Here is a 72,089-nt window from a genome sequence, read left to right as displayed (position 1 = left end):
GCACAGGTTAGAGAGCACTGACTGCGTGCACCTGCTTGCATTTGATGATCGTTCTATACCTTCTGTGGGAATAGTTGTGTATTTGATTAAATCCAATTAGGTATTCCCCAACCAAAGTAAATAGGAATAAGAAAGAGGAAAACAGAATATTGAGGGAAAGAAGAAATACATCTATGTTTATCATTTTCTGTGTGTTAACATGACTTCCATTACAAATTCATACCACTACCATGGGGTGTGGCACCTATATAACTCCTGTATAGTGGAAGGCACTGCATTGGTGACATATAGAAACTCTACAACATGCAAAAAGCACACTTTCACGAGACCTTCTATCTTGTGAGTGAGTCACTAATTGATGTCTTACACCTGGTCACACTTGATGGGGAACTCTGATCAGGCACATCCTATATGAGCTCCATAGAAGAAGATGGGTCACTGTCACCATGTTACATAAAAGGAAACTGAGGTTCAGAGAGTTGAAGGATCCTAAGAAGTGCTCTGCAATGGAAACTCAAGTCTTGGATTCCTGACTCCAAATTTCATGTAGTCTGCATTCGGCCACTATTTAATGGAGCCCCTCCACAGGCTCCCCACAGAGCTGCCACACAGGAAGCAGTGTGACAGTGCCATAGAGATGCCATGACAGGGGTCTCAGCTCTAGCAAAGAGGAAGCCAACAAGGGCTAGAAGGAGTATCAGAGCAGGGAGAGGCAACAGATGGAGCCTCTGGGAAGCTACAGGCTGGAGGCCACTTGGGGAGATCCTTTCAGTCAGAGTGTTTGTGTATGTCCCCTAAAGAGTCACAGAAAGAGGAACCAGAATAGGCAGAATTTTTAGAGCTTGTGGTTGAAGGTGTGAGAATGCAATAAATGTCTTTTCCCTCTTTCTTTATATATACACATGTATACCTATGTATATGTCTCCTTTTCTGCTGTGTCTAATTATGCATGCAACTTAGCAAGGATTTATGACATAATAATTGTGGTCTGGGCCCTTTGCTAAAGCAGTGTGGGAGATATCAATAAGTAAAGGACATGGCCTCATTGTCTCCAGAGACTCTCAGGGGTGGGGAGGTAGACAGGGCAGGGGTCCTGTGCCCACTATAGAAAGTGCACTGGACCGGGGCTCTCAGGAAACATGACAAAGAAATGTCCTACTCAGTTCTCCGTGCAAATTGGAGCCCATGGAAGGAAGGGAACCACCATGTTCTGACAGCCAAATCGCATATAATGTTGGCCAGCTTTCTACCCATTTCCCAGACAAGGAGACTGAGGCATAAAGAGGTGAAACAAATTGCCCACGGTCCCACTGCTGATGTGGGATGGACTTCAGATAAGCGTCCAGGGTCGTTGAATCACATGGCTGTCCAAGTGCCTTATGTGGCCTGCAGTGCCATGGGTAAGGGTATAGGGCTGGTGTCTGAGGTCTGTGGGTTTAAATCCTGACCCAGCTCGCACCAGCTCTGTTACTTGAAGCGTGCTGCTGTGTAACCTGCCTAAACCTGAGTTTGTTCATTTGTAAGATGGAGATAATAATAGATAATAATAGAGGACTGATTGGAGGCTGTGATGAGCTAAAGTGTGTAAAGCACCAAGAAGTAGCTAATAGACTTTCAGTACTAGGTTCATACCTATAATCCTAGCCACATGGGAGGCTGAAACTGGGAGGAGCAAGCCCAAAGGAAAAAAGTTCACAAGACCCCCCCCACCCCCATCTCAATAGAAAAATCTAGAAGTGGTGGTTTGCACCTTGTTATCCCAGTTATGGTGGGATGTGTACAATAGGGAGATCATAGTCCAGGGCAGCCTGGGCAAAAAGCGAGGTCCTACGTCAAAAATAATCTGAGCAAAAAGGGCTGGAGATGTGGTGAAGTGGTAGAGCACCTGCCTAGCAATTGCAAAACCCTGAGTTCAACCCCCAGTACACAATGCCACTATTAATACCATCACCATAGTTGTCACTGTTGCTAAAAAGAGACCTGGGTGACAGGGAGCCACATCGCATGCACTTGTGATTTCTTTGGTTCCCATCCTGTCCCCAGGCAAAATGGGGGAGTATAGTAGTCATGAATCAGGTATAAAAATGAAATCAGACAGCAGCGATTTAAATATTCATAATCTAGGTTCTGGGAAACAGGGAGAGTGATCTTTCTACTGGTTTCAGGGCCTGTTCCCTAAGCTGGGTGAAGAAACTTTGGGTCATTTACACCTTGTTAAGCAATGCTAGTGAATCAAGCTCTCTGCTAGCCTGAAAGGATACAACACTCACGAAGATATGTTCATTACCTCTCACCCAGCTTCTACCTCTGTTTCCTTCTAAGACAAACACAGGTCTAGGAGCCCTTGCAGTCTTCACCCTTGGAGATTCTGTGAACAGTTGCTCTCCCAGGTTCTGACTCAGACAGGAACCAGCCATCTTCATAAGGAGAGAAATCCAGAAACTACCACTCCCTCATTTTCAATGTTTCCTCCTGTAAGGGTGGGAGCATGGACTGCCCTAAGCTAGAGCCAGGAATTCTCAGAGAATAACTCCTGGGCTCTTATCTATCTCCACAACCACTCCAACCAAACTCCAAAATCAAATAGCCAGCCACCTTTAAGGCAGCTATTGATTTCTCCAACCATAATAGAGAACGTCCTTTGTGTAGTCACAGCACTACCCATCAAGAGAGACTCAAAGAGGAATTAAGCTAATGCTTTTCATCCGAGCAGCTGGCAGGTGGGTGAACAAGACTGATGTGTTATACTTGGCACAAGGGAAGTGATTTGTGATGAAGCTGGATGTGTACAGGGAACTATGAGGGGACCGTGAGAAAAATTAGTATCCCTAGTCCAATCCCAGTGACTTACTGAGAGTAAGGATTTCTATCACCCTCTCTGGACACAACTACCTCACACCTTTATTCCTCAAGGTAGACACTTACGTGCTGATCACTGGGTCAAGAAGTTACGTGCATAATATTGGTTAACGAGAATTTCTCAACCTCAGCACTGTTGATCTATGGGACTGGAAAATTCTGTTTTGTTGGTGGGTGTCTGGTGCATTGTGGGACATTTAGCAGCACCATTAGATACGAGTAGCACACCTTCTACCCCCAATTGTGCTGATCGTGGGTCTAAAAACACTGCCAAATGTCTTTGGGCATCAAAACATCCAGTTGTGAACGCTGAGCAATCCTAATCGTGGGTACAATTATCATCTGTATTGTACAGCTGGGTCCAAGGTCACAGAGGTGGGAAAGACGGGGCAGGGCCAATCTGTTTCCACAGCCCGTAAGCTTGCTGCTCTTACTGCATACATAGTGCTGAGGGAGGACTCAGCAAGGATCAATAAACCCATATGAAGGTAGCCCATTGCTGATGCAGTGCCTCCCAAGCATAGCAATCCTTCCATGTAGGTCATGCTCCCATTTTATAAATGGTCACACTGGGACCTGGGTTGACAGGAGAGGATTGCCCCCATCACAGAGCAGACAAGCCACCAGTGGCTACATTTAGACCCATACCTTGTTATTCCACTCTCCAATACTCGGAGAGTTGAGTAAACACTGATTAAACTACGACAGGCAGGCAGGCAGGCAGGCAGGCGACTTAATAAAAAATGCAAATCCAGGATGATGGCTATATTTAGGGGATGAATTATTATGTGATGTTATAAAAATAGACCAAGGGAGAGCACATGGAATTGCAAGCCTGACTGTGTGAAAGCCAGGGAAGTTGCACAGAAAACATTGGGGACATTTAATTAACTTTACTGGGAATGCATTTGGAGGCTGCCACCTGAAACCACACATTCGTGGGCTTCATGTAAAACAACAATACATGTAGTCTCCTATGAGAGGGACTTACATCTGATAGAGCTTGAAGGTGCTGATTAAGACACTGCTGGTCTGTGTACAGTGGAGTATGCCTGTAATTTCAGGTCTTCAGGGTACAGATTGGGAAGACTGTTGTTGGAGGCCAGCCCAGTCAAAAAAGTTAGTTAGACCCCATTTCAACAAACAAGGCAGGCATTCTGGCAGCTGTAGGTAGGAGGATTGAGGTCCAAGGCCAGCCTCCAGCAGAAATGCAAGACCCTATCTGAAAAATAACTCAAGTGAAAAGGGCAAGGGGCATGGCTCTAGTAGTAGAGTGCATGACGAGCAAGCACAAGGCCCTGAATTCAAACCCTGGTACCACCCGAAAAAAAACAAAAAACAAAACCCACCATGACTGATGCTTAAACATTGCAATGGACACTGATTCTCAATGTGGATAGGGGGACCATGCATATATTTGTGGGCTCTGTGGCCTGCATGCCCACTGACATTTAAATGTCCTACTCAGTTCTCCGTGCAAGTTGGAGCCCATGGAGGGAGAGAACCAATATGTACTGTAAGCCAAATCACATACAGTGCTGGCCAGCCTTCTGACCATTTTACAGACAAGGGGATTGAGGCTTAAAGAGGTTCAACAAGTTGAGTGAGTGTGGAATGAACTTCAGGTAAGAGTTCAGGGTCACTGAATCACGTGACTGCCCAAGTGCCCTGTGAGGCCTGGAGTGCCATGGGTAAGGACTGTAGGTTTAAATCCTGACCCAACACACATCAGCTCTATTAATTGAAGCATGCTGCTGTCTAACTTGTCTAGACCTGGGTTCTCTCATCTGTAAGATGGGTATAATAATACCCACTTCAGAGGCTGATGGAAGGGTGTAATAAACTAATGTGTAAAATGTATGAAGAAGTATTTAATAAAAGTTTGTTAACTATAAGATTCCATCATTATGCCTAGCATTGTCAAAAGGAGACTCTGGTGAGATGGAGCTATGTCCTACAGACTTGTGATCTTTCTTTTGACTCCATGCACAATGGGAAGAGTCCAGAACTGGGTATGAATGTAAAAACAGATGAGTGGGAGGATTTAAATATTCATAAGCCAGTGTGCATCCAGGCCCCAGGGGACAAGGAGACTCACAAATGGTCTCAGGGACTTTTTCCTGAGATGGATGGAGAGACTTTGCTATGGGCATTTATACTTTATTGTGACTTAAAGGTCCTCCCCACCACAAAAGCACTGTAATTGCATGCTTCCTCTACTTTATGGGAACCACAGCACAAGAATCTGCCCTGTACTATAGCCAGAAAGAACTTGTTCCCCATGAAGACATCTCACTCTGCTTTCAGGAGAAAGTCACCCAAGTGCTCACCAGGCTTCAGCTGTTTCTCACCTATTTTATTTCTAACAGCAACAGTCCTGCAGACCTTGTGCATCCTTCAGAGGACCTTGTGATGCTCCTCTGATAGTTGAGGCATCCAGGGATCATGGGAAAGGAATTCACTGGTTTATGGTGTTGATGGAATTTTGAGCATAGGAGATAGTGGGTGGATGTCTCTAGGTCTCAGAAATTTGCACCTCTTCCAAATGGTGTTGTGTGTGGCCAGAGAGATGGAGAAGATGTGAGGTACCTATTTGTCTGAGCAGGAAATGGGAGAAACTTGGGGAATAATTATTGCCATACTCATCTCAGAGTAAAAAATCACAGTCCTGCACCTATCCCAGGATGATTTATTCTTGCCAGTTTTATAGCACCAAAACCAGCTCCTACCACATGGAGAGACTCTAAACAATATTTGTTGCATAATATTTGTGCCTGAAAACAAATGATGCCTCTTGATTTTACAAAAAGTCAGGTCTCTCTCTCTCTCTCTCTCTCTTTCTCTCTCTCTCTCTTTCAGAATTAGCCTGCTAACTATAAGCTCTTTGAGGACCAGGAACATGACTTATTGGCCCTTATATTCTCAAAGACTAGCAGAAAGATTGACAGATCTGAGAGGCTCAAAACTAAGAAAGGAAAAATGTGGCCTCAGAGAAACACAGCTTCGCACTGATGGCTCACACCTATAATCCTAGCTACTCAGGAGGCAGAAATCAGGAGGATCACAGTTCAAAGTCACCCCAGGCAAATAGTTTGCAAGACCCTATCTCAAAAAAATACCCACCACAAAAAAGGGCTGGTGGAGTGGCTCAGGGTGAAGGCCCTGAGTTCAAGCCCCATTACCAGACACAAAAAAGAAGAAAAGAATCACAGTTTCCATAAATATTTCTCCTTTTATTCAACTACTCACTGGTGTACTCCTATGTGCCAGGCTCTTAGCACAAGGCAATCATGGTCCCCCCATTCCTGGGGCTTGGCATAACTATTGCACAATTGAGTTAACAATAGTTACACATTCTCAGATATTCCAAGATGAACCACAGAACCCTAAAAAAAAACCCTCACCAACTGCATTCTTTGTGTTTCTTGCCAAAACAGACCAGAAACTACTAGCAATTATGTCAGGGCCTTTACTGCAAAGCTAATTTGCTTCTAGAGTTACAGCTGTGCTGGAGAAACTTGAGCTGTACTCCAAAGAGATCATTAGTTGCTGCAGGCACGTTATTGAGGGCAGTAGTGTCACTGTCAGTCTGGGATACCCTCAGTCAAGTGTGATGGCAGGAAATGGGGGTCAAAATAATTAACCTCATGTGATTTTGGCAGAACTCCCTGAAAAATCACCCCCACACACTAAATGTTTCTTTCAGTTGAATAATCTCAATGCATCAGATGTATCAAAGATTTCCTTTCCCTCTCTTCTTTTCCTACCTGGCTACTTATTTTTTTTTCCCTTTGGATGGCTGTCTTTATTCCCTTCCCCCTTCCTATCTCCAGTAGTCGCAACTCAGCACCCACAGGTCTTCCCGGCAATGGTTATGCTAAGACTGTTGGTATCATAATCTTTTCTCTAGATCTTTACTCTGGAGAAAATCAGAATTTGTCCCCTACTAAAGGCTTTTCTTGACTTTGTTTCAATTGAATCACTCTTTCACCAATTCCAGGTCTCCAAGAATTATAGCGGTCACATCTAAGTCATCTATTTATCACTCTGCCCAATGCAGTCTCCCATGGGGCCAAGGAGACAACAGAGAGGAGCCAGCCTAGGCTTGGGAATCTGCTCTGTTTCCTGTTTTCTACTGGAGATGGATCCTTGAATGATCATGTGCAGAAGGAGGATACCATTATTTATCAAGTAGGATAATTATGTGAAGTTTCTATCAGTATGAATTATTGTGCTTCCATTCCCTCATCCAGCCATCTGCCTCTTCATTCAACAAACATCTGCAGAAAGTCCAACTTTTACAAAGTGTTGTGCACTGTGCAAGTTTTGTAACTGGTATGAACTATGTTACCAATCAGGGGTAAAAGGATAACCCCATATTTTTGTTGTTACGAAGTGAATTGCTCAATAGTTTTCTCCTAATCAGCACAACTCCCAGGATCTTCCTCTTTCTTGATGTTAATTTATTTTCCCTGCTCTCATTCTCAGCACTTATCCAAGAACTCCGGGCTTCCTCAGTCACTCCTGCTTATGAGCATCAGTACATTTCTTAGACTGCTAGTGCAATGCTCCCCATCACCACCAGAGGACGTTGTTAGAATGTTCTGATGCACATCTAGGAGCTTAGGCCCATGTAGCTCATACCATGCGAGCCAAGATTATTGCAGGGGCCAAGATTATAGTTCCCTTAGTTCACAGTCATGCATGCCCAGTGGTTGTCCCTCTGGTTTGTAAAGCATGTCAGGGGAACCAGGAACTGAGACCCTTCCAGAATCATTCACACCTTGAGCTTCAATCAGGCCTCCCTAACCAGTCCACTTGGTCCCTTTCCTCCAACCTATGAACCTTGGTGAGGCCCACCACCTTCCACCCTGCTGATTTCCCTCACTGTACACCTCTGGTACCTGGCTTGTACTCTTCCTTGTCCCCTTTCTGCCTTGTGACTTTGTAGGATCTCCAGGTTGATCCATACTGTGCCAGGCCCCTGCATGACAAGGAGAGAGACAACTTCTTCCAAGTCCCCCAAATTCATTAAACAGCATGCAGACAAAATCCTGTCATCACCTTCTTGCAGAAAAGTGGGTACCACACGTGAAAGAAGGTCTGATCTGTGAATGTTACTTAGTTGTCCTTCACAGAGAAAGGTTACACGTGGTTTTTTTCTTTTTCAAAACAATTGCAGTGTGCCTCATCACATGGTTGGTCTTAATTATTAAAAATACAATACAATACAGTATAGTACAACACAAACAAAACACTGTCCTTGAGATTACAGTCCTGAGAAGAAGCAAAACACTCTTCCTCCACTCCAAGCATTATGAGACTGCTCATCTGATTAACCAAATTTCATCCCATTAAGAATACCTGAAGGGAGACAAAGGAACCCTCAGAACCTGAGAACTATAGACAAAGATGATGAAGGTGAAATAAGAAGGGTACAATCACCTTGTGCAAAAAGACTAGTTAAATACTTCACTGTCAACTTCAGCTCCTCGTCCAGACCCTAGACCTCCCTAGAGTCTCAGGGGGACATCAGGCCACATATAGGCCAGGAGTAAGGCCAATTTCAAAACCAATCACCCTTTTCTACCCTTCACACATTGTAATTGCAGAATTTAGGATGTAAAGGGCCTGGTGCCAAGGACAAACATTCCCCCACTTTCTAGTTAATCTCCTTTGAAAACACAGGGCCTGGGGCACTTTTAAACTGTGCTCTGTGCCTTTGCTTCCTTTCCAGGAAGATGCAGCAAGGATGTAGCCATGAAGCCCATGCTCCAGATGGGGGAGTACAGGAGGGGAGGGGCTCACAGGCTTCGAATAAACTCAGCGGATGCGGTTGAGCATATGTTGAAATATGAGGAAATTGCTTCCAGCAGTTTAGAGTCTTGCCTTGACTCACAATTTAACCTTGAAAATAGTTTTCAAAAATCATTAAGTCCCCAAAGCCTTCATCTCTAGCAGTGATTAGCCATGATGCAGTAAGCAGGAAGTTAATATATTTATTTGTAAGGAGGAATGGCATGCATGAAGAATCTATTCATTCTGCACTCACTTAGTGAGCTTGCTGACTTGCTTGCTCATTGGCTGAGCACTGAGGATACTGTGGTGAACCAACATGGTCTTCTCCTCCCCAAGAACTTGACATTTAGTAGCAGGTGAGGACAAGGAATCAGCATTTACAGAATCCATTGCATGCAGACATTGTACGAGGAGGTTTTGCACTCATTAACCTCTGCCCTCAGAGATTTTTGAAATGGAAAGGGGGCACTGTCAGCAAATATGCTGGGAAAATCAGCATGCAATGAGACTACCCTAGACACATCCGGCCACCCTACTTATATAAGACAGGCACTATTCTAAGTGCCTCACATATATCAATCCATCTGATCCTCAAGACAGCCCTGTGAAGGAGACTCTATCATCATCTTCACTTTACTGAGGAAGAAACTGAAAGTCAAAATCACAGAACTGAAAAGCAGACTTTGCTCTTAACTTGTATGGAACAGTTCCCATTCTTTTCAATCCTCCAGCTCCCCAGCAAAGGAAAGGGATGGTTTTGCTCTGACTTTGGTACTTAACCAGTCCCCTACCAGCGGCTTGGGGAAGAAGGTTAAAGAAAGGGCAGAGGAAGAGCAGGAGACCCAAGGGTAGACAAAGCTACAGGAGGAAGCTGAGGGAGAGATTCTTCTAGAGCAGATCCCTAACACATCGTGCATCTGTGACTCAGGATTGACATCTAGAGCCTAGAGGTAATAGTTGAATAATGATCCTTACATTTCCTCATCTTCTTTTGGGGGTAGCCCTGTCAAAACCTGAGGTCAGGATAAAACCTGAAGATTAAACATCTCAGCCTCTGTACCTACCTACCCCATCCAATTCCTCCCATCTCTCCCCAAATAATGGTTCAGTGAAACTTAGGAAGCTTCCCAGTTGCCATGGAAATGACAAGCCTACATCTAATAGGAAGCAAGAATGGAAGAAGTTGATTCTGCAGCTTCTGCAGACAACTTCTGAGAAACTTCTCCAATTACCCTTTGCATCAAGAGTCAAGGATTTCTCTGGGTCATGGGAAGAGCTTGGAGACCTTCAATTTCCTCAGTCTGGCAAGCAGGTTACCTCATTTTCATGCAGCTCTGCCACAGTTCCTGCATGCAAAGAATGTTGGTTTCCCTCTCGCAGCTTTATTCTTTTTGGGAGATAGTAATTCCAAACACCTGGTGGAATTGGAACAAAAGCAAGGAAAGGGTTTCTCCAGTGAGTACACAAAACCATTTGGTGTCTGTAGCAAACTCACACGGACACCTTGATAGACAGGGCATGCATAGCGAGAGAGTCCACAGGGGAGATCCACCTCTTATCTTCCCATAGACCTCAGGGCAGGGTGCTGGTGGGTCTGAATAATCCCCCTCATGGGAAGACAGTCTTGTTTAATAAGATACTCTCATCCTCTTCCTCCCTAGACCTGTGAGCTTATGTGGAACACAGTCTCGGAAGACTAACTTTATATGGAGGTAAAGGAAAGTGTAGAAGGAAAACTGGGGAGCCAGAGTATAGAAGATAGGCATGAAGAAAACAGAAGCATTGAAAATGACAGGGACAAGACTGAAAAGGAGCCAAGATGGAGTGTGGTATGGAGAAGTGAGGGTAGGTGTCATAGGACAACTGGGGATCCAAAGGTATGGCCAGTTCTGAATCTCTGCTGCAGCCTTGAGCAACTTGTTCCCTTTCTCAGATACATGGAGCTGGCTTCCATTTCTGACATTTCATGATTTAGGGACAGCAAGAAGACACAGGTTGTTGAAGAATTTTCTAGAAGGCATCAGAGAAGCCTGTAGAGAAGCAGGGACTTGAGCACTGAAAGATACCCTACAGGGACATTTCATCTTATGATTTTTCTAAAGGCCAGACATGCCTCTTCCTGTTCTGTATGTTAATCTCAAACTCCCTTATCACACATTTAAAGTGTTTGCCTAACTGTCCAACTCTTAATTAGATGTGTAATTGGGAGTCCAAGACAGTGTATGAACAAGCAAACAGTCCCCAGACTTCATCTTCCCACCTTCTCCCACAGACATTAAGTAACTAAGCTGGACTTTTGCTCTACAATCATTTCTTTTCCCAACTCATTCTCTAATCCAAACATTTGAGGGTCAAGCACTTCGGGCTCTATTTAAACCATCAACTGTATAACAAACTATCATTGTCCCCTACATTTCAGCAAAATGTAGGCATAAGTAAGAAACAAACACACATGCAGACATACAAATGATGCTTGTGTAGCATTAGAATTTGAATTTAATTTAGCCAGTGCACGTGAAAGTCAGGACTGTCCTTTCATTGGTCATCCTTGCAACTACAAGAAGCAGAGGGCTTTGATTTCTCAGCATGGTAGAAAACCCAAGTCCCCGACCCACATGTGGTTGAGGAGACTTTTCTTTCCTTTGCTGCCATGGAAGTGAGCCTGGAGGATCCAGACTCAAGCCCAGGCATCTGGGCTCTCTCCTACCTCTATGAAATAATTCTAGGATCACAGAGAAGTGATCTCTGCCCCCTGCAGCTTGTCTCCTGATGTCTGACCAAGATAGACCAACTTTGTTTTTTCTGTGTGTTCTCTATGGAACAGTTAAACAGGTACACATTTTCATGTAGTATCTTTCCAAAGTCTTTGACAAGGAGTATGCAAAGTTGGATATCTTCATATTACAGGGAAGGCCAAGGTGGAGACAGAAGAGGCTTGCCTGAGATCACACCACTGATATGCTATAGCTGTAAGCATTTTAAATGCAACTTTGGTCTGCATTTTTTATCCCCCTGCTTCCAGGTTTTCAGATCCTGATTGGCAGGGCGTAGGGATGGAGGTGGGAGGAAGTAGGTTGGAAATAAAAACATACCAGAGGAAAGATATTGCTTACTGTATTCTGCAATATTTCCTTGGGTCTTCTCTCCTTTCTTGGCTGAGAGCATGCATTATTTATTCCTCACACACAGAATTTCTGCAGTCATAATAAAGGTCAGGAGGGGAGAGGAGAATTATCTAAATCCATGGCTATATCCAGGTGTACTTCGAATGACATATTGACGCTGGTGGAATCCATTTGGGGACAAAATAAAGGTATGAGCGTCAATGTTTCTTCTTCCCTTCTGCCTTTCTTCTTTTTCTCCCTTTCTTTTTTCTTTCCTATAAGAAGAGAAATACATAGACAAGTTGTGCCCTTTCTGAACCCCACATCCATTCCTTCTACCCCTGACTGTCCCCTGAGATAACCTCAAGTACTCTTTTCATGCATAAATCAGGAAACTGGAGGTGAGATATGTCACTCTGACGTTTTCTGGTGTAAATTTCCCTGTCTCTGAATATAGAACCCCCTTGAACAGCTCCAAATTTCTCTTTTAAAATCCTCAAGCCTATTCCATTTAATTAAAGCAATAAATATGTGCCCTGTAGCATTTGGAGGGAATGACTGGGGACATTAAGGCATAAAAGCAGACAGATGGAATGTTGCAGTTCCAGGAAAGATGGAATCCCCGGGCTGGTGCTTGCCAGTTCTGTGATGCACCTCTTTGGTGCACCAATGAGCTCATCATTCCCATTAATGGTTACTGACCTTTTCACACTCCTCATGCGACATTCCCTGACCTGATATTCATTCATGTTCATCCACAGTGAACCTTCAAGCTGATTTGACCACATTGGATGTGGGAAACCTGCTGCTTTTACAAAAAGTCTCTGAATAGTTAGCTATTTAGTTTTTCTCGGTACTGGAAGGAAACAAGCCTTGCTCAGTAGGATGGGTTCAAATATTTTTGTTCTACTTTCATTTTTATGATTCTATTAAGAAAATTAGGAAAAGATAAAATATTGTTTTAATTGCTGAAGCAAGAAAACTGTTAAAAAGAGTCCAAATGCAAATAATTAGTCAAACCAACTAATGTTTGGATAGAGATGAGAGAGCTTCACAATGACTCAAATTTCTGGTAGGATAGGATTAGGATTGCCCAGAGGAAGTGGCCTTGTCCTAGAGTTAATTAATACTCAGAGAGTGGCAGCATCTGGGGTTGTCCACAGCTCCAGAAGAGATGGTCAGACACTGTAGAGAACAACGTCCTGTAAAACTGAGCAGGGGAGAGCCTTCAAGAGAATGACAGCAATACATACTTCCACCCAACCAGGAAATGACAGCACAGCACAAAAATAAAAAATAAAGCTGTACAATATTGAAGGAGACTGAAACTGGAGAACTGATACTACCCAACTTGAAGACTTTCTATGCAGCTATAATAATGAAGACAGCTTGGTATTAGGACAAGAATAGCTAAAAAAAAAATCAAAGGAACGGAATGGAGTGCCCAGAAATAAATGTACATTTAAAAAGTCGAATGATCCTTGACAATGGAGCAAAGTCAATACAATGGAGAAAATTGAGTCTTTTTAATAAATGGTGCTAGCACAAGGGAGGGGTGAGGATAGGTAAGACACCCAAAAAACTAGGTAGCATTTGTTGCCCTCAACACAGAGAAACTAAGGTAAATACTTTAAAGTGACTGAAGCCAATAGGAGAAGGGGACCAGGAACTACAGAAAAGTTTAGATCAAAAAGAATTAACCTAGAAGGTAACACACATGCACAGGAAATCAATGTGAGTCAATGCCCTGTATAGCTATCCTTATCTCAACCAGCAAAAACCCTTGTTCCTTCCTATTATTGCTTATACTCTCTGTTCAACAAAATTAGAGATAAGGCCAAAATAGTTTTTGCTGGGTAGCGAGGAGTTGGGGGAGTAAGGGAGAGTAAGGGAGGGGGTGGGGGAAAGGGGGGATAAATGACCCAAACATTGTATGCACATATGAATAAAATTTAAAAAAAATTTTAAAATGGTACTAGAACGACTAGACATCACACACACACACACACACACACACGCACACACACACAATGAATGTAGACACAGACATTGCACTCCTTGCAAAAAACCACAAAATGCATCAAGGACATAAATGTAATATTCTAAACTACAATACTCCTAAAAGGTAGTTTGAATGAGCTGACGGTATAGCGCAGTGATAGGGTGCTCACCTAGTACGAATGATGCCCTGCGTATGATCTCCAGCATCACACACACACACACAAAAACTGATTAGAAGACCTTTGGTTTGATGATGGCTTTTTAGATGCAACATCAAAAGCACAATCCAAGTCAGAGAGAATTGATAAGTCGGACTTCATTAAATTAATGTTTTCTGCATAGTGAATGAAAGACATTGTTAAGAGAATTTTTCAAAAGTTACAGACCAAGAGAAAGTACTTATAAAAGATATATCTAATAAAAGACTATTTTCCAAAATACACAAAAAGCTCTTTAAAATCAACAATAAGAAACTAGCCCAATTTTAAAATGGGTCAATAACCTTACAGAGACCTCACAAAAGACATATAGATGATATAGATGACAAATAAGCATATGAAAAAGTACCCCACTTAAGACCATGCAGATGAAAATAACATTAAGATACTCTAGTGCACATTTGTGAGAACGGCCCAAATCCTGAGCACTGCCAACACCAAACGCTGGCCAGGATGGGATGTCACAGGAACGCTCATTCCTTGCTGCTAGCAATGCAAAGTAGTACAGCCACTTTGAAAGACTGCTTGGTGGTTTCCTCACAAAACTAAACACGCTCATATCTTCCAATCTTGAAACTGTGCTCCTTGATATTTATACAAGGGAGTTGAAAACATATGTCTGCACCAAAACCTGCAGGCAGGTGTTTACAGCAGCTTTATTCATAATTGTCAAAACTTGGAAGCAACTAAGATGCCCAAAAAGAAATCAACAACCAAGCCATGAAAAGATTTGAAAGAAAGCTAAATGTATATTACTGAGTGAAAAAGTCCATCTGAAAAGGCTGAAAAAGCTTAGATTGAGTGCTGGGTGTCACTCAAGCACCTAGCAAGTGCAAGATCCTGACTTCAAATTCCAATATCACTCCCTCCTCCCAGAAAAAGCATATATATTGTATGATTCCAACAGTACGACATTCTGGAAAAGGCAGAAGTATAGCGACAGTAAAAATATCAGCACTTTGCAGGGACTGGGGCAGAGCACAGAGGATTTTTAGAACAGTGAAACTATTCTATATCATTTCATCAGAGTGAAAAAAAGCGTTGTGCAAACCCATGAAATGTGCAACACCAAGAGTGAACCCTCACGTGAACTATGGACTCTGGACTGTGAGGACGTGTCAATGTGGGCTCATCAATTGTAACAAATGTGCCTGCGGCTAGGGGATGTTGATCATAGAGCAGGCCATGTGTGTGGGGACACAAAGAATGCTGGAAATCTCTGCATCTTCCCTCAGTTTTTCAGTGAACCCAAAACTGTTCTAGAAAATACAAACCTTTAATAAGAATAAGAGGAAAAATGAAGAGGAAGAGGCTAGGGAAAGAGAAGCAGGAGGAGCTCAAGAAGAAAGTCTGGATTCAGAGACAGAAAGCAAATTTAAGTTTACCTTCTACATTATAGACATTTACTAGGTACTTTAAATATACATTTTATTTTATTGATAGAACTGGGATTTGAACTCAGGGCTTCACACTTTAAAAACAGGCACTCAGAAAGCAGGTGCTCCACCACTTGAGCCACACCTCCAGTCCATTTTGCTCCGGTTATTTTGGGTATGGGATCCTGTGAGCTATTTGCCACAGCTGGTCTTGAACCATAATCCCCCTGCTCTCAGCCTCCTGAGCAGCTAGGAGCAGCTGCTTTATTTTATTTTCAAGATAATGCAAAAACTGTCTCTAGTTTACCTCTAATTCAATTGATATTTATAGAGCTTTGATCATCCTAACAAGCTCAAAAGACCGGTTAAGTATGCATTTTAACCCATGTGTTCTGACGTCAAACCTGTGCTCTGTCAATTACATCATCCAGCTTCTCATCACTATTAATACATCTTTATCTTCACCCTCATTGACACACAGTGAGCTTTCAGATGTGGCATCTCTGCCCGTGTGTAGTTTTTTTTTGCATATTTAATTCTCACAACTCCACTTTTTACTCAGAGAAAACAAAATATCCCCCAATCCCCAGGACACGTGTCTGGTAAGCAGCAGACCTGTCTGATTCCTCACTCTACCGCTGCAGATGTGCTACTTGCTTCTTTATTTCCACATAGATAGAACCCATGATTCCACTAACAGGCTAACAAATCATTGTTCCTCTCTTTGACTTGGCCTCTGCATGTACAAAATGAGCGGTTTGTACTAAATGATTTAAGATTCCTTTCCAATCTAATCTGACAAACTGATCTAATTTCAGAGCTACAGCTTGGAGGCAATGTTTTTAGTCTGAGTTTGATTTTTCTGAAATAACCTCTCTTCTCTCATCCCAGGAGAGCAGCAGTAAATATACAGATGGATAGGGAACAAAAGAATCTACAAATCCTGTAAAATGAAATCGCATGGCAAGATGTGGTTATTCGGAGGAAGAGAATAAAGCAGCATTTTGCTTTGCCTTTTCACAGGCTGTCAATCAAAGGTGCATCCTGGCTTTCTTTCAGAAGAGCTGCTCTATTCAACCAAGTGATCCAGGAGCAGTTTGGAATTCAGCACCATGACATCACATAACCTAGACCCCAGACATCCAGGATGCCCTTCCCCAACGTACACCCACCCATTCTATCACTGAGTCACATGGATGTCACCTCTGCAGTAATTACAATTCCCATCCCCGTTTCCAGGGTTCTTTGTCTAGACTTTTATGATCTCTGGCTTGTATTCTACAGTAACTTCCTCATCGCCTCTGCATTTGATGAGGCACTCCACCCTCATTGGTGCTATTAAAGTGTCTTAGTTGATTTTCTGCTACTGAAACAGAACACCACACACTGGATAACTTAACAGTTGCAGTTTGTTTGACTTGTGGATTTGGAGGTTCGGAAGTCCAAAAGCACCTGGCAAAGGGCCTCCATCTTTGTCATACATGGTGGAAGGACAAGCGAACATGCAGGAGATAGAGCTGAACTCAGTTTTATCAGGAATCCCCTCCCTCCATAATCCTCCCATAGAGGCAGAACCCTCTAAACCTACTCACCTCTTAAAGGCCTCACCTCTTAAGACTTTCAATGGCAATTAAATTTCAGCATGAGTTTGGAGGGACATTCAAACCATAGCATGTTTTTCAAGGGCAAATCTGATCACGACATACTCTTGTGCTCACCATCTTTAAAAGTAAAGTAAAGCATTGCTGGTATGTATTAACCAATTCATAGTCTAACCCCAACCTGCATGTCCAATGTCCCCTAGCTCTCATCCAGCCCTCTCACTCCAACCTTACTGGACCACTCAAGCCTTCCTTGCTTCTTTGCTTTCATACTGTTCTTTTCTTCTCACTCAGAAGGCACCCTATCCCCTCTGCCAACACCTGGCCTCTACTGCTAGAGAACTCCCTCTTATTCATTAAAGCCCAGCTCAGTGGTCCCCCTCACTAGGAAGTGTCAACTTCATGGAGGTTTCTCAGCTGGAGTTGGTCACTGCTGTCCTGTAAAGTGCTACTTAAGTACAATTACTAAAGTAATTGCCTTTACTGGACTGTGAGGTACCTCTGGAACAGGAAGATACCTAAATACTTCTAAGAATGGACGGTGACCAAGGCTTTCTAGGTGAATTAGTAAAGGCTTGAAGGAATAAACGAATGAAGTCAAAAGCCACAAGCACCCACCCCTGAAGAGCTGAGAAAAGATATCAGATTACTTTGCAAGAGTTTGAGAAATATAATCAAATATATACTATTTGGCCCCAGGTTCCCACAAAATTATGCAGAAAATGCAAAGATTCAGTGACAAAGAACATCTCCAAAAGTTGCTGATGGTCTGGTAGAGAAATCAATATTCACAGCCATGAAACAATAAAAAATTCAATATACCACAACTAAATTACGGGATTAATAAAATTCAAATCAAAACTCCAAGGGGATAGTTTTTAATCTTGACCAAATGAAATTAATTTGGAAGATCAAACACAGACCAGAGCAATCTCAATCAAAATCCCAGCAGGTTTTTGTGTGGTAATTGATAATCTGAAACTGAAATTTACATGAAAATGAGAAAGGCCAGGAATAGCCAAGACAATCTTCAAGAAGAACAAAGCTAGAACCAGTTAGTAATGTCTCTTTAAAGTTTTAGTAATTGACAAATTGTTGTATTTGCACAAGAATAGATAAAATGATGAATGGGACGAAATACAGAGGTCACAAATAGTCCTCCGTGTTTCTATATGGCTGTCTGATTTAGGACAGGGAGAGAGAATCATATTGCCTGCATTTTGAGTCTGTCTTTTTCTATTCAACTTTATGTTTGTGATAATTATCTATATTGTTGAATATTTTAAATCATTCATGTTTGTTGCTATATAATATTCCTTTGTGAGTGTGTACATCCAACACAATGAGGAAAGAACAGTCATTTCAGTAATGATCCTGGATCAATTGGATGTTCATATGGAAAATACATTTTGCCCCTCTTTCTCACATTATACATAAAAATCAACTACAAATGGATCACAGAGACAACTGTGAAAATTAAACTATTAATCTTGAATAAGAAAATATGTTTATAATATTGGACAATACATAGAGTTCCTTACTTGGGAGGCAGAGATTGGGAGAATCATGGTTCTAGCCCAGCCTGGGCATAAACTGTTAGAGAGAACCCCATCTCAATCAATGAGCTAGGTATGGAGGTTCATGCCTATGATTACAGCTATGCAGGGGACCATAGGTAGAAGGATTGCAATCTAAGCCCTGCTAGGCAAAAAACTGTGAGACTCTTCCAGAAAAATAACCAAAGCTGGAAAGGGTTAGGGGGTGTGGCTCAAGTGGTGCAGCTCCTGCCTAGCAGGTAAAGGCCCTGAGTTCAAACCCCAGTACCAAAAGTTTTCAAAAAGATGACAAAGAGTTCTTAAACAGGTTATAAAAAGTGCTGATTGTGAAAGAGAAAAGTAATATATTAGAATATATTAAAATTCTAGGGGTGTTGTCAAAAGTCATAAAAGAGTGAAAAGCAATCTAGAGAGGAAGAGACATTTACAAGTGCTATTCAGAAATGTTTATATCCATGAGCATAAATATCCCAAGTGTCTGAAGACCTCTTACAGGGAGACATCTAACTAGAAGGGATCAGAAAAGCTCAACTCGATCTCAACTAAACCAGAGAGGTTCAACTGAGTGGCTAAATGAGTAGGAGGGACAATACTAAGTGTTGGCAAGAGTGTAGGTCACTGAAACACTTTGGACTTTGGCAGTGCTGGGGTTTGAACTTAGAGCTTGCACTTGCTGGTGGATGCTCTGCTGCTTGAGCCACACATCTGGCTCTTTTTGCTTTAGGCTATTTTTCAGATAGGGTCTTGGTTTTTTTGTCACAGGACAGACTTTGGGATTTTCCTACCTATGTCTCCTGTGTAGCTATGATGACAGGCATCCACCACACATCTGGCTTGTTTTGTTGAGATGGAGCCTTACTAACTTTTTGTCATGCTGGCCTCAAACTGCAATCCTCCTGATCTCTGTCTCACAAGTAGCTGGGATTATACAACTATTCTGGAAAACTATTTGACAGTATCTCCTAAAGAGATACTGTATATTCTTATCTATATACTCTATGATCAGAATTCCACTCCTGGAACTAGAGAAAAGGTTAGATCAAGAAGAATTAACCTAGAAGGTAACACACACGCACAGGAAATTAATGTGAGTCAACTCCCTGTATAGCTATCCTTATCTCAACCAGCAAAAACCCTTGTTCCTTCCTATTATGGTTTATACTCTCTCTACAACAAAATTAGAGATAAGGGCAAAATAGTTTCTGCCAGGTATCGAGGGGGTGCGGGGGAGAGGAAGGGGGTGGAGTGGGTGGTAAGGGAGGGGGTGGGGGCAGGGGGGAGAAATGACCCAAGCATTGTATGCACATATGAATAATAAAAAAATTAAAAAAAAATAAAACCCTATTCTGCTTCAACTTTAAGCCTAACTCCTCTCTTTTTTCTTACTAATAAGCTTAATAAAATAACACAAATAATAAGCCATTAGGTACCGTGATTTGAAAGACTAATGGATTTGAAAGGCTGTGCTGAGGAAAAGGACAGGACACAATGTCTGTACAGCATATTTTGACATACACATGCATTCTGAAATGTTTTAAGACAAGTAAGATAGATGGGTGACTTTTTTTTTTTTTTCCGCAGTACTGGGGCTTGAACGCATGGCCTTCACCTTGAGCCACTCCACCAGCCCTTTTATTGGTGAAGGTTTTTTTCAAGGCTCAGGCTGGCTTTGAACCTCAATCCTCCTGATCTCTGCCTCCTGAGTAGCCATCAGCACCTGGCTGCTGGGTGACTTTTGATTTCTTAATGTCTGTATTTTTGGATTATATGAATTTTGAAAAATATGTAGGTATTACTTTTATAAGTATAAAGCTATCTTCATTTTGAAAAGAAGTTAAATGGATGTAAGAATGATGTGACAGATCATATGTTTCTTAAATTAATTATTTTTTGGCAGTGGAATTTCTTTCCAACTAGTATTTCCATGGAAATTGAATATTTGAACAAATAAAAGCAGCTCTATTGAGTAAGAGTGACAGATAAACCTGCATGTGCTTGCTGTCCTTCCTGCCCTTTGCCTGACCTTCTGACCTTCACCTTCTCTCCCTTCTATCATGGCCCCCAGCCCCTGAGGCATTTCTCCAGAAACAAAGTCCTCATGGAACTGAACTTAAAGACTCTTAATTTAGATAATCACTAATTATCATAGTAAGCCACTTATAGTGTATTCACAAATGTTCAAAGTAGATTATCAAAGAATTTCAAGGTTAAGATCTTATGTTTTGGGATTCCCTATGTATTATATAATGACGTATGCAAATACCTACGTATATCTAAGTAAACACATAGATATTAGAAAGTAGTGGAAAGACATAAGACATACACTAGAATGTAAAACATTGTTGTGTCAGAACCAAGGCTGTCTTTTATTTTTATATATTTGCTCATCTGTATTTTCTAATTTCCCTACAATGAACATATATTGCTTGGATAATAAAGAAAATGCATTTAAGGGTAAGCAGGAGAGAATGATTTACTTTAGACACACTAGTGTTATTTTTCTGCTGATAAGAGATCCAGGAGACATTTGAGAATTATGATTTTAAGTCTAATTACTTTTTAAAAACCCCAGCAGTATTTTATTCAGGCATATTTGACATGCCGTCAAATTCTCCAATCCTAAGTGCACAGCTGGGTGAGTTTTGGCACATATATCTTCCTGTGAACATAATTACTTTTTGTTGTTTCTCTCTTCAACTTTCCTATTTTATTTTGGAGGGAACTTTTAGAAAACAGTTTTATTATGCATGTGTTGAAACATCACAGTGAATCCAGTTTATATATGTTAATCAAGAGTAAAATACTTTAAAAAACAGCTTGCTTGTAACTGATTGTAATCAACTGCATATATCTAAAGTGTACAGTTTTATCCATTTAAACATGGAAAAGAAGATCAGTGATGCCAGATATTCAGACTCTGTGGGATTTTTTTGATCTTTGGTGAATTGCTGAATCTGTTCGAGTTCACTTTTCTCACCCATGGCTAAATATACTTTCTTTGCAGGACTGTTGGGAAGGCTAAATAAATCATATGTGGAATTAGGCAGTACAGTCTGTCCTACACACCAGGTGCCCAGTGAATAATGGCTGCTGTTGTGGATCTGATCCTTTTCCAAATACATATTCTGAGACTCAAGGAACTTAGAAACTTGCTTAAGGTCCCACAGCTGGACCCAGGAAGCAGCTGACTGTAGGACCTGACTCTCTATCTTAGAAACTTTTCAAGGTGCCAGGAAACTGGAAGAACCGTGCCTCTCCAGCCCTCTTCCTCCTTGATGGTACTCTGGCTTCACAATGAGTGATGGCTGATGGCGACCAATCCACCATGCTGCCTCAGGCAAGCTGTGCACCCTCAGTTTCTTTATCTGTTAAAGGAAGAAATTATATCAGTGAAAGCCCCTTTGAAGACTTCACATGAGATAACAGAAAAAAATCTATTTTTTAAAGTTCTACAAGTGAGAGACAACTATAAGTTCTTTGAGAAAAAAGTGTTGGAATTTTATAGTAGAAAGGACCTTGAGAGTCTGCTTATACCGAATTTCTAGTCCCCCTGGTGAGGCCACAGCAATGACACTAATTAACCGAATGCTCCCCAGATGGTGAGGGCCCACTAAGTGCACTGCTAAGCAGTTTGTTGATGTCACTTCATCTATTCTTCACCACAACCAAACTAGGTAGACACTGCCAATTCCACTGTACAGGCGAGAAAATGAGAATCCAGAGAACTGAGTTATCCAAAGTTGGATTACTGAAACTCAGAATTCCAGGGCTTGCCCTTCTATCACAGCATTTCCCAAGTTTTTTTTTTTTCCAAAAGAAAGGAATAATAAACACTTCCTAGCTTATCCCATTTGTCTAGCAAGACTTGATACTGATTTTAATTTGATACCAATTTATTTAATTTATAATCTTTATGAAGTCATAGACTAACATCACTCGTGAACACAGACATAAAAATTCTCAAACTATAGAAGGAAATCAAACCAGAAATATGTAAAATTGACAATATATCACAACCAAGTGAGATTTACTCCAGAAATGAAAGGCTATTTCAGCATTTAAAAATAAATTAATAGAATTCCTCTCATAAATAAAAAAGGTGATGCGATGCTCATCCCAAAATATCCGTAAAAGTCATTTGATGAATTCAACAAATTCATGATTGAAAGTTAAGAAAATAAGTTAAGACTAAAACAAAATGTCCTCAGTTTGATAAAAGACAATAATAATTGAAAACTCCACAGGCAAAAAAAAAAAAGGACATAATAGTAACGTGGTAAATACATTCCATTAAAAACGGTCCAAAACTAAGGTGTCTGCTCTACCTACTTCTGTAAAGCAGTGCATTGGCTATCCTCACTAACATAAGGCGGCGAGATAAGGATATCAGAGGCACACAGAGTATAATGGAAAAAATAAAAGTTTTTGTTCATAGATAGCATGATTTTAAATATATGAAATCCCAAGTAATCTAAAATGCTAAAATTAATGTTACTTCATTAATAATTCAAGATAGAAGGTCAATATGTATGCAGAATCAATTGCAATTGTTTACTTGTGACAAACAAATGGACAACAAGGTAGAAAGAACACCACTTACAATTGCACCTAAAAGCATAAAATACTTAGAGAAAAATTTTACAAAACACCTGCAAGTCGTCCACATTGAAAACTATAGGAACCTGCAAAGAGAAGTTAAAGAAACCCTGGAGAAACAGTTCTGTCGAAACTTACCTGCAAGTGCAAAGCAGTCAGGAGTGCTCAGGACCCATAGAGCTCAGCACTGTGATGCAGACGCTTCGCTCTTTTTCCTATCATGCTCCCAACTCCTGCTAAAGACATGCCGCTTTTCAACACATCTGAAATTTTCATTTTATCACTTAAATGAAACACGTTAACTTTTACCTTGCTTTGGGGGGCATCATTTTCTTTTTGGGAAGCACATGTTCATAAAATCACATGAAGCACTGATGTAAACACTACTGATGACAATGCAGGCCTGACTGAGCACTTCTCCACACCAACTGAGCTGTGTAATGTGTATGTGAAAATTTAACAGTTTTGATTTAAAAATTTTTTTGATTAAAAATTTTTTTGGACCATGCTTTGTCAAAACTGTATGTAATAAATTCGCAAGTAAGGTGGGCTCACAGTACAGCCAAAATTCCAGATGCTCTTTTTATACAAATTGTGAAGTTGTATAATTATTTGAAAATGTAAAAAAAAAAACCTATGATAATCAAAATAATTATGAAAAAAGAACAAAGTTAGATACTCTCAACCTGATTAATAATTTACCATAAAACTAAAGAAATTGAGAGTGTGGTGTTGACATAGACAAATGAAATACAGCAATGAGACTAGAAGTAGACTCATACATGTGGTCAGTTGACTTTGCAAAAGGCAAATCAATGGCAAAATGTGGTCTTTTCAGCAAATGGTGCTGGCCTGGTGGATATCCAACTGAAAAACAAAAAGCCCTTAAATCCCACCTTCCACCATACACAAAAATGAGTTCAGGATGAACCGTCAAGTAACAATTAAATCACAATTACAGCCTTCCTTCTTTCTTTACAACTTGTACACCTTGTATTCCCTTATCTTGCTGGCTATGATGCCAATGCATTATTTTGGAGCAGTATTTAGAACTGATGTCCTTGCTTTGCTCCCATTTTGGATGGAATGTTTTACAAACTTGATATAGATAAAGATTTCCTGATGAGGACACGCAAGCACCAGCAGGAAGAAGGAGGGGGGAAGAAAGAGACAAGAAAAAGAAATTGCTGCATAGAATTTCAACAAAATCAAAAACTTCTGTTCTTTAGAGGATACCATTAAGACATGGATGGGTCCAAATAATGAATAAATGCATACGTCTGACAAAGAACTTTTATCAAAAATAGAAAAGGAACTCTTACAAGTCAATAATAAAAAATGGCCAAATGACATTAATAGTCACTTCTCAAAAAGATATATGAGTGGCTGATTAGCACCTGAAAAAATTCTCAATATTGCTAATCATCAAAGAATCGCAAATTCAGATCACAATGTGACATAACTTCACCCACACCAGAATGGCTAAAGGTTTAAAAAGAAAAAAGAAGAAAGAGAAAAAGAAATGTATCAGGCTGTGTGAAGCCCGACTCACACGCTCATCACGTGAGCTCCACTGGGGTATAAAACGCTGTGACTACTTTGGAAGAGTTCGTCTGCTTCTTACACCATTAAACAAGCATCTACTCTACGATCCAGCCATTTCACTTTAGGAATTTACCCCAGATAAATATAAAACCACCCCCAAAATACACAAAGGTCCACACAAAGACTTTCTGTCATCTTGTGCATCACAGTAGAAGACCGGAAACAGCCTAAACATCTATCAAAGGAATGGATGAATTGTTAATATGTGTATACATTTGAAAACCACTTAACAATAAGAAGAAACAAATTACAAAAGCATGGATGAATCTCAAAAACATTTTATTGTGCCAAACAAGTCAGACACAAAATATTACATCTGTACAATTTCATTTATATGCAGTCCTTTTTAGCTTTTTTTTTTTTTTTTTGAGGCAGTCTCACTATGTAGCCAGGCAGATCCTTCTGCTTAAGCCTCCAGAGTGCTGAGATTACAGGCATTTGCACCATGTCCAGCTGTCTAGAGTTCTTGAAGAGGCAGAACTGAACTAAGGCAACTGGAATCAGATAAGGATCGCCTGGGGTAGAAGGTGGCTCTCCATATATGCATGTTGGTCAAAATGTACCAAAATGAACATTTAAATGCATGTGTCTTATTGTATGTAAACACAGCAATAGGCTAATACATTTAATTTAAAAATAGTAAAAATCCACCTATATATTTTAAGTTCATTAAAGGGTGAACACCCTTTATCTATATCAGATTGCCTGTCTCATTCATCTTCTACTTGCAGTTCATACATGTCTGGCACATGGTAAGTGGTTCCACCTAGACTTTGGGAGAAGGTCAGGTGGGAGACCCGACATGATCTGTAGGACGGAAATTGCTAGAACAGCAACCGCAAATCTCTTGTCACAAAGTTCTTCCACCACAAGATGGCATCAGAGAGCACCAAGAAGGTTCATACCTGCTCAGTCCAGCAGGTGGCAGCAGAACCACACTAACCTTTGCATAAAAGATCCCAAATTGAATTTTCTCCTGGGCATCACTTCCCACCAATTGCCATTATCTCAGCCCAGTCACTTTACCAGGCTGGAAAAGGAAACTTAAAGTGCAGACAACAGGAATGAATCCATAATCTACATATATGATAGTCACTTTTCTCCATGCTTAATAAGGAGCATCTCATTTCCCCTACAACCTAGTATCATGGGCACGATTTTCTGTTGTAAAGATGAGCGCCAACAGAGACTGGGAGAAGGAGCATATGCTCCTAGTAACTGAGCTAGAAATGGTAGAGAAGCAGTTTGAGTTTGATCCTTCTCTCCACATAACAATGTCCAAACTTGTAGGCCAAAATGAGTCATGTAGAGGATTTATTAGGGTGCACTGAAGCAGTGTTCCAGCTGCATTATGCACAGTAACTCACTTACTCTTCACAACTAGATGAGGCAGAGACTGTTATCATTCCCACTTTAAAGGGAAGGAGTGAAAATGGGTGCTGGCAAGTCAATGAACTTGCAAAGTTCCCGCCATTAGAAAAGTTCCCGCCATTAGAAAAGTTGGAGCTGGAGCCCAGGGTCTGGCTCTGAACCTTCTCCCTTAATGACAATTATTTAGCAAGGCTCCTTTGACAGCCTTGTGGAAAAGGTGGAGGAGGCCATTGGCTAAATAAAAAGTGCCAGTCAGTTTCTCCAAGCCTCTTCCTAACTTCCAGGGGCAGCAAGGAATGGCTTCTTCCTCCTCCTTGTCTCTTGGGGGCTCCAGGGACTTTCAGGGACTCAGTTTTGGGTACCTCTAGCTCTTAGAAGTCTTCTAAGATCCATGACTACCCATCATGTAGCCAGTCAGCCTTCACTGAGTGCCCACTGAATGCCAAACCACTAACTATGGAAATGTGCACCTGCCCTCAAAGTGCTCTCATACTGGGGGGAGACCATATGCAAAAATAAGCAAATGCAAAACCACAGAGACAATTCTGCCAGTGACGGTGACTAATCACTATATGAATGACACAGAATTTCTGCATAGGCAGCAAGGGCTTCTTGGAGGAAGAGGGCCTTCCACTGAGCCTCCAGGATGAGTAAGACTTGAAGGGATCTAGAAAAAGGTCAGGGTACAGTCTTAGCATGAGTGGAGCTTCAGTGAGAAGGGAGAGGTCAGATAAACCAGATGTAGGGTCTTGGGGGAATGATCAGACACCAGTCCACAGTGGGCAGATTGGGGGGTCTTGGAGGTCTAGGTGGGACCTTTAAATTTATTGTATATAAACAGATGGCTCATGATGGTTTCTAGCCATGCTGAGGTGTGTAGGAAGATAGGGCAAGATGGAACCCACCTCTAGCAAGCCTGTGCAGAAAAACATGGAAATGAGGAGCCTGCGGGGGCAGGAAGAAGTAAGCTGGATCATGTGGAAGGTTTCCTCTGTGGCAAGATCTAAGCACTTAGCATATATTATATCTCATTCTCCCAAGGGCTCTAGAAGGTCTGTGGAGTAGTCATTTCTAGGTGGCTGATGACGAAAACGAGACGTGAGAGATTAAGGAAACTTGCCAAGGCTATCTTGGACTCAAACTAACAGAGTTGGGTTTGAACTCACACAGCCTGACACCAGAACTCTCTTTCTCAACAACATGCCAACATGGCCTTTGTGTCACTGGTGTGGCGAAATCCAGGCTGGCCAAGTCTAAGAGCTAGTCAGCCTCACCTGCACTAAATCCTGGGTTGATGAAAATATTGAGGACTCTTCCCAGAAAGATGTCCCCTTGCTCAAATAGCCAATGTCTCTAAAAGAACAAGTGGAGAGACATTCCTAGAACTTCACAAGTGTGGACAGCTGAGCTCCATGCCTGGTATGTGAAATCAGAGATATTGTCTATGCTTAAAGGTCAATGGGAATCAGGGTGACCCCCACGAGGCCAGAGTCATTAGAGGTAAACAGCAGTACTGCCAAATCTTGGCAACTCAATCAACTGTTCCCTGAAAAGGAGAGAGTAGGTACATACCTTCTGGCACTCGGAGGTGCCTGAGAAGTCCAGGGGTATGGTGGGAAGGAAGCATTCTTTTAAAAAAAAATGGAAATGTTCCCCTCCAGCTCTTTGGGTATGGTTGGAGATGTGAACTGCTGATTCAGCCTGCTCATCGGGTTGGGCACAGAACAGTTTCCATGCCACAGGCCAGGCCAGGCCCCAAAGGGATTTCCCCCAAACAAGCAGAGTTATGTCTAAAGCAGTAATGACCATAGAGTGATAGTGGCTGGGAGCACACATGGTGCAGTTGGCCAATGCTGATGTAAGTGGGAACCATTGTAGGAGAAGATGGGGATGAGAAAACTGGAAATAAAGCAATGGCAAAGCACACTTACAGCTCATGAGAACTGAGAGGAAACTGTCATATATACAGTTTTGTATGCTTTAGCTTTCAGAGTTCCAGCAGACTAGACTCCAGGGTGAATTTTGATGAAGAAGAGACCTTGGAAATGGAGGCTGCAGAGAGGAAAGAGGTGATGACAGAGTAGAGAGATCTGAGCTCTAGTCTTAGTGAGGTTCTGACAGGTTTGAGGAGCTGGGACAAACTCATGTAGACACCTTTAAGAAGCTCAGAGCTGTGGCATTGGGCCATGTACCTACAAGATCACCTTTGAAGAGAAGGAGGAACTGACCCAATGGGACTGGCCAGGTAAGGATGTTTGGCTAGGGGAGGCAATCTTTATTTTGGTGTGTTCATCAGGGCAGACTAGTTTGGTGCTACTGCAACAAGTAGTTCCAAAATCTGTTGTTTTATGCACAACTCTTCATTTCTTCCTCATGAAAAGCCCATTGTAGGAGAGAGGTCTCTGCTTCATATGGTCAATCAGAGACCCAGCATCTAGAATGACACCAGTTTCAGAGGCAGGGCAAGAACTAGGTGACCTATGCTTTAACCTAGACATACCATCTCTTCCAGCCATGAGTCAGAACTAGTCACATGGTCCCATTTGCTGCAAGGGTCAAGGAGCAGATGGAACATCGGTCTGCTGGGCACCACCATCTCTACGCAGTTAGCAGAACCTGGTGAATGCCTTTCAGAGAACTTTCTTTTTAAAAAAAAAAATTAGAGAATACTTTATTAGTTCATGTAATCAAACCCACATGGATAAGACCTTACATATTTAATTCAATGCATAATCCCTATACAAATGTAAAAAATTAAGTTTAACATTTTTAGATCAATAAGGCTGTTAATTTCTGTACAATGCCAACTCAACAAGGTAAACTGGGATACTTTTTTACCAAGTTGACAACCCAGCTGAAGTTTCTAACAATTCAAATTATATATATACATGAATATATTTACATAAATATATATTTCTATAAAAAGACCAATTATAGCAGTGGGTTATGCATCAATAGCAGCAACAGCTTTTCCAGGTTCTGTAGTCATTGGAACAAAATTGTAGAGACACTTATCACACTCCAGTGAAAAAGAAAAAAAGTCCTCAGAAAACAGCAAAGTTCTGTTACTGTTGTGGTACCTGGCATCATTTTTTAAATTAGCTTCTCAATCATTATCTGGAAAGAAAATGTTCTAGAAGACGATCATTAAAAACAGCGTAGTCACTACCATGCATCATAAAGCAGGTTTGAGATATTTTCATTCACAGAAGTAAGGTATGGTGCTGTCCTGCCTCTATAATACTAGACAATACAATTTAAAGGGCATTATTTGAGACTCGATTCTACTTTGGGATGGCCCAAAGTGCTAAAAGAGTTAACTTACTAAAAGTTCTGTGAGGCATTGAGGTACAGCCACACAGCCTAGACATTGCTGGTCTAGATGACTTCCAGGGACAACTGCACATCACAGAATTCAGCACATCAGGAGCAGTGGCCTCAGGGTCCCCAGAAAATGCTACCAGGTTTCTAGGGGTAGAGGCAGAGCTCGGTGCCAGTGGAGATGTCTGTTGGCATGCTGTGACACCATATGCAAGAACCCACTGGGCTTAATAGTGCCTGGTGAAAATCCTTTGTCATGAAAGTGGAGGACACTTCCTGGAGAGGGGAGCCTCTGGCTGAGTCAGTGTGAGTAAGACATACTGTTTGCATCACACCCATATGACAGATGAGAACAGAAAGGTTTGGTGAAGTTAGCCAACTTTTCAGGTCACCAGTTAATTCATGGCAGAACCAGAGCTTGGTGATCCTCTTGCATGATTTGAAAGTTCTCACAGTTTGGGAGGAATAGGGTATGTGGGAAAAGAGTGAAGTGGAGCCAGGATGCCTGAGTTGTGGTACTGGCGTTCACCAGCTTCTTAAGTGACTTTGGGTAGGTTGTCTCTGGGCCTCTCTTTTTCTATTTGTAAAGACAGAGTGCTGGGTGAGATATCTCAAACATTTTTCCCTCATAAAAAGCCTATTGCAGAGGGAGAACTCTGTTTCATGTATTCAGTCAGAGACCCAGCATCTGGAATGCCACTAGTTCCTGTGTCAGAACAGGAAAGAATGAGGTCACCTTTGCAATTCTACTGAGTCCATTGCAGTCACTTAACTGGAACTGGTGGCTGCATGGTGGCTGAGTGGAGTGGGGTGTCCTGCCACTCCAGCATCCAGAAATCTGAGGATAGGAGGACTCTGCCCATTTTCTCATACCTCTCAGTCCTCTTCCACAAGCTCCTTGAGAGTGTTATTGGGTAACTAGAGAAGGGGAAAGGATGCTGGATTAGTGCCTCCTCCTGCTAGCCTCTGCTCCAGCCTGGCTAGCAGCCAGCTTCAGCTCTGGGATGGTGAGAGTTGGCATCAAGTCATCTGGAACCACTGCCTGGGGGCTTCCCACCAGGTGGCCCAGCCCTGCCAAATGCTAACTCCTGGGCCCAACAAGCAGCCTGACCATGAGAGGCTCTGGAGCAGACAGTAGGATGCAGAATGATGCTGGATCTCCAGAGTTCTGAGCCCCCCACAGAAGGTCATTCTGGGCCATTCCTGGCCTTAGCCTCTGCTCTCCATGTCACCCAGCTCCCTAGAAGCTTAGCCTCTGACATACTTTCCTGTGATTTGGTGATCTTTGAGGTATAGTCCTCTCTTAGCACTGAGTCCTCCCCAGAGCTGAACTCCAACCTCCCAGTCCTGAACACCAATCCACCTTCAGGACTAGACCCTGTGCCTACACCTGACATTGAGTACCACCTACTTTGTGATGAACAGTTCAGGCCCCTGACATCCATCCATCTCACTCATCCTTGATGTTTGGCATCTCCTAAGTGTAGTAGTCAATGATTCTCCAAAGCTAAGTGCATCCCCTTATCCCTGTCCTCTGGTGACCTTCCCCACACTTGACCAGTCTTTGGCTCTGAGCACCCTCGCATATCACTCACTACTCTGCAGCCCCAGCTCTGCTGTTCAGACTCCTCCAGGAGCTGTTGAAGTCATGCTGTGTGGCAACGATGCCCCTCCAGTGGCCTCATCAGGCTCTTGAGTGGCTGTCTCTGCCCTCTCTCTTCCATCCTAGGTCTCCTTCTCCCCTTGATCAGTGGAATTCTCCTCAGATGGCCTCTGACATTTCAGAAGAATGTAGAAGCCATCAGTGTCAGGGATCTTAAGCCTCTACACTCTGGAGTCCCTCTTTTCTTACCATCTAACATAGTTCATGCCCCACTCCACACTGAGAGGGTGGTTTAACCATATACTCCTCCCCAGGATGCCCTGAGATTCCAAAGGGATTACATTCTCTATGTCTTTTTTCCACTTCTTGGTCTCAAATACTGCTCTGAGCTTTCCTTCCCACCTCTGGCCAATTCTGCACCACAGGACCCAGGACTCCAGTGTTCACATGACCTCTTTCCCAGTCCACCCAGCCAGTCCAAGGCTGGGCAATGTCACTTGCATGGTGAGGGTCTCAGGAATCACCACGCAGGAGAGAAAACACTGGGACAATGACTATTAGCTTACATTCTGAAGTCAACTCCCACATCAAACCTCACTCTACTCCATATTATGGGGGTGGTCCTCAGAACCGAACCCCTTCCTTCCTCTCTTCTTCCCTCTTTTGTGGAGGCTCCTTGTGTGGCATTTTTTTCCCTGTGAATGAACACTGAAAATGCCTCTCTAGTGAAAGTAGTCTCTGAGCACGGAAGTTTCCTTTCAGCTTCCTTACATCAAGAAATGAGCTCAACATTTCTAACCCTTTCCTTCCTCATGAGGCTTGGGGATCTGAAGCTGCTGAGAAGCTTGCATGGCTCTGAACCTGTTTTCTCAGTGGAATAAGAGAGCTCCTTCCTCATGCAATCATCTGGACAATGCTGACAGTATATTTTCAGTAGCATTTTTTCCTTTTGAGTCAGTTACACACACATTTCCAAAAACACTGACATCACTGACCCTCCCAGCATCATTTGGCCCTTGGACACACTTGTGAACACTCCATGAAGGATCCCAGAAGAGAAGAAGGAAGGCAAAAGGGGACAGATTCTCAGGAAAGGTGAATGTGGACCCAGACAGGTGCATGACTCTAGGTCTAGCCAGGCCACACTACACCGTCTCTGGATGTAGCATGCTTACATCTGCCAGTTGAGGAATGGAAGAAATTCACAGAATCTTTTAGTGATTTTTAGCTTAGATGATCTGAGATTTACCTCTAAATCATAAAAGTGAGTTTGAGGCCAAAGAGACATCAGGCCTTCAGAGAAATAAAATTTACCTGATATTATAGCTTGACTTCTCAGTCTAGTAAGTTGATGTCTGTACAGACTCTTAGAAACAAGGAGTGCAGAATGGCCTTTTAAGGAACACAATGGAGGAAGGACGGAAAGAGAGAAAATCAACAGTCATGGTATATCACTTACATACCAGGCAATTTTCAGGGATCTGCATCTATTTTATTCACATATTGTATGTGAAATGTCCAGAAGAGGCAAATCAGGGGAGACATGAAAGAGACTAGCAGTTTCTAGTTTCTGGTTTGAAAAGAGGGAAAGTGACTACTAATGAGTATGGGATTTGTTTTGGGATGATGAAAATGTTCTGAAACTTATAGTGGCAATGACTACATGCATTTGTAAATATACTGGCTGTTGATTTTCTCTTTCCTTCCATCTTGTGATGGGTATTTTTCACTTAGCACAATATTTTCAAAGTCCATTCTTGTGGTGTTATATCAGTATACCATCCCGTTTCATGACTGAATAACCTTATACTATACAGATAGATTGCTGTTGCTTATCCATTCACGCACTGGTGGACATTTGAGTTGTTGCTACTTTGGGCTGTTAGGAATAATGCTATGAACATCCACATATAATTTTTTGTTTGGACATAGGTTTTAAATTCTCTTGGGTTACAGGGCAATATGGTAACTCAAGTCAAAAAGTCAAAAAGTGTGACTTTTGAGAAACTGCCAATTCTTTTACAGTGGCTGCACCATTTTGCATTCTCATCAGGAATGAAAAAGGATTTCAGTTTCTCTATGTGCTCACCACCACTTGCAATTTCCCATCTTTCTTATTCTAGTTGTTCTTGTAGGTTTAAAGCAGTAAATTGTTGTGGTTTGATTTGCATTGCCCTCGTGACTAACGCTGCTCAGTCTTTTCATGTGCTTATTACTCATTTCTATATCTTGAAGAAATGTCTATTCAAGTCATGTGCCTATTTTAAAAATTGGTTATAGTGTTAAATTAAGTTTTATTATTGTGCTGGACACATTCTTTAAATACTCTGTATACTAGACCCAGACCGACATATGTTTTGCAATTGTATTCTCTCATTTGGTAGACCGTCTTTTTCACTTTCTTCATAGTGTCCTGAGAACACAGAAGATTTTCTTTTGATGAAAGCTAATTTATCTGGGAATTTTTTTCTTTTCTTTTCTTTGCCTTTGGTGTTATATCTTTAAAAAACTGCCTAATCCAAACTTGTGAAGATTTATGCCTATGTTATCTTGGTTTAATTGGGCCTGGTGCCAATTATAGGCTCATATCTATAATCCTAGCTACTCAGGAGGCAGAGATCAGGAAGACTGGGGTTAGAGGTCAGACTGGGCAAATAGTTCTTGAGACCTTATCCTGAAAATACACAACAAAATAAAAAGGCTAGCTGAGTGGCTCAAGTGGTAGAGTGCTGCCTAGCAAGTGTGAAGCCCTGAGTTCAAACCTCAATACCACCCTTAACAAAAAAAGTTTAATTTTTTATCTCTTACTTACAGTTAAGTCTTTATTTCACTTTTAGTTAGTGTCTGTGGTGTGAAGTAAATGTCCAATTACATTATTTTGTAGGCAGCTGTCAAGTTGTCCCAGGACCATTTAATGAAGGACTATTGTTTCCTTAGTGAGTTATCTTGACAACCTTGTAGAAAATCAGCCACCATAAATGTAAGGGCTGGATTCTAAGCTCTCAGTTCCATGTCATTGATCTATGTAAGTCTATCTTTATGCTAACACCACACTCTTGATTAACATGACTTTGTAGTAAGTATGGAAGTTGTGAATTATAAGTCTTCCAACTTAGTTCTTCTTTCTCAGGGCTCTTTTGAATATTCTGGTCAATTGAATTTCAATATAAAACTTAGGATTAGCTTGTCAATTTCTATAAAAATGGCAATGATAAGAATTGTGTTTAATTTTCTGAAAAAATTGGGGGAGTGTTTCTATCTTAATGTTAAATTTTTCCATTCTGTGAACATTAATTTTTTCCATGTTTAAGTGCTTCTTAATTTCCTTCATTACTTTATAGTTTTCATCACTTTTATTACATTTACTTCTAAGTATTTTATTCTTTTTAGTGCTGCTACAAATGGAATTATTTTCTTAATATCATTTTAAATTGCCAGTGTATAGAAATATAACTTATATACATACATCTTATAAATCCTATAACCCTGCTGAATTCACTCACTAGCTTTACTGAAGGTGTTGGATTTTCTGTGTACAAACTCATGTCATCTGCATATATATTTTTATTTATTCCCTTCCAATCTAGATGTCTGATATTTATTTATTTGCCTAATTGCTCTGGATAGACTCTCCAACACAGTGGTGAATAGAGGTTGTGAGAACAGACATATTTATCTTTCTCCTGAGCTTGTAAGGAAAGACTTCACTCTTCACCACTGTGCATGTTAGCTGTGAGTTGTTCATGCTATTTTTCATGGTATTCCCTTATAATCTTTTCATTCCTGGAAGGTAACTAATAATGCCATGCCTTTTATTCCTGGTGTTAGTAATAATGAGTTTTCTGTTTTTCTTGATTATTTCATTTAATGTTTGCCAACTTTCCTGATTGTTCAGAAGAACCCATTTATGTTTTATTTTCTCCACTGTTTTTCTATTCTCTATTTTCTCTCTAATGCTCATTATTTTCTTATTTCTGCTAGTTTTGGTTTTAGTTTGCTTTTATTTTTCTAGTTTTTAAGGTGGAAGTTTAGATTTTGAAATTTGAGATCTAGTAAATCCATATCTTCCTCAGGGATAGTTTCTACTGACTTCTTTTGTCGTGTTTTATATTATTTCTCTTTGTAAATACCTTCATTTCATGTTTTTTTATGCCTCATAATTTTGGTCGGAAACAGGACACTTTAGGTGACAACTCTGAATATCAGACTCTCCACCTAGATTTCATTGTTTTTTTGTTTTTGTTGTTATTAATGTTTTGTCTATTTATTTAATAAGCTTTCAGAAGTAATTCTGCAAAGTGTGCCAAGTGTGTCTTTTCCTTTTTTTTTTGCCCAGATGTGGGCAGCGAAGTCTTCTCAGTTAGCTCAATGGTCAGTTTGTGACTGGACAGAGATTTCCTCAGATGCATGGAACCAGTAAGTATCCCACATTTTACCAAAGAACTCTGTGTGTGTGTTGGGGATCACCTTCAATATCAGCTGGACTGTTTACAGCTCTGCCTTAGCTTTCACTTCCTACTTGCTCAGTGCTTCGAGATTAGCCAGAGGTGAGAGTCTGGGGTCTTTTAAAGTTTGTCTTGAGCAGGCATAGCATCCCAAGCATGCACACAGATTTGTGTATGTGTGTGGTGTTCTGGATTCTGCATAGCTTCATGGAGTATTGACAATTCCACTTAATGATTTTCAAACTGGGATTAAAAGATGGGAAATGGCACATTCAAGATCTCCATCAGGACTGAAAGGTATTAGATTCAAATCCAAATCATGCTCTTTTTATTACAAAAAGCAAGACCTCTACAACTTCCATGGATATTTCCTCTTCTATGCTCATTGGTAATCCTAGATTTATCCCAGCATGGAATTCCTCCACAATGTATATGGTAGAAGTTCTGGATTGAAGGGCAAAGCTCTTGGGGGTTGGCAAATGTCTGGGGATAGAGACTTAACTTATTCTAAGGAGTGTCAAGGATGGAGGAAGGAGGTGTCCCATGTTTGATAAGTAGAGGACAACTGCTTGTGCATTCTCAGAACTGGGAGGACACTGGAAGCCATCACAAATGACTCCAGACTTTTAAAAAATCTATCATTTATTGGTGTCTCATTATACGTTTCTGGATTTGTGCCAAGCTTTTAAACTACAGTAGTTTTGTGAAAGGAGAGAGGAAACTCAGAAATGAGTTAGTGAGGTGGAATATGATTCCAGAGTCTAAGATCTTAACTCTTTTCTTAAGTCCCTTCTGTGGAATCCAGAGCAGATGGTCACTCATCACTTCTGTGGAATCCATAATAGATGCTTGCTTATTGCCATCCAATACAACTCATTATTTCTTCAAGTTCCTCTGTTATAGATTGAGAACCCAACATGGTAGAGTGAGTAGAGTCTTCAGAATCCAGGGTTTAGTTCTAGGCTCCATCCTTTCTAATCTTTGTGACTTTGCCAGACCCACTTCCCCTTTCCTGAACTTTTTTCCTCATCTGGAAAATGAAGAGAAAAAATGTCTGGTTACAATGTTGTTGGGGCACTGATGATGATGATGTAAAGCAGCCCAATGTATCTGATAGGGGAGCTCCAAACGGAAGCTACTGTTGAAATTTTTCCATGTGAGGAAGAAAAGGCGGTGTCTCAATCAAGTTTCCATCCACATTTTGTCACTTCAGCTCACTTCCCCAATTTATATTTTCAGGTTATTGCAGCAGCAATTGCATTGCCTCTTTTCACTTAGTCAGAACCACCATTCCCTAAGCTCCTCAACAGCGTGGTCCCAACTCCTTTTACCATCCTATGTTCTCCCCTCTAAGGATAAGATATACTATCCAAAGAAGTGATAATATGTGAAGGTCTTCAGGCTCTTCTTAAGCAGAGAGATAAAACTGAGTCTCACACTGCTTATTCTAGAGCTTATACTTCTTATAATGCAGCCCATGCTCATCTTCACTTTTCTGTTATATGATCCTGTGAGACTATACTGGGCCACATGGTTGTACCTAAATTGTGGATTACAAGATCAATTTCTTTCCCATCTCTGCTAAAATGCATCTTGTCAGAGCCAGTAGAATATCCCAGATTGCCATGGCCTAGATCTTCACATCTATCTCAAAGTCTATAAATTGACAGATATAATGACAATAAATTCTACTTCATCATCCAAGTTCTTCCCACCTCCTCACACCCTTCCATCTACTAATTGCAAATGTCCTAGGCAAAAGAGCACCTGAGGTTACTTCAACAAGAAACAAGAGTAGTGGTTGGGAGGTGCTGAATTTAAGCCTGCAAGTAGTTATTGAGCACCTGTTACAAATCCCATTCTTGTAGACTCTGTCTTCTTAGACCTCACACAACCCTTTGACTAGGGCCTCATAAACCTATGGGATGGGACTCAATGAGGTCAAGTGGTATGCACACAATCACACAGCTAATAAGCTACAGTGATGGGGCATAAATCTACAGATTTGACTGACTCCAGAGCCCATATTGTCTCCCATATCTTTTTCTTGAGTCTCTTGTGTTGCTAATGGAGTCTATGAATAGCTCCCCAATTTTGGTCTATAAATATCACCTGAATAATCTATTAGAAATAAATTCTATTCTCATCTCCCCAACTTCCAGTTCAGCGGGAGCAGAGAGAGATATGGATATCTTTAAAAGATGCTAGTTGATCTGGAGGCTAGTGATTCCCATGCGATACCTGTGCTCTTCCACCCCAGTTACTGGGCTTTGAAGTTCAATTCTCATGCTGCCATGGGCCAGCTTATGTATTGATAGCCAGCCCGCCCTGGGGGCAAGAGCCCTCCTCAGGCACTACCTCTCATTGCTCCCAAGGTATTTCTCAGCCTGGAGCCTAAATGTCACCTCCTTGCAGACCCTTTCCTTGCTTTCCAGAACAGCCAGAGGAAGTGGAAAACCCCAGACGAGAAATGTTGCAATAACAGATTATGTAGCTCCTGGAGTGCTCCCTACATCGCAAAATCCCCAACTGTGGAAATAAGACATCCCTGGGATGTCTGCCATGTCATGTCCTAAACCATGAGAGTGTTCACAGAAACATAAATGACATTTCTGTCTGCCACGGACACTGCTTCCTCCCCAGCTCCACTGTACCAAGACGGCATCAAATATTTTCATTTAAAGATACTTGCTTCCCTCCCTGACCTTGAAGACTTCCCCATCGTCACTCATTGTCTTGCAAGCCTGTTCTTTAAAGGCACCCTTCTCAGTCACGAGGTAAAAAAAGAGAAAAGTGCCTCTTCCTTCCTTTCTGGATATGAGTAATGGTTGAATCTTTCTTGTGGTTAATATGCAGCAACAGGGTTTCTGCAGAACTGAGCTGAAATTTAATGAGAAGTTCTTAGACTCTAACTGCATTTTGCTTGTTCTGCATGGTATGGAAGATTTGAAGAGACTGAGAAGACATGTCAATGCAGCTTTGAACAAGTTAGCTGAACACTGAAATTCCATTTCTTTAGTAGTACAATAAGAATAGCAACCTTAATCACTTCTTGGTTGTTAAAAAACTTCAATGAAAATGTGTATACAGAGAGCTCAGCAAAGCTGCTGGATGCAGTCTATTCTCTGTGCACATCATCACTGTTCTGTGCATGTCTACACACATCGTGGTCCCTTCAAAACAACACTGTATCACCTGGGGTTTGGTGAGGGATGCAGGATTCCAGGTCCATTCCAGACCTACAGAGTTCCAACCTTTATTTTCACAAGTCCCCCAGGAATTGGGAAATACACTGAGCAATGGCTAGCTCACGATCCAGCAGGAGGAGGAGTCTGGGAATGGGCATACAGACAGTTTTCTAACTCACTTTTCCATCTTTAGCACTGTTCACCATCCCTGCTAAACTGTCAAATTTATACCCCATCTTCCGGTAGGAGAGATCATGTTTAAACTGACCTGTGGCCTCTTCAGACTGGCAGATGCTGATGGTTCCCTATTGCCTAAAGGATAAAGGATTAAGTCTGTGGAGTGTCATTCAAGGTCATTAGCATCTGGCCCCAGCTCACCTTCTGCCCGTATTCAGCCCCACCTGACCTTGCAGACTCTGCAGTAGGCAATACCTGTCCTTTCTCAAGGACAGTCTTCCCTTTCATATCACAGCTCCTAATTCTAGAAATGATTCCTCCTGCAAGGGAGACTGTTTTCTCATCCCCTTCTTCAAGCTTGCTGAAGTTCCACTTCTTGTAATTTTATTGTCTGCCTCCAAACCCACTCAGCCATCAATGGTTCCACAGTCATTGTCAGAATATGCAGACCAAGGGCCAAGCACAGAAGGCTCATGAGGAATGAGTATCTCAGAGGCAAGAACTTGACTTTTTCCTTGACCTACCAACAATTATTTTAATCTCCTTGGGTAAGTCACCTAAACTTTTGTCTTTGGGTACTTCTATCAACTGTATCTAGGTAAAGGAGATAAGAAAATTGCCAAGAGAGAATGTGTCATAATATAGCTCCCTGGGGGCTACTGTACCTAGCACAGCCATTGGCACATAGTTAGCACTCAAAAAATCCCAGCCAAATTCATTATAGTGTAAATCATACAGAGAAAGGGCCTCTGTCTGCTTCACCACTGTAATCCCAGGACCTAGCCCAGTTTCTAGTGCACAGTATATACTGAATGACCATGCTTGAGAATATATGCTAAATAAATGAATACCTAAAAGTGTTATGTAAATCATAAAGCTCTATACAAATAAAAGGCTTTTGTTTTGTTTCATTTCTGGTGATTTTGTTACCAAGACTTAGATAACGTAGAGAGAGACAGAGAGAGTTCATGAATATATTACTACAATTGCTGACTAGTTGTTATCTTCCAAGCCCACAATGACAGGATATGACTTCTCCATACACAATTCAAAGAATATCTACTGTGGGTTTTTTTCCACTATTTCAACATCTTGTTCATTCTGTTTTCAGTTCCTCTATCACTATAACAACCTGCACCCCCATAATAACTTCTAACAACTGTAATTTTCTCTTGCACCTCTGGAATGAACAATTAGGCTTAAAAGCTCCATCACTTGGTCCACATCCAACTGCCAGGGGCCCAGGTGTGTCCTTGATCATCCCTCAACCTCTAAAAATGCCAAGAAAAGACATCTTTACTTTCTAAGAAAAACAAAAGAAAGGTTCCTGCAGGATATGGACCAAACACCTGAGTGAGAGATAGAGAGACAGAGCTCCAAAAAGGAGATTTAAGTTAGGGAGACAAGGACAGCAAAAAAAAAAAAAAAAAAAAAGGCCTGTCAGGACATGGAACTGAGGCCTTCTCAACATGATTATCACCTGTTCTCTTCCTGGACAACTGTGCTGGCCCCATTCTCACATTCTGCCCTCACTGCCCCTGGAAGAACCTGGGCTAGAGTGGTTAGAAACAACTTCTGTCATAGGAACTCTCAAACCTTAGTAAGAAGATCCCATTGAGGGTAGAATTGTCTGCAGATCTTGTTAAATGGTGGATTCTGATCCAGTAGAACTTTGGTGAGACCAGAGATGCTGTGTTTCTCATAAGTTCCAGGCAATCCAAATGATTCTGCTCCACGGATCACACGTTGAGTAGCAAGGACCTACCCTGTCTCTGAACTATGGATCTCATCACTGTCTTGGAACCCTAGAAGCCCAATCCTTTGTTAAATATTTTTTATTGTGCATCTTTTAAAAGTGTGGTGGGTAATAGAATAGGCATATCAACTAACTTATTTGATGAAACATGCTCACATCCTCATTTTACGAATAAAGAACCTGAGTCCTGGAGGGATGGAATAAGCCTTCTTACTTGCTGGTCCTTCATTCCTTGGGATGTGGAATTGTGGACTTGAGCACCTGGAAATACTGGAGCATAAGTAGGTGTTGGCTTTGTGGATTTCCATTTCTGTCACTACAAGCATATCTGCATAACCTAAAAGTGGATTAACACCACTTGCTATTACCCATACATGTCCCTGTGGATGGGAGCTTCTCAAGAAAATGGACTCCAAGCCATCTTTGTTGGAAGTACCAAGGGTCCTTGTTTTAAAGGCATACTTTTAGCTTTATATATACACCATAAAATGTGTAAGAAAATAAATGCATATTTGTGTCCATCCCAGATCATGATTGAGACTGGTTAATATTTTATGAAGTTCCTTTTCCTCCTGGACACATAAGTAGACCATAGCTCCCAGGCCCCTGTGTGGGGGACATAGGACCATTCTTGCCAAGGGAATGTGAGTGGAAATGCCAATGGTCACTACAGAGGCAGAAGTTCAGAGGAGGTATGCCACCTCATTTGTGATGGACACAGAGGATTACGGAAAGAACGCTGAGACCACTGGGAATGATAGAGCTACTAGGTGCAAATAGCTGTGTCCAAGAAAAACCAAGTGTGAGATAGGGAACCTTTACCACATTGACCCACACTGGACTGTGACCTGAAAAATCAGACTTTGTCTTGTTCACCCTCAGAAACTGTGGGCTATTTTGGTACAAAGTTTGCCTTCCCTAACACATAGATTTGGTGGGCACAGCCCATAAATCTGCATTTTTTCAAAAGTCTTGAGATAATTCTGAAAAAAATCATTTTATGAAAGGCCTTGGACACAGGCTAGAAGTGTGTGTGTGGTTCAAACAACTGTGAAAAAAACCCACAAGTAACAATGATTTTTTTCTGTTGTGTGTTACCCTCATGTCATCCCCTTTTCCCATTCCTTTTTGTGACATGAAAAACTAAAAACTGAGCACATGCTTTACAGATGGTTGTGGTGGCACTCTGCTTTCTTGCAGATGGAAAAGTTAATTTTGGACAGGAGCTCAATCTCAGAGCACTTGAATGAGCTGGACATGGAAGTCCCAAAGTCTGGACTTTAATGAAAGTCATTAAAGTATGTCATTAATGAAAACAGAAAAGATTATAAATGGTTTATCTTTGCTGTCATATCTATCATCCAGTCTGTGCAGAGTCATAGGCCAAGTCTTGGGGCAGTGTAGGGGGTTGAGGTTAAGTGAAAGCAAATAGCAGCATCCACCTTTTAGGGAGTAGAGAAGCATATATGAGACTGAAAGTTGATCCCAACTGCCAGTGTTTGAAAGCAGGCACCTTCCAACCCAAAGAACTGTCTTCCTGTGACTCTCGATTTTTATCTGTACACAGCAGGGTTCTAGCAGCACATAGCATGGTCACTATTCACCCCAACACACCTGTACATACACATACATACACACCTTCACCTAGGTCCTCTGAGAAAGAGATTCTCCCTCCCTCTCCTTCTGGATGGCACCACTGCAGCTGAGTTGGAAACTGGGGATAAAGAGAGGGTACTTTGGAAAAGAATTAGTCTCTGTCGTCACCCTCATGGAGCCTGGAAGGGACTGAACCTCTGTTAATGGCTCACTATTTCTCTTAGTTCTGGTGAATGATCACTACAGTGAGTCACTCTTTTTCCAGAAGTGCCAGAGTGTTTAGACAGCTCTGGCAGAGCTAGAGGATAGAGGGTGGATGGTCCCTGTCCAGATCTGAAATCACCATATCAGATAATCAGAACAGACCATGGGCCACACAGTCCCAAGATAATCATCCAAGTTAAGACAGGAAATCTGTTGTAACTCATATTCTAGACTTGAAAAATCAGCCATCCAAGGTTCCACCCCACCTGACACAGATAATCCTCTGTTCTTTACTCACATGCATAGCCCCAGCCTAACTCCGTGCATGTTTCTAGCTAACAGGGTAGGATGGCACCTAAGGTCTTCCTGGCTCAGAAGGAAGGAACCAACTCTCAAGGTAAACCCCTCTTACACAGCGAAGGCAGTATTGCAGTTCTAAAACTTCAGAACTAAAATTTTCATGCTTTGGAATGGATCCCATTTGTTAGACAAACTCTCATGGCAGCAGGTGTAGTCTTAGAAGGTATGGTGTTGTTTGAGGCCAACGGACACTGAGCTCCTTGGTGGCACAGACTTTGCCTTTTTAGTTCATTGTAGGGCTCAGTGGAATCTCCATACAATCATAACCAAAGGGATGAATGAAAACAGGAAGGAAGGAGGGAATGCTGAGCGCCTCACTTTCCACAGTACACAAGACTAAACTAAATCACGAAGACTGAGCTTGCGTATGTGAGGAGATACAGTCATTAACCATATAGACATAGACGAGCCAAACCCTCAACTTCCCACTAGATGCCTTCACCATCAGCAGGAATAAGTTAAGTCCAATAGGCCCAAAATCTGATTCTCCCTGGGCGTCTGGAGCTGAGTAAACAAAGCCAGACATAGAAATTCAGACGTGTTAAAGTAGACAAACAGATGTGTATAGAGAAATAAATGCCACAGTAACCTTTGAACTTGCATTACAGAATCAGAAAAAGAAAAACCCCAGACATTTATGATTCTAACTGAAGCCACATTTCTGAGGCTAGTTAGCTATGACTGAAACACAAGACACTTACTTTCCAGCCTCTATTCCAAATGACATTGTGTAACAATTCTTTTCACTGTTCATGTCTCAACTTCTAGTAGTGAATGCATTGCAATAACTATTACTGGTGCTTCTTTAGTAAGGTACCTATCTATGCCAATTAGGCTGTATGTATAAAACACTCTGGTTAAAGGATCACACTTCTAGAATGTTTTGGTAGGAAGTCTGATAGAGGGGAGAGATTCAAGTAGTCTCCTATCAGAATCCATATCTATTCCATTGGGCAAATTATTTAACCACCTTGAATCTTGGGCTCTTCATCTGCAAAAATGAGAATGATAGCAGTACAGCCTGTATATGGGTATTATAAATAGGATTACATGAAATATCCTATTTTAAATGACTCAGACCTAATTTGATATGTAAGCCAATGAACCCAAGCCCCACTTCCTTCTATCCTTTTTGTCCAAAATTTTCCACATCTCACTTGTTTTTTCCTTTTTTATTATCTAATATTTCATCTCACTTTCAGAGTCTAACACAGTTCTGATTTCTTATAGATATTTGCTAAGTGAACAATGAATTGAAACACATTCATTCAAATATCCTTTTTTAGTCAAGTCTCTCCTACTGAAGATTTGGCTCTGATCTGCATAGTTAAATTGAGTTAAGTGTCTGGAAGACCTACTATGTGCTGGCCCTGCTGACAAGCTTTGGGAGTAGCTAGGCGTGCACCTTCTTCCTCTCCATATCATCACTGCAAACGGCATGATTGGATCTCTTCAGAGCACACATGGGACTGAGCATGTTTCTTATGCCACTATTTATTTTCTGCCCCAGATGATAGAATATGATTTGTCTTATTTAGTCATCATAAGATGAATTTATTTCATCCTTTCTTCTGTCATTCTCCCTTCCCCATGTGCGCACACACACATGTAACACATGCATACACAAAGGTGACTACCAGTCCACAACAGATACTTCAGGTCATTCTAATTGGATCTACCCTCAGAAGCTGTGCAAATCTGAACAATAATAACAACAGACACATTTTCAAACAAACTTCAGTTTCTTGATATGCAACATGGATTATTTTTTTTGCAGATATTGGGGGGCTTAATAAGAAAAACAAACTTTTCACTTCTTGCCTTCCTTCTGTGCTGTTGCATCTCTTAGCCAAGCACCAGGCACTAAGAGGCTTTGTGCTGACTCACTCTTCTTCAACCTTGGTAGATGGAAACTCTGGCCTAGAAAGATCCCTTTGTGATTGGTGCTGACATTCTTTCTGCACACCGTCCCAGACCTGTGCCTTGCCCCTTCTTTGAACCAGAGTCCTTGAAGTTACTCAACACAGCATCTGCCCTGGCTGGAGCAGCATCCACCCCTCTGGACTTTCCCAGGGACAGCTGGCTGGCTCCCAGGGCCTGTGGTGCCTGTCCTGCTTCTAAGGCCCCCTACCTTCCTGCTGTTCAGTAATCTTCTCAACGGGATGTCACCCAGTGTACTCAGAACCACTGCTGCTGTAAGGCCCAGCAGGTTCAAGTGCAACATTATAACGTGACTTTGTGCTCTCTCTCTCGTGCACATGCACACACACATGTACACACATACTACCCTTATTCTTTACTTTCTCCTCTATAAATTCAGGGGGAAGGAGTTCCTCTGGGAAGGCCCTGGGAATCAGGGACCTTGTCATCTCAGGTCATTTCCAACAAATATCTCTTTAGTGGGATTCTCTACAGGAGAATATGAGATTAGACCAAGGAGATATGTGGGGATGTGGCAGGGCCAGGTTTATCAGTCCCACAGATGGACACATACTCCTGGAGCCAGGCGACATGAGATAACAGCGGCAATTAACAAGCAATATTCTAAAAGCAAAGAGGCAGGAACTATTACTATTCTATTTTGTGGATGCTGAAGCAGAGGTGCTACCAGGCTAAGCAACTTGGCCATGATCACACAATGTGACAAGTGACAGAGCCAGGATTCAGGCCCCAGTGATCAGGCTCTAGTGACTTCTCCTTGTACCCCTTACACAGGCAGAGCTACAAACCTGGGCAGACATTCCCACACCATAGGATTTGCTTCTTACAGGCATCAACATGGGAAGAAGAGGGCCCATCCCTCATTTTATCTGGCTCCGTCTTCCCTTGTCACCTATCACCTTGCTCACTCCTCCTAGAGGAGGACCTAGTCCTAGCACAAACCTGCAGACTTCCAGGCCCTGGAGCTTCTACCCTACCCACTCCCTGCCCCTAGGAAATGGAACCCAAAAAAAGTGCCCTCATCTCCACACCTATGGAAACATCTGACTACAGGGCCAGGTTTTATTCCAAACAGCCCCCATATTCTCTGGAGGAGCCACCTCTTAGATCTTGAAAACTAAGGCAAGAATGACAATTTTAGACATGATGATGCATTTAGAGCATTTAACAAAGGACCTGCACACAGTAGGAGCCTAATGAGTGAAGACAGCAGTGGTGATAGTTGTGTGCTGCCACTGCTGAAATGAGCTGGAAGCAGAATTGGGTGCAGAGCTACCCAGAGAGGCCTGAACTTGGAGACTCCTGAGCACTGTGGCTGCTGGTGCAGTCCTGAAAGCGGGCCTGGAAGAGCTCTGTACAAGTGAGAAAGCCCAATCTAAAGCTGCCCTGGAGGCCAGGCAGGAGGAGGGAGGCAAGAGGAAGAGATACGCACATGCAGGGCAGAGGCTGGCCCATCCTAAGCACTCCTGACAGGTTACCCTCTCCTCACGAAGCACTAAGAAGCTGGCGTAGGGCACCCCTCGCCATCCTGAGGACTCAGTGCAGGCCCCTCCCATCTGCCCTTCAGCCCCCATTTCTACCCTTTATACTCTGAGCCTTCCAGATAGTGTGGATTTTCCTCCAGGGGATCGGACAATGGGAAAGTCCCAGCTGTGTTGAATGTCCCCTAAAAGCAGAATGAGTTTACTCTGAGCCCATGTTGTGACTGCTTCCAGCCGAACTGGAGCTGTCCAGTGGTCAGAAGGAGTGGCTGCCAGCCGCACTTCCCTCCTCAAAGCATGGACCCACCCAGCCTCCAGTCGCCTGGAAAATCCCAGGGAATTCTCCCACTCTGTGTAATAGATGCATGGCTCCATTCCAGTGCGTCTGGACACTTGCTAGAACAGAAGGAAGGTCAAAATGACTTCAGTGTACGCATTTCACCTCTGCAGCCTTAGTTTTCACATCCTTAAAAAGCAGGAAATTAGTTACTTCACAGAGTTATGCAGAGTAGGAGGTCAAGGTCTGGGGGCGGATGTGAACTCAGATTGTTTTAGAGGCAGCAGCCTCACCTTACCTATGTCATCTGCTCATCAGAGGGAGGGTCAGGCCACATGGAACACCCAGAGTCAGGATCCAGAACACTTCCTCTTTCCAGCTCTGCAAACTTTATCCGTGGTAAGCCTCTCTGGACCTCTGCTTCCTTGTGCACTGATGATCAGTAAGGAAGGATCAAACTGTGAGGTGTGAAGCAGCTAATGCTTATGTCATCCTCCCTCTGTGCCTGTAGGTGGGGTCCCCTAGTGAGTGCTCCCCTGGCTGTTCCAAGTGCCCTTTCATGGCCTCCTCTCCCATTATCAGCATAACTCATGTGGTCTTCTGAAAAGCATCCACTCTGCTTTGTGAAATGGGCTGCAAATTAGGGGCTCCAATGTAATAAGAGGAAGTCCGCCAGCCTTGGGACCTTTCTCCAACTCACAGGAGGATCTCTGCTCGGCCAGGCCTCCGACAAAGCTTCTCATTGCCCAGTTCCTCCAGCAATTAGCTTTCCGTTTCCCTATCTCCCAGCTCTGTCCAGAGCCAAAGCCAGGCAGAAGAAGTAAGCCAAATCTTTCCTGGGGTTTCCCCATTGCCGCTTATTGTTACTTTGGCACCTGAGAACACCTGACCTTTCTCTGGTTTTCCCCTGAACTCTGCCTGGACTACCCACCCTGGCAAGGCTCCACTCCTGCTGCCTTCAACAAAATGGGTGAGTCCTCTGCAGGTCTGGTGACAAGACCTCAGCACCACAGTGTGCTCCGGTGAGAGTCACTCTGTATACCCCATGGTGACACATGTGCAAGGCATAGTATGCCCTTAGCCATGGTCATCTAGACCAGGACCTTAAACAGCAACTAGTCACATTGAGAAAGGCATTCCCTTTCAATTTAACTTTTAATCTTTCTGATTCCATGAAGAAGAAAATCCCAGTGCTTGTACCTGCTGATTTCTCCCTCTTCTCTCCTCCTTTCCCTTTCCCTTTCACCCTCTTTCTGTCCTTTTCCATTTCCCTCTCCCTTTCCCTTAAAAACTAAGGAACTAACTCCTTCTCTCTCTCTCCTTCCCCCTTTCCCTTCTCTCTCTCTCCCCCCCTCTCTATCCACCCTGCTCCCCTCCGGGCTCAGTATTCCAGGCAGGCAGTTGACTTAAATTGAAATTGAAAAAACAAAGCTTGTTATTATTACACTTATGGAAAAGAATATTGGTTTCAAATTTACAGTAGTTATAAAATGTTTCCTTTCAAAATGAATTAAGTAAAAAAAAAAGTCATTCTAAAGAAAACCACTTATGTATATAAGAGGACAATGTTACAAAAACTTGTTAAAAATCCTAAAAGTAAAATGCTAAAATTGAGAAAGACACACCATAATAGTGAGAATTCCAGACCCTATTGGATGAGATGTTGAGTAACAGAATTTCTTAATATCCCCTAAATCTCAGCTCTAAGGTTACCACATACCCATAAGATAACGTTGACCTTTTTTTTTATTTATATATTCAGAAAGTAGTTGTGTTAAAAAATATGAAGGAGCTAAAAAGGGCTGAAGAGAGAGCTCTTTGCAGTACCAATCTGGGCTCAGGAAGACAGAGGTGGAGAAAGCAGAAGAGGGGTCTATAGGCAGGAAAAATCTACACTGGGTCCTGGCTGACAGGTCTGGGCTCATTGGTAGACTGAGGCATCTGTGAGCCTCTGGGAAAAGTGCACCATAGAAAGACCCTAGGAAAAGAAATCAGATGCTGTAGATTCTAATTTCAGCTCTGATTCCACCTGACTTCAGCTTTCTGTGTCTGGTTTTCTAGGGAACAAAAGAGTCTTCAGAAAATATATAACCTTCAGCAAATCACTTTATCTCACCAGACCTCAGTTTTCTCATTTGCAAAATGGCAAAGGTAGAATATCTTGGCTTATAGAGATATTGGGAGAATTAAAAGTGAGCAAAACAGAATAATGCCTGCTGTGATTGATGTAGCCCTTGTATCTGTCCCAAGATAGGCTCCCAGTGATTTAATGAATTAATATATTAAGGCATCCAGCAGATATATGTACATATTATGGGTTCTTGGAAATGGTGGGTCTGATGATAATCGCCCTGCCCCCAGCACTATTTGGCAATGATAATGAATCCGTGGCAGGGCAACAATGGAAAAGCTAGTTGAGACATCCAGCAGTTTTTAGTGGATCTTTAGAGATTCAGAAGTTGGCAGATGGATGGCTCCTAGTTCCTGGGTCCAACAGGGCACCTGTGTATAAAACCAGCCCTCTAGTTCTCCAAGCTCCAGTTTTGTCACTTTGCCCCTTAGTGAGGAGAGCACAGATTCTGGGCTGGATCCCTGACCATACAGCAGAAAGAAAGAAATTCTGGCAAGAGAGGGAAAAGGCAAATAGGTGTTTTTTTGTTTTTTGTTTTTTTTTTCTGGAAACCTGCCTAAGGACACATCTAAAGAGCCACAGGAAGGCATGTGGACTTTCCCTGTCTCGATGACTAATACTGCTCCTCTATTTGTGACTCTAAAGGAGCTCCTTTGTTCACCAGAAAGCCAGACACATTCCTCCCTCCTAACCCATGGCCACCCATCATAGTAAGCCAAGTTGGTTGCATTTTGCGAGCTACTTTGAATCAAAGGGGATAAAGAGTTTTCTGAATAGAATTTTTCTCTGTGTTCATTCAACAGAACATTAGTAAGCACTTTTTGGGCCATGTCCTAATCCAGGCAGGAGGGAACCACAGATCTCACAGATATATCAGAGCAACAATCCAGACCAAGAATTGCAATGGAGTGGATCAACACTTGTTTAGGGCAAGCATGAATGCTGTAGAGACATAGAAGTGTGCATTCATCAGAAACAGTAGGCAATTTATAGATATACAGAAAGAGATTTGTTGTGAGAGATTGGCTTAGTGGCAACTGAAAAGTCTCACAGCCTGCTACGTGCAAGATGGAGGCCCAGGAGAGCTGGTAGAATTACTTCAGTTCAAGCATAGAGGTTTAAGACCTGGGAAAGCCAATAGTGTAAGTATTAGTCTGAGACTGAAGGCCTGAGAAAAAAGAGCACTGATGTCTAAGGTCAGGAAGAAATGGATGCTCCAGCTCTAACACAGAGAGAGAAATTAGCATTTCTTCTTTTTGTCCTGTTTGGGCCCTGATGGATTGGATGATGCTCACACATATTGGTGAGAGTGATTTTCTTTACTCAGTCTACCAACTTAAATGCTAATTTCTTTTGGAACAACCCTCATAGATGCACCCATAAATAATGTTTGTCTAGCTCTCTGGGCAACCCTTAGCTCAAGTCTGGTTGAGACATAAAACTAAGCACCACAAAGGACTTCTGTTTCAGCCTTGGCTCACAGGAGCCAAAACTCAGCCTCTGAGCTGAGTTTTGTGAGATGAATAGATGTTAGCCTGATAGATAGAGGAGGAAGAGCTACCAGGAAAAAGAAAGAGCTTGTGCAAAGACCCAGAGGTACGCCTTTTGATAGACGGGAGTAGGGGTTTGGTTTGCAGGATCCCCAGGATCCATGGGGATAAAGGGGAAAGTTGAGACTGGAGTAGAAGGCAGGGGTCAAGCTGTGACTGAGCTCTGAGTGACATGGGAAGGCTGAAGACAGAGGGGAGTCCTCAAAAGACTCTCAATAAGGAAAAACACAATCAGCTTGGGCTTTCAGTCTTTTGGCAGCAGAGTGGAGGCTGGATTACAGGTATAAAACTAGGCAGAAAGCCTACCTGGAAGCTTTGGTATCCAGAAAAGGGATTTTAAGAACTAATGAAGAGTGCTGCCAATTGGAATAGTGAGGAGGGGCTGGACTTGGAGCAGAAGGTAGATGGGAAAGTTCAGAACGACTTACTATTTTCTATTCAATTTGCTGAGCCAATGTTCAGCTCCTTAAAGTCATAAACCATGTTTTATCATGGTTTATGGCATCGCAGGCACCTAGCAAAGTGTTTTGCACAGAACACATCCTTGATAAAACTTTAAAGGTGGGTGGGTGATCAAATGACCTATCAGGGTGTCATTGATATCTAATCAGCATTGGTAACACTTCTCATCTTAGCTTCTCTCTAGGGAATATGGAGGCCTTAAAGAGGTAAGGGTCACAGAAATCTTTAATCAACTCAGACTAGAAAACCTCCTCCTTCCCTCAGAGGTCCAGCTGGAGTCACTAGAAGGAGGGAGCTCTGGACCGGAAGCAGAGTCTTGGCCACTGTCCTCCTGGTCTTGGCCATCTGCCTGCAAGACTTCCTGGGACACAGTTGGGGATTTTTTCAGGAGGCCGGCGGCCTGGGCAAAGAATCAAGGCAAGGTAGTAGAGAGTGTCTTAAAGTTGTGGTCCAATTCAGTCCTTAATTGTGGCATAACTTGGACCTCAACTTCTTCTTCTGAAGAACAAGATCAACTTTACAAGATTGTAGTAAGGATCCAATGAGGCAAGACTGTTCAAGGCACTTATTGTAGATCAATTTAATTATCATGAGTGTGCATCTGAGAGCAGGATAGCAAAAGTGTACCGGCTTTGGAGACTTGTTTTGTTATTTTCCATCTATGTGTCCCTGACCAAAGTATGTAACTTTTCTGAATCTCAGGTTCTTAACTATAAACAGGGAAAATAGACTGCCTGTTATAGCAGGCTGTTGTAAATACCAGAAATGAGAGAATATATGTAAATGAACTGATCAGCTGTAAAATGCAACATACCTCTAAGGAATTACAATTACTGTCAAAATAATTATAACAGGGAAGGCAATTTGATGATTATTTTTCTTTGGGAACAGATTGTTTGGTGGCCTTAGTGAGATTTGTGAGTGTAGCCAGGGGTCCCTGTAGCTTTGGGTTAGACATGTTAACTAATGGTTAAAGTCCACACCTGTCTTCCTCATCAATGCTTCAGATGGCTGAAACCATCTTTGAAGACCTCTGCATCCCCTGTGACCAGTGTGTGACCCAGAGATATGATTCCCACCAGGCAAATTCTTTAAGGGTTAAAGGTATGAAGTAAAAGTGATTGCAAGAGATTATTCCAGAATCCATGCATGGAGATTTTGCACATCACTTACTAGAGACCCCTATACTCCAAGCACTGTGTAATAGAGGAAAGATTCCTCCCGGAAAAAATAGTGACCTACAGTCCAGCTCAAGCCCAGGTCACTAATTTGCTGCATGATTTTGTGCTAGTCACTGCCTTAGTGTCTTCAATCTGTGAAACAAGGCTTGGATGCCAACATTATCCAATGCTTATATAAACCAACCCTCTTATCTGACAGCTGTACTCACTGCCAGAAGGGTGATTTCTTAGCTCATAGGTTGTTAGTAACCCTGAGCTCTAGACAGCTAGAAGAAAAGGCTATAAACAAAGGGTGAGGGTCTCAAGTCAGAATGTCTTCTGGGTTCCCCAAAAGCCTAGCTAAGAACCCAGCATCCCAGCAAAGTGGGAATTCTGTTCTATTTTACAAGACACAAATAACAGGGGTGGGGCAGGGGGATGCTGACTTTCTTTTTCCTAGAAGATCTAGAAACTACTACTGCCCTGTATCATCCCTCAAAATGCTATATCTAACATCACCAGAACTGAGTTTGGTAGATGATAAGTTCTAAGGAGGTAAAACTAACTAAAATAAGAAAAAGGAAAAATGGGGAACTAGAAAAAATAACTGCAAGAAAACACAAGCAACAGAAACTGATGACCAAAAAGGGAAGTAGAGTCTCAGACTAAAGAAGATAAAAGGAATTACATTGCAAAACACATTTGAGAAATGGGAATGAGAAAGATGAGGTTCTGGCAAGATGTGAATGCAGATCTTACTGTGAACCATAATGGGTTTCCAATCTGGGTGTCTAGACTCACTTTCTTGCAAGCTTTTGGAGAGTATAGCTGTGCCAGTTGTAGATACAGAAGACCTGTTTTCCAGGTAAGACTGTTGGGATACAGTCTTACCCTGTGACTTTGGGCAGGTCATTTCACATACCTTTGTAATGGCACAATGAACAATTGTCCCTGTCCTATAGGGCCACTAGGGGTATGAAGTGAAATGATGCTAAAAGTTGTGCCCTGGGCACAGAGCCCCATGTCCCATCCCATGGGGAATCTTTGTATGTAAGACATTTCTTGCCTTGGAAGCTATCTTGGGTGTGAAAAAAAAAAAGGATAAAAAATGAATTATAAAAAGATTTGGAAACTTTTCATTTTTCCTTCTGCATATGAGGACTTGAGACAGCAGGCTGATCAGTCAAGTGATTCAGTGACTCAATGAGGGGGGTGAGTCTGCTGGGTCAGGCTCCAACGTGGTTCAAACCCAACAAAGCAAAGCAGCTATTTTCAGATTTTTGACCTTTTTTATTCATCTGAGATCTAGCCATCCCCAACCTCTCCATCTACCATCATGAACTCTAACGGAGTTCATGGATAAGTGCGTGAGGTACATGACTCGCAAACTAGACAATTACTGCTTATTAAGTGAGTGAATAAACGAGTGGTGAATGAACAAATAAAATGAATGAATGCCAGGCCCTGGACTAGGTGCTATATAGCTTGAAGGAATAGTTAGATCCTACCTACCACAGCATGTACATGGTAGAGACGTCCACATAAATAACCTCGAAAACACAGGGTGCGTAATGTGTTAAGTATTAATGTGTTAAGTGAATAATAGGTTCATGTGCCCAAAGGCTTCTGCAAAGACTTCTCTAGCCTTTCTAAGCTAGAGAAACAACTTGTTCAAGAGCCGTGCTCTGGGAAAGGTGGCACGTTGTGTCACTATGCATACAGTACTTGACAGGCATGATTGGTGATCCATGGCTGAAAAGGTCTCTGGGGCCAGGTGAGGCCTCTTCATTACCATATTCAGGTTTTGGGCTCTCCCAAGAAGACATGGAGAGCTGCTGAGATTTTAGGAAGGTCAGATTCATGGCTTTAGAAAATAAGTTAGCCATCAGTACAAACGATGGGCTAGATGGTAGAGCTTTTCTTGGTATGAAATGTTGAACAGTTACAGTAGAACTCAGATTAAGGTAGGGTCTTTGGGGAAGAGGAAGACCCTATGAGAGATACTCCAAAACTGATCAATGATCAACTAGATGTGAGTAGAAGGGAGGCAAATCAAAAGATGGAGCTAGGGTTTCTACCCTGGCTGTTTGGGTGAATGGTATGTGAATTCATGGGAGAAGCAGCAGATCTGGGAAGAGTAGGATAAGATCAGGCACCAAGGAGGCATTCTCCACCTTTCTTGCACTTACCATGATACCTGGTACTCATAGTAATGCCATCAAAGGATGGTCTGGGGAACTTCAAAATTCTCCATAGACTCCACCCAAAATGAAAATACAAACTAGGGGAAAATGATAAACCACTTCAATATGGGCTCTATGGTACATCTTTCTACCAAACTGATTCCCTAAAACCCTCTTGGGTAGAGGCTTTGCATCTCCTATAGAGGCTTATTACATCTTAGTTGGAAAAAGAAAACAAAGAGAGGGAGGGACGAGACAGATGTCAACAAGAAAAGAATGAACTTATTGGAATTGAGTGACATTCAAATGTGAACACCCAGTGGGCAGATGATACACAGGTCCTTTGCTCATCTAAAGAGTTGCTGGTGAATATTGTGAGTTGTAAACAACACCTTGTTGTTTGTTAGAAACTGACCCAGCTGCTTCCTGGAACAGTTAGTTAAACCAAAACCAAACAACTATCAACAGTATATTCCTTCTATATCTCAAATACTTATAAACCCCAGCCCTAATCTCATTCTGAGCCAATATCTTTTAGCACTGGCCCCTTTTCTCCCTTGGAAAGTGAATACAACTTTGCTTCTGCTTTTAATTCTTGCTTTTCTGTGAAATCATTCATACCCTGCACACCAGCCTCATAGACTAAGATCTAATATTACTGGTGGCCTGTACAAGGGAGAAATGCTTCCCCAACCACTCTAAAGATTGGGTAAGTCTTACTTTCATTTTAAGGAAAAGGCATTTCTCGGGACATGATGGTAGTTTTCTTGGCCTGAACTCCAACGTCAGTCTGTCATCATCCCTTAGGTGAGATCCATTCAAGGTGGGGATACCCACTTGTCGGACATCTTAATTTGGAACTCTGCAGCTTTTGGGATGCTGAAAGCCAAGAACTTCCTCTAATTTGTTTTGAGGGTCATGCTTCCTCTAAACTCTGGGTCAAAAGTGTCTTCTCCCACATTTGGTCCCTGCTGCTTCCTTCTAGTTGTCTTTATGGGCAACACTCAACTGGCCCCACTTAAGAACTTGCCTTTGTACTGTTCCTCAGAAACTGGAAGCAGATGGGCCTGACTGACCTCAAACAAAAGAGCTTAATATTCATTACTTGGCCACAGTATAAGTTGCCTGACCAAGAGGTTTGGCCTGAAAATGACTGCCTTAATTTTGATACTATATTGCAACTTTATCTCTACTGTCACTGCCTAAACCAATGGTCACAGGTTCCTTATGTCCAGAACTTTCTGGCCCTTTCTCAAGACCCAGACCCACCAATCCACTTGTTGCATGCTCTTCCTAAATCCCCACCGAATTTTTATGAATCTGCAGATTATCTCCCTCTCAATACTCCCATGGCTTCTCAACCTCCTCCGCAGATGTCTTAAAATTTCTCCTTTTGCTCATCATCTTCATCGTCCCCTTCCTTTCTTTTATGTCCTTCCTTTCAATCCTTTGGAGACCATGGGTCTCCTACTAATCCTGCCTCCTCCTCTGGGACTCCCTCCTTTCAAGGTCCTCTGATCACCTAACCCTGAGGATATCCCTTTGCCACCCTGCCCTCAATCTTCTACCAGACCATCCTCTCCTTCTGTTCCTGTGGGATGTACCAGATCTCAAAGATCCTTCTCTTCTCTTTACCCTCTTAGAAAAAATGGCAGGAATAAGGGAACCTTTCAGAGTTCATGTTCTCTTTTCCATGTATGATTTGTCACAAATTGAAATGAAATTTGACAATTTCTCCCAGGACCCCTCTTCATGTTACCAAGGAATTTAAATATCTCACCTTATGACTTGATTTGGAAAGATGTTCATGTCCTTCTAATAACTTGCCTAAATGGACAAAAGAAAAAGAAAACAGACCCAAACAAAAACCAGAGAATATGTGAATGACTTAAATTGATACTATACCAATAAATACAGCTTCAAAGCAGTGCTTGATAAAGATCCATTTGGGATTACCAGGCACTCTCAAATGGCACATGTCTTATAGAAGAAATGAAGAATCACCATCAAAACTGCTAATTTCAACAAAGTAAGAGAGGCTACCCAGAGTGCAGCTGAAAATCTTGCTCCGTTCCTTCCCTGATCACCTGAGAACCTCTGCCATTTCATTAATTTAGACCTTCACTCAATGGAAGGAATACCTGTTTTGGCCATGACCCTCAACTCCCCATAGGCCCCTGACATTCAGCGCAAACTCCAAAAATTTGGAAGGGACCAGGGACCCCCGTTTTAGAACTGGTTGATATGGCTTTAAAATTTTTCCACAATAGGAATGGAAAACAAAGAGAGGCTAAAATATAATAAATAAATAAACTTAAAGGAAGGAGAAGACTGAGTCTATCCACCTGATGACTGGAAGACTTACCCTAGACTGGCTGAATAGCCCAATGCCTCTGGCAAGGGCCCTAAGGATGGGGTCTCCTTCTACTGTAAGCAAACTGGTCACTGGAGCAAAGAATGCTCTCAAAATTGACTGCCTCCAAGACCTTGTCCCCAGTGCAAAGAGAGACACTGGAAGAGGGGTTGTCCTTTCCTTAAGAAAGAGGGAACAAACCTCCCCAGGGGTCAAATGGATCCTCTAAGGGAAGCACCTCCAGTTAGCTCACCACTCATGGGACTTCTGAACACAGAAAACTGATGGGCCTCAAATGCTGGCCCAGGATCCAGATTTCACTATTAACATGGCCCAGCCTCTGATAACTCTGTGTATAACAGGTAAGCCAATTAATCTTCTTATCAGTACCGGAGTTGCTTACTCTGCTCTCTCTGAATTTACAGGCCTTCTCTCCCCATCATTTATCATCATAATTGGAGGAGGAGGACGGACTCTTAAAGCCCTCTGAACTCCCTTATTAACTCGTGCCTTGGGAGATCAAGCTTTTACCCACTTATTCTTAGTTATTCCAAATTACTCAAAGTGTCTCCAGGTTAGGGAGGGACATTATTACTAAGTGAGGTACCCCTGTATCCCTAACCTCTATATCTCCTCCCAGCTTACTTGCCCTCCTGACCCCCTCCATACCAGACACTTTCTCTTCCCTGACACATTTCAACAAGTTCCTCTTTAATGCCCAATACCTGAGCCCAAAAGGTGAAACTGATTGGCCTTACCCCAGCCCTACAATTAGGGCAGTCAAAACTACTAAATATTTATACTGACTCAAAATATGCATATCATGTCCTACATTCCCATGCTGTCATCTGGAAAGAAAAGGGCCTCATCACTTCTCAGGGATCCCCACCCATATAACATTCCTTCCTTATACTACAACTTATATAAGCTGTACAGCTAACAACCTAAGTGGCAGTTATCCACTGCAGGGGCCACTTACCATGTCAGAATTGGCAACTAGACTTTACACACAGACCTTCACATAAGCGTCACAGATATCTTTTATCCATGACTGATACCTTCACTGGCTGGCTGGAGGCCTTCCCCACTACATCTGAAAGGGCTTCAACAGTTGCTAAGGTTTTATGGTAATCTAGTGCTCCTAGACTTGGGCTTCCTGTTTACAGAGTAACAGTGGGCCAGCCTTTACTTCTTAACTTATTCAGCAAGTGGCACAAATTTGGGGGTTACTTATTAACTCCACTCTACACTTGACAACTGTAGTCTTCTAAAGGGGGGTGGGGCTAAAAGGTCCATTCCTCTCTCAAGAGACAACTCACTAAACTCTGAAACTCCACCAAAGTTGCATAGATCTCCTTCCTCTTGCTCTCCTTTGACTTTGTGCTACCCCTTAGGGCTCCTCTTTCCCTCTGTCCCTTTAAACTCATGTACAGGTGCTCCTATCTCCTTGTACCCTAACTTCCTCAGGACCTTCATCTCTTAGGTTCTTACTTACCTGCCATTAAACTAACCTATTGACTTCTCAAAAATATGCCGGTCAAACTCTTTCTTGACCTATAGACTGTACTCTTAAAACACTTTCTTTACAATCCAGAGATTGGGTTCTTCTAAAAGACCTCACTGGACAAGCAAAACCTCTACAACCACCCTGGAAAGGCCCTTTCAGGTTATATTAACCACCAGCACAGCTGTTGAGCTTTGGAGTCTACTTTCTTGGATCCATTTATCTAGGCTTAAGGCTATTGCTCCTCCATCATTTGAGGATCCACACACCAAACCCAGCTCCCCTACAACTTCTGAGGATCCATTAGACTTTCTAATGGGGTAGTCCTCCAAAACAGAAGAGCTCTTGATCTCCTAACTGCTGAACAAGGAGGCACGCATGCTATGCTTAAAGAAAAATCTTACTTTTATGTAAATCAGTCTAAAATTGTACAAACTAACTTACATGAGCTATTAAAACAGACCAATAAAAAAGGGAAAAAGCCTCCACTGTGGATAAAATTGTTTCATTAAAAACTAAACATCTGGTGCTGGTTTTCTGGGTTAACTCCCTTTCTAGAACCTTTGGCTGCCATTGGGTGTCTTCTCATTTTCAGGCATGTCGCACCATCTATATCTTAATCATTTTTCTCCAAAATCATATGACCCAATCCATAGAGAGTCTACATACTCCTAAAACCAATCGGGCCTTTCAAACTGTCCAATTCCAGCCCTTATCCCAAAGTGACCCCCTAACCTCTCAGGGACAACTCTATGACCCTACTCAGCAGGAAGACAGGCCTTCCTCCCTCAACTCCCCTAGAAGAGGGGGTCATTTTGGGTAAGCGCCCAAAGAATTGGTCTCCCTGTCTGAGTGGGGAGATAGAAGGCACCAACACAAATTAACCAGAATGACTCCATTTTGTAAACGACTCCATCTTGTCTGGCAAGAAGGCTGTTTTGCAGAAACTTTTTCTGAACTCAAGTGGAACCCCACTTGCATCTTGTTGACAGCACATTTGACTTCATGATGTCATAGAGGAGATTGTATACTTAACAAGCTACCACCTTGGCAAAACAATGAGAAACTGACCATTCCAACTGCTTCCTGGAACAGATAGCTAAACTAAAAACACAACAAAAAAACCCCACATCAACAGTCTATTCTTTCTACATCTCAAATACTTACAAACCAAGCCCTAACCTCATTCTGGGTCAATACCTCTTAATATCAGTTTTTTTTCCAACCTTGAAAAGTGAATAAAACTTTGGTTCTGCTTTAATTCTTGATTTCTCTGTGAAATCTTTCACAGTAGGTATACAAGCCTGGGACCTAAAAAGGTAGATAGAGACTGAGGAACCAGAGGAGCAATACGGTAGACACAGGCTAATGAAGGGGAAGGAAGTGGGTGGCAGTAATGGAAGAAATGAATGACTGAGCTGAGCGCTATAGAATAGAGAAGTTCAGAAAGGTGACAAAGTCCAAGGAGTAGCCATGGAGGGAGGGCTGAAGTGAAGTGATGATGAATTCAATTGAAGAGAGAGTTGGAGGAAGTGGGAAGACATACTTTCCCTAAAAGTTTCCCAAACCTTCTACCTCCTTATTGAGCCAACTATGTACAGGGTATTGAAGGCATTCTTGAAAGACGAGTCTTAGGATGAAGGGAAAAGAAAAGGACCGGATTTGAAAGAAGAAAACTCCAATAGTAGCCTTGCAGAACCAAAGAACATTGGCTTTTAAGTGAGCATACCCAGATTGAAATTCCAGCATCTCTACCTAGCTCCCTTGTCTTTGGGCAAGTCAACCTCTAAGTCTCAATTTCTCCATCTATAAAACAGGGAGAATAGTCAGGAATGGTGGTGCACTCTTCTAATTCCAGCACTTGGAAGGCTGAGCAGGAGGCTCATAAGTTTGAGGCCAGCCTGGGCTTGTCTCAAAAAATAAAAAACAGGAGTAATGACACTGGTTTACCTACACTGCAAGGCCTTTGTTAAAGTCCTGTGATTTAATAAATCAAAAAACACATCATAATTTTGAAATCTTATTAACTGTACAGAAGTTTTACAAGATTTTCAGTAAATACTTAAACACTATGTTTATTATTATCATGAAATCAGAATTGTATAATGACAAAGCTTATATTATAATTTTGGAATACAAGCTTATCCTAACTGTATTGGGGATCAGTAAAGGAGAAAAATATGGACAAATGATGGAGTAGTGACTAGTGTGGCAAATAAATGGGTGTGTGTCACTGGCATAGTCCTTCTTGTCACATCAGGGCACAATAGTTTATATCTCTTTCATTATGTTCCACAGTGCCCAAGAGTCTTCGGGACCTGGTGTCAAGGTGGTAAGTCCTGCAGCTGTTCCAGGTCAAGTGGAAGAGGGGTCACCTGACACACCTTCCAGTGGTTGGGGCTTTTAGCTGCCATTGCTCTGTCACTGCCCCAGGGGTAACTGTAGATTGCTGACCCCCATCCACCAAGAGCTTTTCCTGGTCCTTGATTGAACAATGCCTCCTGAAACCTTGACGCAGTGCTGTCCTTGGGTTCCCAAGTGAACACACTTGAAGGTCAGCATTGTTCACCAAGCAGGATAACTGCATCAGTGTGGTAGGTCTGGACAGTCTTCATCCACCCACCTCTCAGCAATGGCATTGAACTCAGGCCACCAATCCAGTCAGAAACTTTGCATATTCTCAGTGCCTAATCATTTTGGAGTCAGGAGACAAAGCTTCCATTCCTTTCCTCTTAGGAAGCTTCTTATTCCTTAGGGAAATGCATCTACCTCCTCCTGTCACCAGCTATGCATAGCAAGAGATATTAGGAGATGGGTCTTTTTGGCTACCAAGATCTTTCCCGATCTTCCTCAGGACAATGTACCTTTTCCAAGTGTCTACTTTTACTTCTGTATGATTCCTCCAAAGATGTGCTTCTTTAGAGGAAAAAAAAGCTGGAAAATGTTAAGATTTGTGTCACCAGCCTCTGAACCCAACACACACACACACACACACACACACACCCCGCTTGTCTGCATCTGAGTACCAGCATTAACACTATCCTGGGTAACTCTGTTTTCCCCTATTTCAATTAAGCAGACAGGGATTGTCAACTCTGAGAGCTCCATGACACCATCCAGCTCTGATCTTTCCCTATTCATTCCTTCAGCACACATTTGTTAAGCTCTTAATGCTAGGTGCTAATGCTGGGGTGCAGGAGTGAACTAGACAGACAGAAGTCACTGCCACCCACAGGCCTGCTGTTCCCATCCCATACAAACAGCTCCCTGGGGACACATGTACTTGCAGTCTCTCTTATTACCCAACCCATGTTTTTGAGCAAAAAAAATAAGTTATAGGGTAAATTATTGGCAGTGCTTTGTAAAACCATTCTCCCAGTCACTCTGCCCAAGGGAACAAATCGCATTTGCATTTTCTTTCAGATTCTCTCTGCAGACTCTATATAAAAGGCAGGAGAATGCTCCGGGTGAAGCCAATGCTTTGCAATGTGGGACTCCACTGCCTAGCCAGCTGAAAGCATTAACCAAGAAGCAGCTTTCTGGGGTGACTGAAGCTTCCTTTTTGTTAGCACGCCACATTTTGCAAACAAGAGGGAGAAACAGATCAACCCGAAAAAGGATCCATGGGGCTCTTGCAAATCACTCTCTCTGCTGCCATTTCACACCCCCAACTTTTCCCCAAGCCCTGCCACTATCACTTCCCCAAATTAAAGAAAGTAAGGACTCAGGAAACCAAAAGTCTTTCTTCTTTCCTAATTTCCTGCCTGGTATTAAATCATCCTACCATTCAGCTCTCTGGGGTAAGTGCACAGGAATTCTTGGACTATCAGCAATAGATTACAATAGCTACTGAGAATTTTCTCAGTGGTACTGCTGCACCAGGTGCAGAACAAAGACTTTGAGGTGGGATGGAACACAGAGTGTTCTAAAAGCAGTGAGGCTGAGGGTGACATGAGGTGAGGAGGCAAACAGGGGCTTGTCGCGGTGGGAGCTTCCAGTGAGAGGCATGGGGCCCTGACTTGATTCTGGAGTTGCTCTGACTCATAGTTTTCTGTCAGTCCCCAAAAGAGAACAGAGAGGAAGACTGCTTAGGAAACTGGAACTTCACTGTGCCTTGAATAAAAATTCAGCCAATCCACTTTCACAGCAAAGTGTGAGGACTAGCTTGCACCGGCAGTAGGCATATGTAAATCCACTACCTGGGGTAGGTTGTGTGCCCCAATGACCCTGAGGCTGTGCTCACCAGCTCTGAAACTGACACAGCTCTCTGTACACAATCTGCAAAGCACTCTTGGTTGATTTTTCCATACAGGTTTCCATGACAATGTTAGAAACCTTTTACAGAAGAGTCCCGGAGAGGTAAATGGACTTGCTCAAAGCCACACAGCTAGATAGAAACAGAGGCAGGCCCCCGGCATTCTGACACCATCTGGGGCTCTTTCCTCTATTCCAGGTTATCCTTTCTTTCTCCCCACTCCTCTCTTACTCTTTCTTTCTTTTCTATTTCTTCTTATTTTCTGCCAGTACCTCATTCTCCTTAATGCCACCCAGCCAGGCCAGCACAACCTTTACTTCATATACCCTAGACTTTAACCTTGAGGTTTCCAAACACTTGTTGAGAAGGAGTCGGAGCTTAGAAAAAAATACACAGTTTGTGACTCAACAAGCCTGGGGTGAAATCTAGAACTCTCTATAATGATGGGTTCAACAATATTTAACTATTTGGAAATTGTGGATGCCTTTGTTAATAATAGAAGCTATGGACTCTCTTTCTAGAAAAAGACACAATCACATAAATGTGGATGACAACTCTAGATGGTTCTTGAGGCTGATGCAAGAGCCAGGCATGGACTCTACCAGCCCACTTCTTCCCACAGCTGCCCAGCATGTCTGTCATATTCTCAGCCCCTTTTCGGGAGGTTCTAATAGAGCCATGCACCAGCAGCATAGGTACCAAGCTGGACAAATTCAGCATCTCATTCTCCCAGACCCACTGAATCAGGGTCTGTGCTCTAACAAGTTAACTGTCCAGGGAATGTGTAAGCACACATGCAGTCTCTGTGAGTTTGCTCCAAAATGTACCTCCAATCATCCAAGTTCAAAATCTGCCCAACCCTTAACCTCACTTAAATGTACCACCAGGAGCCTTCCCTGGGGCCCTCATCTGGGACTCTCACAGCTGTATCTCTGGTTAGTTCAAGTATTCTCTGTCCTTGGAGTTTCCCTCAGGTCAAAGGATGCTAACAGTTTAACAAAAGACTGTCAGAACAATGTCTTTGTCAACTCTTCAGTTTGTTTTCCTAAGACCTCCCACCTTCACAAGGATACTTGAGAGTGCTCACCTTGCCCTACCTCCATCACACTGCTCGGGCCATCCTGTGCAATGCAAGCCCCAAACAAAGAAAGCAGTTTTCCTCTACTGTGCAGCCCAGGGGCTCTGCAGAGTGATTTATTCTGTTGTCACCCACCACATCATCTCTCTTCTCTCCTCACTAGAGCATCTCCCACATTAGAACTCAGGCACTGATCCACTAGTGCTGGCCCAGAAGACAGTCTAAGTGATAAGCCCTTAGCTTGGTGCAGATACAACACCCTCCCCTCAGCCAACCCAGGACACTGCAGGTGAACCTTCCTCTTCTTTTTCCACCATAATGAATATCCTTGGACCTGAGACAGACTCACCCCAGAGCACAGGAAAGGCCTGGATGCTCGAAGTTTGGGGTGAGCACTGCTCAGGTTTATTCTGAAGCTTAGTCTTACTGCCCACTCTAACATCTGTTCTGGAGAGCAAGTTTGCTATGGGGTTCATTCTACCTTTCCCCAGTCCCCTCCCTGGTGCTCTGCACAGGGTAGGTGCTGCCTGTATGGATGTTAGGTTCAGGAGATGGTGGGAGACACGCAAAAGGGCACTACTTGGAGAGCCCAGAGATGGATAACCAGTGCAAATGCTGCCATTAGTCTTCTATATCACCTTGGGCCTGTCACCGCCTTGTTCTTGTCCTCAGTCCTCCATCAGAGAAAATAAATAGATCATCGTGAAGGATCAGTTCCTGCATGACATCCTGTGAAAGAATCATGAACAATCCTGGTCATTAAAAGAAAAAGGGTTGCAGAGTAGAGGCCCCATGAATACCAGAGTAGAGGCCTGGTTCACCTGGAGTCAAGAGCTCACCTGGGGGAGGGCAGAAAGGAGGCGCTGGATAAGAGGCCCTGGGAGACATCTAGAAAGGGCCTGGCAGGGGCCAACTGTTCATCTCCCTCTTTGGCCTGAGGTTAGGGGGCATCAGAAGCACAGACGAGGGGACCTTAAGCAACATGAGGAGGGTATCAAACAAATGAACTGCAGAAGTGGCCTACCAAGGTCCCAAGCATTGGCTTCTGATCTTTCTAGAAATCTCACTTTCACTTCTCCTTTCCTCTACTCCTGACTCTAAGTGGGAGTCTGCCACAATGACCAGGATATATGTGGAAGTTCCTGGAGTGGGGGAAGTCCCAGAGAGGAAGGAAGGAATTATTCACCAAGAGAAACTTTCCAGTCTTCATCTGTGTGTTAATGGGGAGGGGGCCCAGGGAAGCCTGGGATTCTGAGGAATATTAATGCATGGATTCTCACTGCCCAGCCCCCTACCTTCTCCCTGGGCTTTTCCCTTGGATGCACCAAGAAAAAGCCCAGCCCAGGCATTTGTGAAGCAGTTCCCAGCATTAACCCACGTGAGAGCTCCTGGCTGCAGGCCCAGCATCTGGAATGCAGGCTCCAGCCAAATGCGTAGTCTCTAGCAGGGTCTGGGAACTTCCAAAGCTGCCTCAGAGTGGGGATTTCCGTGTTTTTCTCCTACCTTCTCATTGACCTAACAGCTGGAAAACAGCATGTTTGTTGACAGCAGAAATGGAAGAGAGACAGACCATCACTCTCCATAGGCTTTTACCCTTCCATGTCTGAAGTGGCCAGTTCACTTTTTGAAGATGATGGCTCTCCCTGTAGTAGGGACACAGCTGCCAGTACTCTGAAGTTTGTCTGAATGCACAGCAAAGCCAGGAACTTTTCCCTGTCCCCATAGGCCAGCTGTTTTCTGCTGTAAAATATGGCTTCCTTGTACAGAAAGAGGAGTGGGCACTACACAGCCTCTCCAGGTCCTTTGGGTCCAGTATTCTAGGAGAGATAGTAATGGGTCTGAGTCAGGAGAAAGTTGTTTAGAGATCTTGGTATCTTTTAACTTGTTAACCTAGAGAAAGTCCAAAGAATGACTGGATTTCATGGGGAAATGGAACGAATCCTCTGAGTCCATAGGACACACTCATGCCTGAGGGGCAGGACTCTATCACTATGAGGAAAAACTTCTTGGAAGTTAACGTGCGATGGTCTGGAAAGAAATAACTGTAAAGCGACAGTGTCCAGTCCCAGAAATATTTTATTCATTTAATAAGAATGGAGTGAGCCATGGTTAAAGGACTGAGTCAAAGGCAGAGGGGTTTCAACACTAGTAGGGGAGAAAAGGGAAACAAGCAAGAGTCAGGCAGAATGAAAATAAGGTTCCAAGAGAGATGCAAGCAAAGCAGTACACAAGGCAACTTGCTGTCCTTCCTCCTGTCTTGTTGTAATTCTAAGAATCTAGAATGTTCTCCCTATAGAGTCTCTGCACTCATATTCTTTAGGAAACTAATAGCCATCATGAGACATCAAACTTAACACTCTGGAGCAGGGATTCTGAAATCAGAGTGTCCTGGGTGGGCGTCTCAGCCCCGCCTGCTGTTTCCTGTGTCACTAGACAGTGAACTTCAGCTTGAACCTAAGGACAGGGTTGTTTAAAGACTAATGAAACAGTTTTGGAAACACCTCAGCATGACACCTGGGTCCTGGTAAGCACTCAGTAATGCCATTACCAGCCACTTACCATGGACCAAATATAATCATTTGTTTGATACAACTCATTTCTTATAACAAATGTAGTGATCGGCAACTATTTTCTTCCAAGAAGTTCCATGTCTTTATAGACATTGTCTCAAGAACTGTTGATGAAAGAAGTGTGTTAGGTTTGTCTCTGCCTATCAGACCAATGCACAGCAAGTCTCAGAAGGATGGGGCAGTAGAGTAAGGGAGTCAAGAGATCTACTTTGCCACTGACAGGTCTCACAGGCTCCTACCATATTTGTAAAAGACAAGAGTTCATTGCAATGAATTCCAAGGTCTTTTAGTTTTTATTACTAAAATCCCATGGTTTCTGAGGAAATCTAAGGCGGAACTGCACAAAGAATTCAGGCATTCCAATTCCCAAAATAAGGTTCCTCAGCTCATTCATGCTCCCTGGAAATCAAGACAAAGCTGGGAGAACAGCTACCATCATGGGGATGCACTTCTTGCCTGCCTGCTGACCACAGGTTCCCGGCTCATACTGGCTTAACCACAAGGAATGTTTCCCAACACCCCTTTAACTGTCTACTAGTTTGGAAGACACTGAGCACAGAAGAGCCAGATACATGGCCAGGCAGCCAATTGGAGACTTGTGTATGCTTCCTTCCAGAAGTATATCACAGTAATGATAACACAAAACTATGGGGTTTCGCTACCTGTGGTGTTTTCCAGGGCGCCTTGAGCAGGTTACATATATAATCCTTCTGAGCCTCAGTTGCCTGGTCTGAAAAATGGGGATTAACCATATCTATTTACCATTAGTGCAGAATTTAAAGACTTAACATTTGTAGAGGGCTTAGAATATTCCTGGCACAGAGTAAGCACACTGTGAGTACTACATGGAATTTCTTTTGCAGCTTGATTTGATTTATTGTTTCTTCCAAGTCTGTAATGTCACAAGTCATAGAAATTGATTCAATTTTACAAAACCCTACAGTTCTGTAAGGCATTCATTGTGCTGCCACTCTACATTTTAAAGAGCAATGGATTTAATACATGATAGGGAAGCCCACCAAGGCTTCAGGGCCCTTTCTCAGCTTGAAGGCCCCTTGGACTGTGGCCTGAAGGTGGGTCGGGGGAAGCTAAGACTTGCTTTCATCTCTCTTGGGATCTCAGGTCCTTTGCTTTCTTCCTTTGGCTTTAGAGAAAGTGGATCCACTTCATTCACAACTGTGGTCAGTCTTTTCCCCTTCCCCTCCCTGCCCTGCTTCATTTAATCTTAGAAGTGGATGGAAAAAGTGCCAAGTTCTGACCCACAGCTTCCCTCTTCTACTTCCTGGAAACCTCCCAGGGTGCTGCACTTGCTCAGCAAATTCAACATTCCACTTCACTTCATCATTCATTGAGAGGATACTGCCTGGCTCCACCCTCTTGGCTTTCAATAAAAAGCAGAGACAGAGCCACCAGAAGAGCAGAGAGGCTGAGACCAGTCCAGAAGCCTCCAACTCTCGCACTGAAGCTCACTGTCATTCTACACTATGAAGGTCTACACGCTGCTTCTATGTCTAGTGCTCACAGCAGTAGCCATCAGCACCCACGTGCTGGCTCAGCCAGGTAAGACCCCTGCCTCCTTTCCCCAGGAGTGCATCACCCCATCTCTGGATTATCCTGAACCATCACAGCACAAGGGGCACCCACAGTCTCACCTTGACCACTGCTTTTCTAAGATAAGGCAGCTCAGAGGACAAAGAGTGACCTCATTTGCACAGCTGCTCCTGGGCAGAGCTTGAACTAAAATTCCAGCTGTGGACCCCAAATCGCATTCCTTCTAGAACCCAGTTCTAGAAATAGCCTCCTACAGTTACTGCCCCTGCTGCTATCAGCATCCCAGGCCTAGGGACCTGGACGAGGGGCCTGGGATGGAGGGTATGCAGTATATTTCTAGATACAGGGGAGAGGGGGAGGAGACCCAGAATCTGGTCTGTGCTTTCTTTAGCCCAGCTTCCAGGGACAGCACAGGCAGTGGGTATCAGAGGTGCTCATGACTACACAAAGATTCTTGGAGTCTGAAATGAGGCTGTAGGCAGGGTCCTCAAGTGATCATCTTTGGCCCTGATAATTTGAATTATTATCCCCTCCTAATGACACTTTTTAAAGTTACTTAGTTTAAATAGTTCTTCCTCCATTACCAATATTACATACCCATTTGATGCAATCTGTCAAAGACTATATTCCAGCTCTAACATACAGCAGAAGTATTGGGATTTAATGGGTTCTATCTCCACTCCTTCTGTCTCTTTGCCTTCTCCTCATGACTCCTTTTAGTTCTAAGATCAGAAGCAAGTATCCCATTTTAAAATGCCTTTTCTTTGTGGTTTATTTTTCAGATGCAGTTAATTCCCAAAGCACCTGCTGCTATTCATTCACCAATAAGAAGATCCCAATGAAGAAGCTGGTGAGCTATAGAAAAATCACCAGCAGCAAGTGCCCCAGAGAAGCTGTGATGTGAGTTGAACACACAAGCCCTTCCTACCAAAACTCTTACTCAGGGAGCAAGGGATAATCCTCAAGAATTTAGAGTCACAGAGTTAACACCTTCTAATCCAATAACTGATAGCTCCTTCTGAGAAAACTGAGGCCAAGAAGGAAAAAGGTGTCTCCCAGCATCACTCTCCATGTGGGAGCTTATTCAGACTATCCAAAATTTCATTAGCCTGAAGTCAAGATGACTTCCCTTGGGAAACCTGCAGGAGCAGCCTGCTCTGGTTCCTTCCTTCCATCTGCCTTCCTCCTCTAGATCCCATAGCAGCCCCTTGGTACAGAATGGGCTGCACTTGGGCTGGCAGAGTGGTTCAAGTAGTAAGAGCACTTGCCTAGCAAGCTTGAGGCCCTGAGTTCAAACCCCAGTGCCACCAAAACAAAGAAAAGAAAAGAAAGAATAGATTGCACTACTGGACTGAATCTGCAGAGGCACTCATCTAACTGTGTTTTCTCTCCCCTCAGCTTCACAACCATACAGAAGAAGGAAATTTGTACTGAACCCACAGAGAAGTGGGTCCAGGACTACATTGCCAAACTAGACCAGAAAATGCAATTCAACCAGAAAACCCAACTCAACCAGAAAACACAATTGGACCACAAAATACAACTGGACCAGAAATCAACTCAACCAGAAACTCCAACACCTTTGTACAATAACTCCACAACCCAAGAACCTATAGTTAATTTATCTACCACTAGCTTTCCCTCAAAAATCTCTAACACTACCATGACAGTAACTAGTGTAACAGTAAACTAGAATGACATGAAACATGATGCCTTAAGTAATGTTAATCTTATTTAAGTTATTTATATTTTAATTTTATTTTCCATGAATACTAGTATTTTTTTAGATACACAAACTTGGACTAATTGCTTTCCCTCTGTGAACTCCGATTCTATACTTGTGACATTGTAAGGGTCTTTGCATAGATCATGAATGCAAGAATTTTGTGTTTTAAATTCCAAGGCATTATTGGAATGTTTCTATGGAAATGAATATTGTATAACTATTGAACAAAATATATATTTTTGTACAAAGCCTTGTCTTTGGTGTTTTCTTGAGGGAAATCACAAAGCTGAGAGTATGAGCCTGGTGGAGGAAAGAGCATGATTCCAGAGCATGGGACTCATGTTTTGGAAGATTGGGAATGCAGATTTGCCTGATCTTTTCCACTGGGTGGTTCCATCTCAGTGTCTATAGAAAATCTTTAAGATAGGGCCCAACCAGGCATTCTAGTAATACTGTTCCAGTCCCCAATATCAGCTGCTTTGATCCAAGCGACTTTTGCTTAGCAAAAGTCCCAGCCCTATTCCTCCTCTTGCAACCTATAGATAGTTGCAACTGCAATATATTCCAACTGCTCCTTAACTAGGATTCCTAACTCTAATCTGTGCCCTCCAATTTTGTCTCTAAACTGGAGTCATCTAGACATTCCAGGTGCTAAAAATCAAGAGAAGACTTATCACCATCAATAAGATGCTCAGATTATTGTTTCATAGAGAAGGAAACACTTCAACTTTTCCTTGATCAATGACTACATTTTTCTAGAAAAATTATAGCATCAGCAAGAAGAGAAGGTGAGTAGCAGCAAACACTGGAGGCAGAAATGATTATGGTGTGTATATCAAAGAGGGAGGAAACCAACCACATGGCAGCAGCACCTAGTTTATGTCGAGTGATGGAGATTTTAGAAAAGAAGGTTAAATAAAGGGTTTTGAATGTTAAGGTGGGTAGTTAGTATAGTACCTAACTTTATAGTTTAAAAGGGAATGTTGAAAATCTTTAGTCCAATGAGGAGGAATGTCCCATGTTTCAAGGTTCAGAGGTGAGATTCGGAAAATGAAACTTACCGACTTCGTGCAGACATGAAGTAGGGTTGCATAAAAGACTCCAGTCCAGAGAGAGATGAGGGTTGAATATGGAGCCTAAAAAGCAGCCTTGGGGAAGAATGCACTAAGGAGAGTGAAATGTTGAATGTTGTATGTTGTAGATGGAGGAGAAAGACCTGTAACATAAGACATGGAAGCCTCCTCTTCACCCCACATAGTAAGGGGGCAGTTTCCCTTAAAATTGAATGCACTTCTCTCCACCATTGTCCCCCATCTCAGTCCCAGGAGCCTGGTGTCATCCATTTAAGTGCATGGATCGTCTCTTCCTAAATATCCATCTGAGATCTGTATTCCCTTGCATGATGTTTGACACACTTTTGGGGCAATTGATCCACCTGGGCACACAGTCCACTAAGGAGAGCAAGCATCTTACTCTAGCAAATAAACTCTCATGATACTCACCTTCTCAACCTGATGGGGAGATGACCATTGTCAGCTAAACCAGGCAGTGCCTTTGGCAACATGAGGTGCTGGGGAGAACCCTGGCTGGTAAGAAAGACATTGAATTTTACTTCCAGAACTGGTACTGACTCACTGTCACTTAGGATAAGTCAGGTATTCTGAGTCTCTGTCAATAAAATGGGGAAGATAATGTGCTACACAAATAGGAACCCATGAGCACCTAGGTTTCCTTCTAGATCTTGGAGTATGTCTCTTGGAAAACTTCCATTTCTGCCAGCTGGGGCCAGAAAGTATTCTGCTTTTACATTCCTGAGCCAAACCAGAGTCCCTGATTCAGAGTGAGGAATTCCTTCAAAGCCCCAAGGGTTCTGATACATCAGACAGCAGACACCTTATTTGCAACTGCTTACAGAAGTCACTGACCTTCATTCCAGGTCCAACAACCCCCACCCTGCCTCTCTCCACTCACCCAGTTTTGATTGCCAATCAGAAATGAAATCTCAAATTGCAGCCAATGCTAAGATGCAAACGGAGTTCAAACAAGTGAGACCTCACCATATAGCTTACAGAGAGCTGCAGGACCTCTGATGGCAGGCAGATTTGCAGCAGAGGGTCTGAGAGAAGAAAGGACCGAGTGAGATCCCAGAAGTGGGAACCTATGTGTTCAAGCTCTTAAGTAATCTGCTCACATTGCTTTTTCAAGCAAAATCTACTCATTTTCAGGAAATCTTGAATTCATTTTTTTTTACAGCCAAGGATGTGATTTCTTCTCTTTGCCTGATGAAACTGAGCACCAAGCATTGGCAATGATTAGGCCATTTAGGAGGGAATGCCAGGAACCGTGCATTCGTTTCCCATTGCTGCCAACAATCTGTTCCAGAAAGTCTAGGCTTTTCCTATCATTCTCAAAATTCTTCCAACCTCTGTCCATTGCCCAATTCCAAAGTTATTTCCACATTTTTAAATGTTTGTTGCAGTAGGACCTCACCTCCAGGTACCAAAATCTGTATTAGTTTCTTACCACTACTATAACAAATTACCATCAAATTAATGGATTAAAACAACCAAATATATTAACTCACACTTCTGGAGATCAGAAGCCTGTAGTAGGTCAATACAGCTGCATTTCCTCTGGAGGATTTAGGGAAGAATCATTTTCTTGCCTTTCTCAACTTACAGAAGCTATTTGCATTCCTTAATCCATGGTCTCTCTCCCCCCCTTTGCTTCTGTGGTCATATTTTGTGTCTGACTCTGACCTTTCTGTCTTCATTTTAAAGAACCTTTGTGATTGTATTGAACTCATTTCCCATCTCACGATCTTTAAATTAATCACAACTACAAAACTACTTTTGCCATGTCAGATAACATATGCATATGTTCCAGGGCTTGCATTTGGGGGAGAGGGGTATTCTTCAGAATCCCACACCTAATGACAAAGCAAAAATTCACAAAGTATGGGTACTGTGACCTGGCATTTGAGATCTGGATCTGGTTTGCTGATGAGATTATCTGATAACCTTGTGCAAGTAATCTTCTATCTGTAGCTGCGTAGGTGATTGGACTTATTTCATATATCAAATGGTTTCTAAGTAGCCTGTGTGATGGTTAATCTTGTCAACTTAATGGAA

General features: G+C 42.5%; 1 protein-coding gene and 1 long non-coding RNA gene across 2 annotated transcripts; one reads left to right on the top strand and one right to left on the bottom strand.

Moving 5' to 3' along the window:
- Positions 1-36,111: 36,111 nt before the first annotated feature.
- On the bottom strand, positions 36,112-57,381 carry LOC141414050 (uncharacterized). The gene is made up of 4 exons (XR_012439152.1): positions 57,254-57,381; positions 55,702-55,748; positions 46,734-46,867; positions 36,112-36,485 (listed from the first exon to the last, which is right to left on the bottom strand). It is a non-coding gene; the product is annotated as an uncharacterized lncRNA (long non-coding RNA).
- A 9,710-nt stretch (positions 57,382-67,091) lies between these two features.
- Positions 67,092-69,206, top strand: LOC109674458 (C-C motif chemokine 2-like). Its single transcript, XM_020151410.2, has 3 exons — positions 67,092-67,241; positions 68,015-68,132; positions 68,631-69,206. The coding sequence occupies exons 1-3, from the start codon at positions 67,166-67,168 to the stop codon at positions 68,923-68,925; spliced, it is 489 nt and encodes a 162-aa protein (XP_020006999.2). The 5' UTR covers positions 67,092-67,165; the 3' UTR covers positions 68,926-69,206.
- The last annotated feature ends 2,883 nt before the right edge of the window (positions 69,207-72,089 follow it).

Source organism: Castor canadensis, chromosome 11 (assembly GCF_047511655.1).
Source record: "Castor canadensis chromosome 11, mCasCan1.hap1v2, whole genome shotgun sequence".
Lineage (NCBI taxonomy): Eukaryota > Metazoa > Chordata > Mammalia > Rodentia > Castoridae > Castor > Castor canadensis.
This window is presented reverse-complemented; position numbering and strand designations above follow the sequence as displayed.

Coding starts and splice junctions, on each gene's coding strand:
- LOC109674458 (XM_020151410.2), top strand. CDS start 67,166: ATGAAGGTCTACACGCTGCTTCTATGTCTAGTGCTCACAGCAGTAGCC. Junction 67,242..68,014: donor CCACGTGCTGGCTCAGCCAG/GTAAGACCCCTG, acceptor TTTATTTTTCAG/ATGCAGTTAATTCCCAAAGC. Junction 68,133..68,630: donor TGCCCCAGAGAAGCTGTGAT/GTGAGTTGAACA, acceptor CTCTCCCCTCAG/CTTCACAACCATACAGAAGA.